The sequence below is a fragment of the Pongo pygmaeus genome, chromosome 13, assembly GCF_028885625.2.
Source record: "Pongo pygmaeus isolate AG05252 chromosome 13, NHGRI_mPonPyg2-v2.0_pri, whole genome shotgun sequence".
NCBI classification, from domain to species: domain Eukaryota; kingdom Metazoa; phylum Chordata; class Mammalia; order Primates; family Hominidae; genus Pongo; species Pongo pygmaeus.
The window spans coordinates 44812893-44884981 of NC_072386.2; the positions used below are offsets into that span (position 1 = coordinate 44812893).

General features: G+C 35.1%; 1 protein-coding gene across 2 annotated transcripts; it reads right to left on the bottom strand.

Annotated features, from left to right (window-relative positions):
- Positions 1-6525: 6525 nt before the first annotated feature.
- On the bottom strand, positions 6526-54000 carry TYRP1 (tyrosinase related protein 1). 2 transcript variants are annotated; one of them, XM_063650423.1, is made up of 8 exons: positions 53912-54000; positions 24075-24544; positions 22618-22940; positions 19797-20001; positions 16021-16188; positions 13763-13942; positions 8991-9137; positions 6526-8162 (listed from the first exon to the last, which is right to left on the bottom strand). In XM_063650423.1, exons 2-8 carry the CDS (start codon positions 24457-24459, stop codon positions 7957-7959), a joined length of 1614 nt encoding a protein of 537 aa, XP_063506493.1. In that variant the 5' UTR covers positions 24460-24544; positions 53912-54000; the 3' UTR covers positions 6526-7956. The 2 variants fall into 2 exon arrangements, with proteins under 2 accessions (XP_063506493.1, XP_054357464.1); XM_054501489.2 differs by lacking the exon at positions 53912-54000 and adding an exon at positions 25008-25132.
- Positions 54001-72089: the final 18089 nt, after the last annotated feature.

Sequence of the window (72089 nt, forward strand, 5' to 3'; positions counted from 1 at the left end):
CAATTATTAACAATTGTGGGGGAGGAGCCAAGATGGCGGAATAGGAACAGCTCCGGTCTACAGCTCCTGGCGTGAGCGACGCAGAAGACGGGTGATTTCTGCATTTCCAACTGAGGTACCAGGTTCATCTCATTGGGGAGTGCCAGACAGTAGGTGCAGGACAGTGGGTGCAGCGCACCGTGCGCGAGCCAAAGCAGGGTGAGGCATCGCCTCACCAGGGAAGTGCAAGGGGTCAGGGAATTCCCTTTCCTAGTCAAAGAAAGGGGTGACAGACGGCACCTGGAAAATCGGGTCATTCCCACCCTAATACTGCACTTTTCCAATGGGCTTAAAAAACGGCACACCAGGAGATTATATCCTGCACCTGGCTCGGAGGGTCCTACGCCCATGGAGTGCCACTCATTGCTAGCACAGCAGTCCGAGATCAAACTGCAAGGCAGCAGCGAGGCTGGGAGAGGTGTGCCCACCATTGCCAAGTTAGTTGTTTGATTAGGTAAACAAAGCAACCGGGAAGCTCGAACTGGGTGGAGCCCACCACAGCTCAAGGAGGCCTGCCTGCCTCTGTAGGCTCCACCTCTGGGGGCAGGGCACAGACAAACAAAAAGACAGCAGTAACCTCTGCAGACTTAAATGTCCCTCTCTGACAGCTTTGAATAGAGTAGTGGTTCTCCCAGCATGCAGCTTGAGATCTGAGGTCGGTCACACTGCCTCCTCAAGTGGGTCCCTGACCCCTGAGTAGCCTAACTGGGAGGCACCCCTGAGTAGGGGTGGACTGACACCTCACACGGCCGGGTACTCCTCTGAGACAAAACTTCCAGAGGAAAAATCAGGCAGCAGCATCTGCGGTTCACCAATATCTGCTGTTCTGCAGCCACCACTGCTGATACCCAGGCAAACAGGGTCTGGAGTGGACCTCTAGCAAACTCCAACAGACCTGCAGCTGAGGGTCCTCTCTGTTAGAAGGAAAACTAACAAACAGAAAGGACATCCACACCAAAAACCCATCTGTACATCACCACCATCAAAGACCAAAGGTAGATAAAACCACAAAGTGGGGAAAAAACAGAGCAGAAAAACTGTAAACTCTAAAAATCAGAGCGCCTCTCCTCCAAAGGAACACAGCTCCTCACTAGCAACGGAACAAAGCTGGATGGAGAATGACTTTGATGAGTTGAGAGAAGAAGGCTTCAGACGATCAAACTACTCTGAGCTACAGGAGGAAATTTGAACCAATGGCAAAGAAGATAAAAGCTTTGAAAAAAAATTAGATGAATGGATAACTAGAATAACCAATGCAGAGAAGTCCCTAAAGGACTTGATGGAGCTGAAAACCAAGGCACGAGAGCTACGTGACAAATGCAGAAGCCTCAGTAGCCGATGCAATCAACTGGAAAAAAGGGTATCAGCGATGGAAGATGAAATGAATGAAATGAAGTGAGAAGAGAAGTTTAGAGAAAAAAGAATAAAAAGAAATGAACAAAGCCTCCAAGAAATATGGGACTATGTGAAAAGACCAAATCTATGTCTGATTGGTGTACCTGAAAGTGACAAGGAGTATGGAACCAAGTTGGAAAACACTCTGCAGGATATTATCCAGGAGAACTTCCCCAATCTAGCAAGGCAGGCCAACATTCACATTCAGGAAATACAGAGAACGCCACAAAGATACTCCTCAAGAAGAGCAACTCCAAGACACATAACTGTCAGATTCACCAAAGTTGAAATGAAGGAAAAAATGTTAAGGGCAGTCAGAGAGAAAGGTCAGGTTACCCACAAAGGGAAGCCCATCAGACTAACAGCAGATCTCTCGGCAGAAACTCTACAAGCCAGAAGAGAGTGGGGAACAATATTCAACATTCTTAAAGAAAAGAATTTTCAACCCAGAATCTCATATCCAGCCAAACTAAGCTTCATAAGTGAAGGAGAAATAAAATACGTCACAGACAAGCAAATGCTGAGAGATTTTGTCACCACTAGGCCTGCCCTAAAAGAGCTCCTGAAGGAAGCACTAAACGTGGAAAGGAACAACCGGTACCAGCCACTGCAAAAACATGCCAAATTGTAAAGCCCATCAAGGCTAGGAAGAAACTGCATCAATTAACAAGCAAAATAACCAGCTAACATCATAATGACAGGATCAAATTCACACATAACAATATTAACTTTAAATGTAAATGGATTAAATGCTCCAATTAAAAGACACAGACTGGCAAATTGGATAAAGACTCAAGACCCATCAGTGTGCTGTATTCAGGAAACCCATCTCACGTGAAGAGACACACATAGGCTCAAAATAAAGGGATGGAGGAAGATCTACCAAGCAAATGGAAAACAAAAAAAGGCAGGGGTTGCAATCCTAGTCTCTGATAAAACAGACTTTAAACCAACAAAGATCAAAAGAGACAAAGAAGGCCATTACATAATGGTAAAAGGATCAATTCAACAAGAAGAGCTAACTATCCTAAATATATATGCACTCAATACAGGAGCACCCAGATTCATAAAGCAAGTCCTGAGTGACCTACAAAGAGACTTAGACTCCCACACAATAATAACGGGAGACTTTAACATCCCACTGTCAACATTAGACAGATCAATGAGACAGAAAGTTAACAAGGATACCCAGGAATTGAACTCAGCTCTGCACCAAGTGGACTTAATAGACATCTACAGAACTCTCCACCCCAAATCAACAGAATATACATTCTTTTCAGCACCACACCACAGCTACTCCAAAATTGACCACATAGTTGGAAGTAAAGCTCTCCTCAGTAAATGTAAGAGAACAGAAATTATAACAAACTGTCTCTCAGATCACAGTGCAATCAAACTAGAACTCAGGATTAAGAAACTCACTCAAAACCGCTCAACTACATGGAAACTGAACTCCTGAATGCTCCTGAATGCTACAGAGTAAATAATGAAATGAGGGCAGAAATAAAGATGTTCTTTGAAACCAACAAGAACAAAGACACAACATACCAGAATATCTGGGACACGTTCAAAGCAGTGTGTAGAGGGAAATTTATAGCACTAAATGCCCACAAGAGAAAGCAGGAAAGATCCAAAATTGACACCCTAACATCACAATTAAAAGAACTAGAAAAGCAAGAGCAAACACATTCAAAAGCTAGCAGAAGGCAAGAAATAACTAAGATCAGAGCAGAACTGAAGGAAACAGAGACACAAAAACCCTTCAAAAAATCAATGAATCCAGGAGCTGGTTTTTTGAAAAGATCAACAAAATTGATAGACTGCTAGCAAGACTAATAAAGAAGAAAAGAGAGAAGAATCAAATAGACTCAATAAAAAACGATAAAGGGGATATCACCACCAATCCCACAGAAATACAAACTACCATCAGAGAATACTATAAACACCTCTATGCAAATAAACTAGAAAATCTAGAAGAAATGGATAAATTCCTCGACACATACATCCTCCCAAGACTAAACCAGGAAGAAGTTGAATCTCTGAATAGACCAATAACAGGCTCTGAAATTGAGGCAATAATCAATAGCTTACCAACCAAAAAGAGTCCAGGACCAGATGGATTCACAGCCGAATGCTACCAGAGGTACAAAGAGGAGCTAGTACCATTCCTTCTGAAACTATTCCAATCAACAGAAAAAGAGGGAATCCTCCCTAACTCATTTTATGAGGCCAGCATCATCCTGATACCAAAGCCTGGCAGAGACACAACAAAAAAAGAGAATTTTAGACCAATATCCTTGATGAACATCAATGCAAAAATCCTCAATAAAATACTGGCAAACAGAATCCAGCAGCACATCAAAAAGCTTATCCACAATGATCAAGTGGGCTTCATCCCTGGGATGCAAGGCTGGTTCAACATATGCAAATCAATAAATGTAATCCAATATATAAACAGAACCAAAGACAAAAGCCACATGATTTTCTCAATAGATGCAGAAAAGGCCTTTGACAAAATTCAACAACACTTCTTGCTAAAAACTCTCAATAAATTAGGTATTGATGGGACGTATCTCAAAATAATAAGAGCTATCTATGACAAACCCACAGCCAATATCATACAGAATGGGCAAAAACTGGAAGCATTCCCTTTGAAAACTGGCACAAGACAGGGATGCCCTCTCTCACCACTCCTATTCAACATAGTGTTGGAAGTTCTGGCCAGGGCAATCAGGCAGGAGAAGGAAATCAAGGGTATTCAATTAGGAAAAGAAGAAGTCAAAGTGTCCCTGTTTGCAGATGACATGATTGTGTATCTAGAAAACCCCATCTTCTCAGCCCAAAATCTCCTCAAGCTGATAAGCAACTTCAGCAAAGTCTCGGGATACAAAATCAATGTACAAAAATCACAAGCATTCTTATACACCAATAACAGACAAACAGCCAAATCATGAGTGAACTCCCATTCACAATTGCTTCAAAGAGAATAAAATACCTAGGAATCCAACTTACAAGGGATGTGAAGGACCTCTTCAAGAACTACAAACCACTGCTCAATGAAATAAAAGAGGATACAAACAAATGGAAGAACATTCCATGCTCATGGGTAGGAATAATCAATATCATGAAAATGGCCGTACTGCCCAAGGTCATTGATAGATTCAATGCCATCCCCATCAAGCTACCAATGACTTTCTTCGTAGAATTGGAAAAAACTACTTTAAAGTTCATATGGAACCAAAAAAGAACCCGCATCGCCAAGTCAATCCTAAGCCAAAAGAGCAAAGCTGGAGGCATCACACTACCTGACTTCAAACTATACTACAAGGCTACAGTTACCAAAACAGCATGGTACTCGTACCAAAACAGAGATATAGACCAATGGAACAGCACAGAGCCCTCAGAAATAATGCCACATATCTACAACTATCTGATCTTTGACAAACCTGACAAAAACAAGCAATGGGGAAAGGATTCCCTATTTAATAGATGGTGCTGGGAAAACTGGCTAGCCATACGTAGAAAGCTAAAACTGGATCCCTTCCTTACACCTTATACAAAAATTAATTCAAGATGGACTAAAGACTTAAATGTTAGACCTAAAACCATAAAATCCCTAGAAGAAAACCTAGGCAATACCATTCAGGACATAGGCATGGGCAAGGACTTCATGTCTAAAACACCAAAAGCAATGGCAACAAAAGCCAAAATTGACAAATGGGATCTAATTAAACTAAAGAGCTTCTGCACAGCTAAAGAAACTACCGTCAGAGTGAACAGGCTACCTACAGAATGGGAGAAAAGTTTTGCAACCTACTCATCTGACAAAGGGCTAATATCCAGAATCTACAATGAACTCCAACAAATTTACAATAAAAAAAAAACAACCCTATCAAACATTGGGCAAAGGATATGAAAAGACACTTCTCAAAAGAAGACATTTATGCAGCCAAAAAACACATGAAAAAATGCTCATCATCACTGGCCATCAGAGAAATGCAAATCAAAACCACAATGAGATACCATCTCACACCAGTTAGAATGGCAATCATTAAAAAGTCAGGAAACAACAGGTGCTGGAGAGGATGTGGAGAAATAGGAACACTTTTACACTGTTGGTAGGACTGTAAACTAGTTCAACCATTGTAGAAGGCAGTGTGGTGATTCCTCAGGGATCTAGAACTAGAAATACCATTTGACCCAGCCATCCCATTACTGGGTATATACCCAAAGGATTATAAATCATGCTGCTATAAAGACACATGCACATGTATGTTTATAGTGGCACTATTCACAATAGCAAAGACTTGGAACCAACCTAAATGTCCAACAACGATAGACTGGATTAAGAAAACGTGGCACATATACACCACGGAATACTATGCAGCCATAAAAAATGATGAGTTCATGTCCTTTGTAGGGACATGGATGAAACTGGAAGCCATCATTCTCAGCAAACTATCACAAGGACAAAAAACCAAACACCACATGTTCTCACTCATAGGTGGGAATTGAGCAATGAGAACACATGGACGCAGGGCGGGGAACATCACACACCAGGGTGTTGTGGGGTGGGGGGAGAGGGGAGGGATAGCATTAGGAGATATGCCTAATGCTAAATGATGAGTTAATGGGTGCAGCACACCAACATGGCACATGTATACATATGTAACAAACCTGCACGTTGTGCACATGTACTCTAAAACTTAAAGTATAATAATAATAAAATTAAAAAAAAAGAAAACATTAATAGAATTTTTAAAAAAAAGAATTGCATATAGGACACTCTGGTTTTATTTCCAATTTATCTTTTTACTCCCCTCCATAAAAACTATACTTTAACCACACTGACCTATTTTATATTTTCAAAAGTTCCATGCTCTTTTAAACTTCTGTGCCCTTGTCCATGCTGTCACTTTTGAATAAAATGCCCTTCTCTGCTTTTATATTTGGTAAATCCATTGGCATTCCTTGAAGCACAAGTCAAACATGACCTTCTCAATTTTACAATTCTTATTTTCTTCTCTCCAAATCTATAGTGACTTGAAATCTTTGATATCTAGTATGTGCCTAATAAATGTTTCTGAAATGAGTAATTAGTAAATCTACAAAAATATAAAGTGAGGTATTTCTTTTCATTGATGTTCTATATAAAAAGGCATCTTACATTACACAGTAATTTCTTTGAAAAGCTGTAAGTATACTGTATTTTAACAAATCGCAATGTATTCCAAGAGAATAAATTGAGTAACGCTAGTGTAAAACATCCTATTGTTATATGCATGCTCTTTGATATATTTTGTTCGTTTATCTTGTGTATATATAGCCTTAACATTTTTGAATATAGGAAAACCCAGTAACCAATCAGGGATACGTAACTTAAACTTGTTTCTGTTTGTAGAATTTAGAATCTCAGTTTAGCCATTTTCTATAGTGCATGATTTCCATTGTTATTATTTATTTTTACCAATTTTAATTAAAATGTTCACCTATGACCACCTTATACAGTTCTTTGGAAGATTGTTTCATAGCACAAGATCAAAAAGATAAAATATATTTCATGTTAGAAGAGAAGGAAAAAATAGCATTCAGATAGAACTAGATATAAAAGAAGACCAATGAAATAATATGTTAATATTTTACTTGGAAAATACATAAAAGGCTGATAAATGATAAAAGAACGCTATTTAAATTAAGCACAGTGATTGGAATACTATTTATAGAGCAGTATAAAACATGTTCTCCATATGCCTTCTCCGTGGACCTCTAAGATGTTAGAAGAGAAATTAGTAGGTGAAATGTACGGATAGGTAGTTGCTTTTTCAGTGAATTGAGAGGCAGGGAAACACAGTGGCAAACACAGTCAATATCCATTGTTGCTTAAGAAAGTGAAGATTTTCCCTCTCCAAAGTTTGACAAAGATGGTGATTTTGTTGTAGCCTTGAACCTGAGGCTAAATAGTATATGTTGACTAAATAATATATTTGATTGGTCTTCAAATTGGAACATTAATTTGAAAAGGTTAATCAAAATTTCATTTGTTTATAACTACACATAATTTGCTTTAATTAATAACTGTGGTTTTCTTTAAATCGGTTGACAAATATCCAGGAATGGAAATGTGTTTATATTTTAACATTTTAGAAATGCCCACTCATGTATTTTAAGTAGACATTTACTATCAAACATTATTTTCCTTTACTTGTAAACAAAGCATAGTAGTTTACTTATATCTTCATATACTCAACCTTTAAATCGTGCCAAAGATCTTCACACTATCCTTAAATATCATGGAGTTTAGTGTCACTCACCATTTTAAATAGAACTGAAAATTAAAAGCCATTGAAAAGATTCTGAAAGGATCTTCCCAGCTTTGAAAAGTATGCCTGGATCTTTAATTCTAATATATGCTTGTATTAGAAAGAAGGTAACAAAGTGAAAGAAAATACAGTTAATTACTCAATCTATTATATTCAACCAGGTGGTTTTGTGATACTAATGCATAAGAAAGTAGGGCATTTGTTAGACCACAGACTGATTAGGATTCCGGAGTTTTTCATATTCTTCAGCATAGCATTGATATTGATCAGTGAGGAGAGGCTGGTTAGCTTCATCCATACTGCGTCTGGCACGAATCAGATAAGAAGCAGTCCCAAAAATGAGTGCAACCAGTAACAAAGCGGCAACTACTGCTATGGCAATTATCTCAGGTACACTAAACTCCCGACCTATTTGGAAAGGAAGATAAAAATAAAAAGATAAATATTAAAATAGTTATCACCAAAAAGTGGACACCTGAAATTTAGAAATGTCTATTTTAACAGAAATCCTCATATTTATATTGGCCACGTGGCCTTGAAGCCACTTCCTGATTTCTTTTAATGAGTGGAGCCTATTGGGATAGTCATTGTTATTTCCATTTCATTTTGTGAAGGTGAGAGAATGATGACTCAATGAGTTTGAGTCACTTGCCCATGTCACTTGGTTAGTAAGCAATAAAGTTGGCTTTGGAGCCCGGGTATTTTAGAATATAAGTCTTGTACTTTTCCACTATGCCCTACTGCCTTTGTTGGGAATAAGATTTAAACAAGAAACTTTTGAATTTCGAAATCTCAGAAAAATACCTAAGAGTATCTCACTCCCTTTTGCTTTAAGATAGATAAATGCAGGCAATATGGTATAGTAGAAAAATTGGGGCATATTCCATGGGCCTAAGCTCAAACTCATTCTCTTCCCTCATTAGAAATGTGAATCTGTAACAGTTAACCTATTTAAGCCTCAGCTTCCTTATTTGTAAAATGAAGATTTTCATACTCACCCCAAAGCATTGTGAGGATTAAATGAGATAGGGTGCTGTACAATAAGGTCAATATCAGCTTAGTGTGGACTCTCAACAAATATCAAATTCCTTCCCTTATTCTCAAATAAAAACACAAATGAAAGTTTCTAAGTCCAAATGGAAAACATAGCTTCAGAATACCGTGATTACTCTACTTGAAAGATAACACATTTGCTTTTGGAAATTATCACAGTAAAAATACACTTTCAACACTCACTTGGCCATTGAACTTCATAAGTGTATCCCAGGTTGTCTGGAGCAGTAACAAACATTTCTGTGTTGGTGACTGGGGGCCAGAATGGCACCATGTTGTATTGTCTATTATGTCCAATAGGGGCATTTTCCAATGGAAATGTGGATATATCTAAATTATTCCAAAGACAACTTATTAATAAACATAATAAAATTAATATTCCTATCATTATTGAGTGCTAAAGGCATCCCATATTCAAGGAGAACGTGAAAAAATTTTATTCTTATTTTACACTGAATAAAGAGATGAAGTTTCACTACAGCAGGATGGGAAATTACATAAAACAGAAAATGCTTTGAATACAGTACCAATATACCACTTAATAAAAAAGAGAGTTTAAAAGCAGGGGAGTTTTAGTATTTCATCACCTATGATGATCTTGAATAATTTTTAAAAATTACATAAAGCAATTTGAATAAAATTCATTAAATGTATTTTTCAAAGCCAAAGATAACATAAACCCGTAATTTGCTGTGGCATCAGCTGTAATTTAAAATTTGAGATATGGCATATCTATTAGAGGCAGTGCTTGTTTATGAATATTTCTGGTTAATATTTTTTATTTTTTCTGTTTACTTTTAGAGAAATCAATATTAGCTTTATTCCTAGGGCTTTACTCTGTTAGCAAAAAATACTTAAAAGTTTGAATCAAGTTCCTGGAATTCTATTCACTTCCTGATACCTCGTGGATATAAACTATGGACATTTATATTATTAATGAGTTTCTATCATCTGGAATAAAAGGAATGAAATTTTTTGTGGCAAAAGATGTTTCTCTCTTTTTTTGTTCTATATTTATGTTGATACAATTAAACACCAAATAGAATGTCACACACAAAAAAAAGAGTTAGAAGTGGGATTGGGCAGACACCAATGGGAACATAAGGCAGTATTAAGAGGTGGGCCCTTTAAGAGGTGATTGCATTATGAGAATTCTGCCCTAACGAATAGATTAATCCACTCATGGATTCATGGGTTAATGGGTTATCATGGGAGAAGAACTGGTAACTTTATTAAGGAGGAGGAGACACTTAAGCTAAGACACTCAGCCTCTGGACCATGTGACACTCTGTGCTGACTCAGGGACTCTGCAGAAAGTCCCCACCAGTAAGGCTTTCACAGCTGTGGCCCCTCAACTTTGGATTTCTCAGCCTTCATAACTGTAAGAAATAAGTTCAGTTTCTTAATTCATCACTCGGTTTCAGGTATTCTGTTATGAAGCAACAGAAAACAAACTAAGACAACTATCTAAGTATAAGATTTTCTCTTTGCTATAGGTGTAATGCCTTGACAGGTACAGTGATTCCGTGAATCATGGAAGGGTGTTTCAGCATCTGGATTGAAGAAAAATTGATCATAGAAATGCCAAGTAGTGTTGATATTTTTGTGACTTTAAATTTGCTATGTATTAAAGCTAATTAAATATTTATCTGATAAAATCTACCGAGTACCTACTAGTGCCAGACACTGGTCTAGGCACTTAGGCTGTGGCATTGAAAAAAAGAGACAATATTTCTACTCTCAAGTAATTCACATTCTAGTGTATTATAAATTCATTGTTTATTAACATTAGATATCAAGATTAATAATTTAGAAAAATTTTTAAATTCCCCATTTTAGTTTTCTGCTTAACCCTGATTTGACCAGCCTCAATCCAGTTCAGCTTCAGCTGTGTGATAAAGTTTTGTCCATTAAAATGAGGGGAGAAATAATAGTAAAAGTAACAATAGCAATTGGATTGTCATGTGACTTCTCTATGCAAGATCCTCCATGGCCCCCTATCTCTCTTAGAGTTAATTCCAGTATCCTTCAGGCTCTGCCTCCTGTTATCCCTTTGACCTTACTATCTCTCACCATTCTCTCCCCAGACCCCACTCTACTCCTGCCACAGTTGGCTCCCTGTTCCTTTGTCTTAGGACATTCTTCTTCCGTATATCTACACAGTACTTCCTATCCTATTTCCTGATTTTATTTGTCTACAGAGACTTCCACCATCTAACATGCTGTATATTTATTTACATATGGTTATTGTAAATTTTATCAACAGGAAGAAAAGTTTCAGGAAGAAAATTTGTTGGTGAATTTTGTATACCATCGTATTTCTGGTACCTTGAATACTGACCAGGAAATAGTAGATTTGAAAATAATATATATGAAAAGACTTAAGTGTATGTGTGATTACTTCATTTCTCTCGCAGCTCAAAAAGTAAAGTAGTGATCACTCTTGGAAATGGATAAACTGCTTCTTCTGAAAATACACTGAACTTCTGGGCTGCTGTATTCAAAACTTAATTCATATAATCCTCAGTTGAAATAAAAGAGAAGGAATTGAATTGAATGTGTATATAGATCAGAAATGTTAGTAAATTGAAATTAACATGGTAGTAACTAGAGTTTGGATGCTCTCAATTGTACTATTTCACGTCTAATGAAAGGAACCTGTAATGGACATTACTATTTGAATGACTCCACTTTTCTTTATTTGTAAAGTATAATTTTTGTTCCTTTCCAAGCCTAATAATTCTATTATTCTGCAATTTGTAAAGAGCTTTCTATATTTGTAAAAACCTTTCAATCACTTTGAAAAAGAATTCCATCCCTCCACTCCTAGACTTATTTTAAACAAGACTCTTGCTTTACAGACAGTTTTATAAATTTTTTTAATCTTTCTAATTTTTCTTTCTCTTCTTCGCAGTTGTTTTATGACACTGCTTTCTAAAAGGTATTGGCAGGTACAAGGAATATTTAAGAAGGAGGCTAATTGTTTCAGCTTAGCTTTCATGCAATTTGCAAGTGTTTACATTGACCTATCCTATAATTTTACGGCCACATTTTATCAGAAATGTGCTGCAGGGTAGTTTCCTATTTTTTATTTACGGTACTTCTCTTCCCACTACAATTCAAGTTACTGAGAAACCTTATGCTACACATATTGCAAACAAAGAAAATGTCAGAAAAAAATGTTCAAAAGGTATTTTTCTGGTTCATCAATGACCTTTAGGTTAAAAGCTGGAGAACCTTTAACAACTTGCTATCAATGTGAAATAATTATATTTTCAGCCAAGATACTCAGGGTGAAGGAATATCTTTCCTTTCTTTCATAGGTGAAAGAAAACTCCACTTAAGAGACTTGCCAGGTTACTGAATAGTCTCCGTTTCCTCTAAAAATTTACTAACACCCACGGCATTGTGAATAACTGAATAAATACAACTTGAACATTGCCATGTAGTTCCCAGAAGTGTATGTTTAACAAAAGTTGGTTTTGTTAATTCCTAAACCTATTAATTTGAGTTTACTCGTTACTGTAATAAAAGTAATCTAGTTAAACAAACATAAAGTGGTCATCATGACGGTAAAACAAAGAGAAGGATGTTGTTTTATAGTATGTAAACTGAACATTTTGGAAAGATTTGTTAAAGGTGTATGGCTGAAATATTTGCCCTCATATTGTATTTCAAAAGTCACTCATTTATTGTTTCACTTTTTAAAAAGCCGACAGTGTAAATTATAGATAATTAATTATGGTTGCCATTACGTGTATAAATACACATGAAAATGAGATGAAACTCCAATAACTGAACTCATAACTGATTGAAAACTAACTCTGTCTCTGTCAGCCAGGCTAGAGTGCAGTGGTGTGATCTTGGCTAACTGCAACCTCTACCTCCTGGGGTCAAGTGATTCTCCTGCCTCAGCCTCCCCAGTAGCTGGGATTACAGGTGCCCACCACCATGCCTGGCTAATTTTTGTATTTTTAGTAGAGACAGGGTTTCACTATGTTGACCAGGCTGGTCGCAAACTCCTGGGCTCAAGTGATCCCCCTGCCTCGGCTTCCCAAAGTGCTGCGGTTACAGGCTTATGTGTAAGTTGTTTCTTAAGTAATTTTTGATGGAACAAATTATTTTCATCAATTTCATCAATTAATGGTCCTAATTAGGTTAGATTAGAGGACCTTATTGCACACATACACACATAGAAATGAAAGCATGCCTAATGGATACATAAATCAATAGGTAGTTAAGCTACAATATCATGTTTATGTGTGTGATGAGCTAAAGGCACAGAAGCCAAAATTTAGAATGCTTTCAACATATGAAAATTTGTGATATTTTAACCAGTGGAAGCACTTTTATTGTTTGAAAAATAATGCTAGCCTCTCAGCTGCATAGGAAGGCAGAGAAAGAGGCCTTTTAAATAGTATTTTAAAGAATGCATTGAAATGAACTTAGAAGAGATTTCCTATAGTGTGATATAAAAGCCAACATTAACTTTTCAAGTGGAACACAATTTCTATTTGTGTGAAGCCATTAAGTAATAAAAATAAGAACTGTGGATTATGGGTATACAATTTTTAGTCTTTTGGGATATCAAAGAAGAGCTCTATAAGGTTTTCCTCATTTATGTTTAAAAGTAATGAGAATTTATGTTGGAAGATGAGGGTAAGAACAATTTGTGAAACACAGTAGCCATTTTTTCATAGCAAAAATTAGGAAAGATGATTTGGTTAGTCCCAGCAAATGGTTAAAAATATCATCCTATAATAACCATTTGGAGAGACTTCTTGCCTGCATTTTCAAAGTAGAATTGAATGTCTGGTAGTGACTTGATATTACAGCTATGCTATCCTTATTTTGAAAGTGTTTTTATGTGCTGAGTGCTCAGCTTGAACTGATAACTACGCCATCTAAACAATCCGCTCGGCTGAGCATGCAAAAGACATATGAAAATGTCTTACCAGCATTGTATCTCCTCAGCCATTCATCAAAGACTGCATCCGTGAAAGTGTGCAGGAGGACAAAAATAGGATCATTTGGAGACAAATGCGTTTGTCCCCCTGTTCCATTCAGGAATAGATGAGCCAAATTGTGAAGGCTTCGAACAGCAGGGTCATACTTTCCTGTGGGATCACTGTAACCTAGACACATAGTAAGGAGGAGAATAGTAAAACTATTGCAAATATTTTACTTTTCCAGTTAATAGCAATGATTATACTGGGAAAGAACTTTTCCAAGGCTTGTCAGGCCAATTTTTGCCTTAATATAACAGCACTGCTTCTCTGTACCTGTGGTTGATGACATTTGTTTGCTATACCCAGAGCTAGGTTAGTTTTATGCTAGTGGCATGACATTCTAAATGTAGCCTCCAGATTAAAAATAATGACTTGCAAAGGATACCAGTCAAAATATATAGACACTCTATTTGACAAGGCAGACGTTGTTCTACATGGGAATAAAGATAGTGAAAATCTCCAGTTTCTGCTAAAAACTGCTGACACAATTGGGAGAAGAATGCTCTGGTTGTCTTGGAACTTAAGTTGCCAGATGTTACTTCAGCCTCCTACCTTATTTTTGAATGACTGTCAGCATGTTTATTTATGGAAAACTATTTTTTGTGGTGAAGCTACAATTCCGCAGGGCTTTCTTACCATCTTTGTGCTAGTTTTAAACATTGGGAAAAGCTACTGTCAAAACATTTATACAGCTTTTGATAAATATCTCAATTCCATATATATATATATACACACACACACACACACACACATATATGTATATTCCATATATAAGGGAGAAAACAAGGATAGGTATAAGACAGGTCATAAATAAAAATGGAGGGTCTATGACGTAGGATGTCCAATTGGGTTGAAGGAGCAGAGGGTTGAGGTCAGGGAATGGTTGGGCATTATAAAATGGAATCAGAATTTAAAATATTTTAACCAGTTCTCTCTTCATCTAAGATGAATTGTATAGTTGTAGCCACTTATTTAGTCACCTATGCATTTTTTCAAGCATCTATTCTATTGTTATTTGACTCAAAAACATTTAAAGACTGTCTGTGATATATATGGAACGTGGCTTGACACTAGTCTTTTTATACATTTTGTCAGGAAATAAGTGTAATTGTCTTCTGATTGGGCATTAAGAAGACACAATCTGTACATTTCTTAAAAAATCAGTGCTGATGGCCTTAGTTTACAGATCAGCCAAAATATAGTGATTTTTTATTGAATCATATTCAAATCAGTGCATTCAGGTAGTTATTAAAATGATCAAAAATAGGTTAAAATGGCATATAATTTTGAGACTAAAAGGTGAGAGAATTAAAAATAATTATTAGATTTATATACCAAGTATCTCTGATCATAGGGCAGAGAAATGTATTTGCATTTTTTGGGAAGATGGGATGCATTAGACATGGACAATGCTATATTGAAGGTAAAAATTTAACAATAACAAGTTTATAAGATAAAAGTAATTATATTCTTTTGAAGATTTTAAATATATATGTATATGTATATCAAGCATCATTTGGAGGTATCAAAATTTATTATACAAAGACACTGAATTTTGAAAATTTGAATTTGAACCTATGCTCTGTTAGTAACTAGCTGAATATCGTGTGATAATAATTTTACCTGTTTATACCTCACTTTCCTCAGCTTTAAAATACTTTGTGTGAAAGAAGGAAAACCAAGTTAAGCATCAGTAGATGCTAATTTGAATTTGTACAGACTTTTGAAAAAAGTTACAGGTTAATACTGACCTAAATAAAACATATGCGCAAGCAAGGCTTTACTCGGTGTCAACTAATTGTTTGGAATTATTTTATTATTACTCTATTTTTAAAAAAAAGTAAACTAATTTAATACACTGTCAAAGTCTTGAATATTTTTTGCCAATGCTAGAGACCTTGATATAGTTACACATATTGGCCAGCTAGCTACCAGAAATTTGAATTTAAATAGTTTTTGGGTGTCTAAGAAATTGGAGCATGATTTCCAAGGGCTTCACCTATAATGAAAAGAGCTTCATGGCTGGACTCTTCTCTTTAAGAAAGTTCCTTTTTCGAGCAGGTGTATCATAATAGACAATCTCATTCACATAAACACACGGGATTAATATACTATTCAAAGCCTTCTCAAAGAAACTTGCTTTTGAATAATTCAGTTTACTCTGATAACTAGATCTTTTCAAAATACTGATTTCATTTACTTGCCTTCCACTGTGTTTCGGAAGCTGTTTGTAGAGTTGGAATAAAAAGGAGGCGTGTCAAATAAACCAACTTCCAAGCACTGAGCGACATCCTGTGGTTCAGGAAGACGTTGCACCATTGGTCTGGCCACATTTCCAGCTGGATTTCTCCTAATTGGCCCATTCTCAGTGCCTGCAGAAAAAAATGGGATGTGCAAACATTTACACAATGTTTGGAGGTCTTATCGCTGCTCTTTAAAACTTTATACATAGCATGAATATGAAATATAGGTTTTCCTTGGTAGAAGAGAAAATTTAAAAATGCATACTTGGTAGCATTAAAATGAGAAAATCTAAGTTACCATGTCCCACTTCTTTGAATTGAGTAGATATTAGATACATAAAAGTATCTGAAGGAAAAAAAAGAATCACACTAACAGATACAGGTCTTGATATTTATTAAATCAATATATGCTTCTTTCACAAGAATGTATTAAAATGAAAATTCCATGGAAAATTGAATTTTGCCAAAATAATCTCATAAACCTAGTTCTACACTAAAATCTGTATGTCACATAGATGTGATATTTTGTATGCAAATGCTGTCTACTTAAACCTTCAGAGAAATAAGAAAAAAAAACTTATATTTCTTTGGAAAGTGAAACATATGTCAACCAACACACATTTTTCAACTTTTTCAGCATTAATGTGAGAAATAATGAAACTTTGTGAAGGGCAGTAACAAACAAAGAACTGTGATACTAGGGATAGATAATATGATAGGAGCCTTAAAGAAGAGAGATGGTGGGAGGGAGCAGGGAAAGAGAGAGAGAGATCCTGCCCAGTCAGATCTCCAGAAAGGCTTTATAAAGAAGAGAGATTTACAAAAAGCCCCATAGGATTAAGAAAAATTTTCATAGGTGAAATAAAAGAAATTTTACAAGACAAATATTTTAGGCAGAGGAAATGGCAAGAGATGATACACTTTCTTCTGTCTATAACAAAACCTCCTATCTATAACAAAAAAAAAGTTTGTATCCCACGGACTTGGCACAGTACCTGACATTTAATAGGTGCTGAAGAGTTGTTTGGTGCCTGTCATTATATGGAAAAGATCACGTTAGCTGTAAAAAAAAAAGTGGGGGGCCTGTTTGGGAAATAGTTCCCTGGAGTATGTGCCAGGAGAGTAGTGGACTGTAGGAAAGAAAAGAAGCTAGACCAGAGCTATATTGTGAAAAAAAAAATCAAGTATCAAGATAAAAAAGTTATGTGTAATTTATTAGGAAGTGGAGAGAAGTCAAAACCTTAGATGGGTGGGAGGAGAGGTGATTGGTTAGGAAAATTTTGCATCATTCTGTCCCAGTGGTCTCCAGAAAGGAATATATGTGCCGTAGAGGGACAAGCAAAATAATCCACTAAGCTAGTGAGAGATAATTTTACAACTTCAACTCATATTCCTTTTCCTTCATTCAGAAAGCCTCCCATGTTCTATGCTTTATAATTAACGTAAAAATCAGAACCTGTTAAGTTAGCATAATGAAATTTATATAATATGTAACCAAAACATATGCCTCAGTTGGGATTGGAAACTATTTATTGAGTGTACATTATCACCCAAAACTTTCACCATCACTAGCTAAACTATCAATTCAAGCTGATGTTTTGGGGATTACTACTCAGGAAGCTATCAATAAATCCCAAGAAACAAATATTAATTACTTGAGTTTCAAAACATTACATTCTAATTTGCCCTCACAGAGTTCCATAGTAGAAAATGCTGACAGTAAAGAAACTAGTTTGTATAAAAAATAAATCAGTTTATTTTTTATTCCAGTGATTCTTAAATTTGTTTGCATATGGGCAAACTCTGCCATTGCACCTAACATCCTATGGACCAAAGTCCTGTGGAATTTCCACATAAAAATAAATGGAAAGTTGCACATGTCTGAAGAAGAAAATATATTTGAGAAGTATTGTGAATAAAGAACAGTGTTTTTCTATGTTGATTCAAAGATGGTATTTTGGTGGCTGGAAGAATGTTAGCTGCAATAAAATATTAACTATTTTCAATCCACCAAGTTTGGTGCATTAATTTTGAATATTGGAGAAATACTATGCAACAAGCATGTGAAGACACGGGTATGCAATATTTAAAGAAGGTTTTATCTAAAGTTGGAAACATGTGGGTCTCCAGTAAAAGATGATGAGTGGATCTACAGAAATGGACAAGATCATTAAAGAAGAAAGGTAATAGAAGAGAGAATTGTTACGAAGACTGAATAGGATACTACATCAATGCATTTCATACCATATCAGATACATAATATATGTTCAATAAAATGATAGTTTTTCCCTTTTCTTTGCCTTATAAATAAAATGTCTGCTATTTATCTCTTGCAGTGAGACAAGGGATAATCTTAAAAATATTTTAACCTAAAATAAATATTCTTCAATTTGTCATGAGACTATGTGTCTGAGTTAGGAGACTTGTTATATTAATTGACAAGAAAAATTATGATGAAAAGAAAATCTCTTCCTCTTTCTTCCCCCTCCTGTGCTATGATTGTATTTACTCATTTAAACTGTGTTTTATTTTGGTATCCAATCATCAGGGTGATTGGGAAATGTCTAGAAAACTCTCAGGCCAAAATACAATGGCCTGGTCAGAAAGAGTATAAACGTTTTGGTATCTGCAGACATCCTGATCCTCAGTTTCGTTTCTCTACCACAAGGTGGGATCATGCATTCAGCATACCAAACAAATACAAATTTATTCTAAGTTTTAAACTTCTACAGAGGAAATTTTCATATATTATTACTTTTCTTATTCCTATACATTGCTAAATAATCTAATGGTGAAAATATATATCTAATTCTTCCCGATTTATTTAGAGTATTTCTTATATAAGTTCATAAAATAATTTAATACTTGATGCATAAAATATGTAGAATAAATATGTGGTGATTATAATAATAAAACAAATTCACATAACTCTTATTTTTATATGGAAGAACAATCAAAAGAGCCATACACGCCTGAAGAAGAAAAATAAGATGAGGTAGGGGGTGTCTAATAATTAAACCTTGTGTTACTAGCACAGGCACAAATAATAATATGATCCAAGGAAGAGAACAGAAAGCTCAGGAAGAGATCTACATGTGGCAGAAACTTGACCTGTGACAGAGGTGGCATTCAGATCACTGGAGAAAGGATGCTGGGACAACTGATTAGGCGTTCTCTTATTGTGTTCACTTTGGTAGAGCTGGAAAGCAGCTAGGGGGCAGACATCAGTACAATATACTCCTTTTCTGAAAACTATCCCCCATATCAGCTTTTGTTTTCTAACTTTATAACTGCAAGCATACATTTGGTTTGTTTCTTTTCTTTTTTTTCTTCCCAGAGCATTTCCAGCTTTTTCCCTATTTTTCATATTTTCTTAGGAAACATTTTCTGTGAAATTCCAACACAAGACACATGACTACTAAGTAGTGCTAAGAAAATTAAGAGGATTAGTTTATACAACTAGACATTTCCAAAATAGGAAAGTTAGGAAGATATTGACCAAATTACTCAAGAAAGGCCGTGTAAAAATGTGTAGGCACTTTCTGTTTCCCCTGGAGCAACTTATAGAGTACCTTGAATATTCTAGGTGTTTAATGAATGCCTGGTACACTGTTTCTCTATAATAGAAGTAGATTTTAGTCTGAATTCTCTAGTAGAATGAAGGGCCTTTCAGGCAACATATTTAATCTCTTTATCTAAAAAGAAATTCTGACTCCAAGCTATCATTTGCAACTTACTGTTACAAAGTGTTCCCAGGGTATCATAATCTTCCAAGGAGTCACAGACCACTCGCCATTGAGAAAAGACAGAGTTTGAGCTTATTAGAGTGGAATCAAAGTTGCTTCTGGATCCCATCAAGTCATCCGTGCAGATATCACAGACATTTTTCCCCGTTGCGAAATTCCAGTAAGGAAGGGAGAAAGAAGGCTCTTGCAACATTTCCTATATCACAGAAACCACATTAATATTCTCTGCTTCTGTTTACAATTATTCCTTTCTGTTTGGTCTACTCTCTGACAGTCTATTTCTATTAGCTCTCTTCAGACAACAAGGTAGTGGTCAGTATATCAATGGTGTCTGAGGGGCCCAGAGGAGTTAAAACCTTATTTAACAAAGCTGGTAATTTATTACAAGGTGTCATTTAGGCATTAGAGGGAATGAAACTCAACTCATTATGCAGACATTTCTGAAAATGATTTAAAGGGATAAAGGGTCTTCTTTTTCTTTTTTAGGCAGGTGATTACATTTATACTGGTTATATAAAAAATTATCAATAACAACATCCACTTCTTGGCATTTCCGCCTTCTTCCATTTTCCTATCTTTAATTCAAGCATCATTAACTCTTAGTCTGGAGCCAGATCCAGCCTTAAAATATGTTTTGTGGAGTGCTAATTTTTGTTTTGCTTCTGTTTTTAAATTTAATTTGAATGACTAGGCATTTAGATTCTGGTTTGGCCACAGGCCAATGGACTCTTTCACACTGAGCACGGAAGGTGTTTTATTTAGGGAACCCTGCCTTAGAATCTAAACTTTTAAGACTCAGGCTTCTGCTTAAATCTTATACTGATAAAAATGCTAAACAGAAGCAGAGTAAATCTTTCTGCCCATTGTTTTTTAGATCAGAGACCTAGTTTCCATTCAGAGCTGATCTCACATTTTTAAAAATGCTGGCCTTAAGATCACATGCTTATTGCATTTGGTTCTTTAAAACATACATTTCCTTGTTATTTCTCATTTCTTTTGGTCCTTGAGAAGTTCTATTTATGGTATGGGATTTAAACGTAGGAATTGCAATTGTTTTATCTTCTCTCTCAAGCACTCAGTATATTTCTACTTTTTCACTTTAAATCCCTTCCTAGGAAGCATTTTCTTATCCTTGGGTGTTTTAGAGAGCCAAAAGCTTTCGAAGTTATCCCCAGTTATTGGTCTCCAGGGGTTTGTAGTCCTCCTTTAGAAGCCATCATTGTGGTTCACAAAAATTAGTGACAGCTTCCAAGGGATCATTAAGAATCGGTTTGTGGTTCAGCAACTGACATTTGGGAGCCAGAGCATATTCATGTGGCATTTCAACCATGAATTACATTTAAATTGTAATTTGTTGCATCCCTTGTGCTGTTGGGTTTTTAAAATGTAAGTCATAGAGGTTGAAGTTTACGCAGGCAAAATTGAAGCTTTTAGATACTTTCCACCTGCCCTTTCATTTTGGTGTGCCCATGAGAAAATGACTTGAAGACATGAAGATCTGCAGTCAATTACAAATGACAGATTTATCTACTCATAATCTACTAAATGTCTTACGTGCAATCAGAGCTATAAAATATGACATTCAGAGTATCAGATGAATTCATTTAATCACTCTCAAACTGCAAATGGATAGTGTACTTTCAAACGAATATTTTATCCTGTATTTTAGTGCATTAATTCTCTCTCTTCTAACCATTTATTTTTTCTCAGAATAATGCTGGCACAGCATTCTGCAAATTAATAAATGAATCTAAACACCTTTCCCATCTTCAGATATTTTTAGCTTAATTTTTGTATCTTAACTTGAAGGGGGAGATTCATTGCTGTTATTTCACACAGAAAACAGCTTTACTTTGTGGATTTCCTAGTTGAATCTAACAACTTAAACTTTTATTTTAAAATTTCAATATTTTTCTCAAGGAACAGAGCAGTTGGTAAAAGAAATAAGAGTAAAGAATCTACATAACTAGATACTTTAATATGTTTGAAGCTTATCTGCTTAGAAAATAAGCATGAAATGGCTGCTTGAGTTGAGGTTCACTTTGTGCCAAATAAAAAGCCAATGTCTTTTCACTAAAAATATTGCCTGACTGATATAATTATTTTGATATTTTTCAACTTTTTTTTCAAATTTTACATATTTTAGGTGAACAACATGGTGCTTTGATATAAATATACATAGTAAAGTGATTACTATAGCCAAGCAAATTAAAATATCTGTCCTCTTATATAGTGATGTGATATTTTAATAGGTTTCTTCTGTAAGACTCAAAGGGTAGGGAATGTGGAAAAATATAGTTCAGTGAAAATATGAAAGTCTAAATTGAAAGGAATTATTTTTCATGATTTAAACCCTATACCATGCTGGAAGGAATCATCGCTGGAATGATGAGATATACATTTGGGACTGGAAAGATTGAGGTCTCTAACCCACATCGTTTGACCAGGTGGAGGAATCTGCTTATATTTAGTAGAGAAGGAAGACAAGCAAATGAGATTCTTCTGTTTCAAGCTTTATGAAAGTCATGTTTTCAATGAAACTGCAAAATATTTTTAAACTTTTAATTCATTCCTGCAAATGTCTCATTTTGCTCATTATTGATTTTACTTTATTTTCACTTCACCAAGATAAAGATTAATTAATAAGTAACCAAAATAAGGAGAAAACGAAATTGCCAAAGACAGGTTAGTAACATAAAATTGCTTTTTCATCAAATGTTCTGATGGTTCTGAAAACTAGTGAATTAAAATGACTTACAAACAAGGCATCTTGTCTGTAAAGAGTCTGAAAACTGAAATGCTTCTTACGTACCTGCATGTCTTTTTCCAGACGCAGGAGGTGGTACCTGTGCCATGTGAGAAAAGCTGGTCCCTCATGAGAGAAATCCACTTCACCAAAGCTTTCCTGCCCTACCCCAAGAAAAGTCTTTTTGACTGAGTAATAGTGTGTCCAAACAAAGTAGTTATAAATGGAAATGTTCTCAAATTGTGGTGTGTTGCCATCTGGCCCCAATATTTCTTCTGATCTCCTGGTGGCAATGACAAATAAAGGGTGAGTTGTGCGCTTTGCCATATCCAGGGCCTGGACAAAGTGGTTCTTTTCTTCTTTACTTAAGTCCAGAAGATTTCTCCTGACTTTAGGGATACAAAATTCAAGCATGAAAACATCTGCCTTGCGGGGATGGGTAGAGAAAGAGCATAATCATCTTGTAACACATCACGACCCATTTATCCATCTGTTCAAATGCGTTTTAAATTATTTTACACTTTAAAAAATATCCTTAACTAAAACCCTTTCTTCAAGCCTGCTTTCTCTCTCTTTCTTCCCTTTTCTCTCTCCAATTTACTGCATGATTTATACTACCTTTCTTTAATCTTACCTATGGATTTTATGTTTCTGTGACCTTGTCATGTTGATTTCTGCCCACTGTTGGCATTTTTGTTGGAATTTTCTGTCTTTTTAACATTACAAATCTTTCAAAATTAGATGATATAACATAGTAGTTAAGACCAGAGAATTATTCTATGACTTTGGGCACAATTTTCCAAGCCTTAGTTTTTTTTTAAATCATTAAAATGTGGATAAAAATAATACTTGTTTTATAGAAATGAAAGTTCAAAGAGCACACACATAAAAAGCAATTAGCCCAAGGCCTAACTCATAGTAAAGACTCAATACATGTTCATTTAAACCCTTAGTCTACTATCTCGCACATAGAACACAATCAAATATTGTTGGCCGTTACTGTTTAGTGCTTTGTTATTTAATGCTATTTAGTCTGCAGGCCAAACTCTTCATCTCAAATGCTGAATTTGATAATCATGGTGAGAAACTTCTTTAAGGGTCAGCAGGGGTAGTTGCAGAACTAAAATATAAGGGCTAGATAGATCTCAGCACAAATTCCAGGTTTACTAAATATCAGCTGTGTGGATTTGAACTTTCTGAACCTCATCTATGACAATTAACATGTTTACCTGAAGGAGTTACTGAATTGACTAGTCATAATACCTAACACAGTTCCTAGGATATAGTGGTTGCTCAACAAATGTTTCAGAAGAAAATATTGATCAGAAGTTCTGAGCTTCAACTCCAACCCTTCACATTAAACAAGTTTCTTAACCTTTCTAAGCCTCGGTTTCCTCAACTATGAAAAGAGAGGGTTGAGCTATATGATTTCCAGGTATTCCTCCAGCTCAAATGATTTAAGATTTTATTAAGAGCCTTGAGTCTCATGCAGGACTTATGAACTTATTCATATCTCCACTTACCTATGAGAACCCTCTGGTCACAGGCAGCTCCTCTCCAGCCAGGACGGCATGTCCCACAGTTGTGTCCTGAGAAATTGCCATTGCAGTGACATGTCCTATTGAAGAAGCGCAAGGGCCAGACCTCCCGATCATCTCTGCCATCATGGGGATACTGAGGGCTGTGGGGCCGGGAGTCTGCAGTCACTGCCTCACATCTGCCCCTCCCTGATGATGAGCCACAGCGGTCTGTCCCAGGCCCAGACACGGGGGACAGGTCTGGGCAACACATACCACTTCTCAAAGCCTCAACACTGACACACTCTCTTGGGAATTGAGCCCGGGCCTGCTGAAAAAGCAGCAAGGGGAAGAAGATACAGCCCAAAGAGAGGAGTTTAGGAGCACTCATTCTGCTTGAAGTAAGCGTGCAAAACAAATATCTGGTTTGCAGCCCTTTGTGTAGAGAAGACTGAAGCACGTAGAGGAAAATCCAGCTGAAAAAGAGAAAGTAAAATGAGATTATGCAAGTTTTTCTTGGTACTTAAAATGGTATGCACCCTTCCCAAACCACCTTCAAAATGGAATCCATATGTAAAATGACATTTCACACAAATAATAAAAGTAGTAATTTACCTTTAAAATTCGACATATATAACACCTACATGTGTGATACCCACATAATTAAATTACCTGTCCTCGTCTTTTTGTTTTCTTTTATATATATATATATATATATATATATATATATATACACACACACACACACATACTAGATATCAGTTATCAAAAGCATGAATTAGCAGGTCACCATCATTAATTACATTAATTTAATCTTGGAGCTGAAGGAAGAATTGGGAACAGATTTCCAGCAAGTTAATTTCTGTGATTTAAAGTCCCTTACACTAATGGAGTTTTGGCAGGAGTCCACCCACTCCCCATAGGACTTCTTTCCAGTACCTTACAATCCTGAAGGATGTCTCTGATGAACTTCTCTTAGAATTGAATGTTTTATATTTGCTTGTGTTTCTTGTCCTCTCACGTCCGAACTGTTAATTGCATGCGGATTGCTGCCTGATTATTAATCCCAAATCTGCTCACCCAAACTAGGGGCGGGGGGGCTGGTCTTTTTTCCACCCTTTACTAATCCTTTTCACTTCAGTGAATGTTTCTGCCTTTTAAGGACTTGATCAGCACATGATTCCCTTCCAGCTGATTTCCTTGTGATGCTTAAAGTTTTAAGAAAAGGCCAGAAGCACTAATTTGGAATACAAGTCAAAGAAACTAGTGAGATTTGTTTACTTTGCAGAGATTTTTTTTTCCTTTGACAGTATATCTTTAGAGGCTGAAACAAGGTTAATTACCTTTTCCTAATGATTCAAAGGCCAGGCTACTGTTTGTACCTGATAGTGGCTTTTAGTCGTTTTCTGTCTTGAAAACAGATGCTGTTGTTCTTACAATTTCTAGAGAGAATAATTGCAGCAGAAAAGGCATCGGGTACAGTTACACCACAGCACATGACACTGGCCATCATGGTGCCTGTGGGTTTTGACAGAGTTGGGAACTTCAGCTCCATTACATTCAGTGGGGCTGGTGTCCATCTCTGTGGCAAGACATTACAGGGTCGCTGCTACTTCTATTGTTTAGAAGATGCCTACTGAATGTCTTCTAGTTTCCTACTTTCTCTTCAAGTAGTCTTAAGCAGATGACACTAGGGGTAATAGCTTTATGTATTTCAAGAGGAATGTTCTCCTGAAGTTGAAAACTCATGTATATGAATTCAATCTTCAACTATAAGCTTTATTTGCAACATATAATTACTGTGCAAAGGTTATCAGAATTCAGAATCATGGTTAGCTGTACTCAGCCATAAAATTGTCCAGAAAACGATCTATAATAATTGAATGTATGGTTACAAACAAAAAGAACAAGGACCAATTGCACTAAGGGTAATAGATTCATATATTTCCAGAGGAAAGTTCTTCTGGAGTTGAAAAGCCATGCATATAAAGTCAATTTGTAAATCTAATCTTTATTTGGAATACATAATAACTGTACAAAGGTTATCAGAATTCATGATTAGAGTTAGTTGTCTTATTTGACTCTAAGGCATCAAATTGTCTAGAAAATTATATAAAATACTTGGGTGTATGGTTACAAACAAAAATGACAGCTAAAGATATATCTATAAATTAAGGTAAGAAAGAATAAAAGGAATTTCCTGTTCATGGTCCCTTGTCTATATCATCAATATGATATATTACAATTATATCCAATCATTGTTATTAAGATGTTTGTGAATCTAAAATGTTATTCTTTCCTTCTTTTTTGTGTGTTACTTACATGACAATCTACTAATGTATATACACATTAGGATATTTACTAAAATGATTTAATAAACAGAAAAATTCTGGTGATAATTTAGCCCATATATGGGGCAACTATTTTTTCTCTTGAGTCTCTAGGCTAGAATAACAAAAAATGGTATCATTACTGTAGAAGTAAGCTTCAGTGACCAGAACTTTTTCCCACTGGTACTATGTGCCCAAAATGTATCCAAGTTGTTGCATATAAAATACTGCATTTTACAGATTTTTAACAATGACAGTTTGAAATATCATTGTAAGAATATACCACATTATATTTACCCATTCTTCTGTTCAGAGATATTTGGATTATTTTCCAGAATTTTTTTTTGTATTATGAATAATGCATCTATAGTCTTTAAATGTTTTCTGGTGAACATAATATAAGAATTTCTTAATGGTAGATATTTAGAAAGGGGATTGCTAGTCATGGAGTTTTTGAATATTTACAAAAGAATTCTAAATTGTTTTCCAAAGTAATTGTATCAATTTACATTCCTGCCAATGGTGTGTAAGATTTCTTATTGGTTCACAAGCTTGCTAACACTTCATGTTAATAAATTTAATTGCCAATTATGTGTATGTAAAATGATGTTTTATTAATCTCATTACCTAATAAGATTTAATATGATTCTTGTGCTTTCATCCCTTCTGCTTCCTTTACTGTTAAATAGTATTTTCATGTCTATTACCCATTTTTGTATTGTGTTTTTGTCTTCTTGATATGTAGAAGTTCCTTATATATTCTCAATTCTAGTCTTCCATTAGATAAATGTGTTGAAAATATCTTATTTCAATTTGTGGCTTCATTTTTACATTCTTTATCTAGTCTTCTGATGTACAGTTCTTAATTTTCATGTCATTGTAGCAAACTTTTAATTTGTGGTTACTAGTTTCCATATCTTGCTTAACAAATTCTTCCTCTGCTAGGTGCAGTGGCTCATGCCTGCAATCCCAGCACTTTGGGAGACTGAAGTGGGTGAATTATTTGAGGTCGGGAGTTCAAGACCCAGCCCGGGCAATATGGCAAAACCTTGTCTCTACTAAAAATACAAAAATTAGCTGGACTTGGTGGCGTGTGCCGGTAATCCCAGCTACTTGGGAGTCTGAGGCATGAGAATTGCTTGAACCCAGGAGGTGGAGTTTGCGGTGAGCCAAGATTGCAGCACTGCACTCCAGCCTGGTTGACAGAACCAGACCCTGTCTCAAAAACAAACAAATGAAAATATTGCTATTCCAGGGAAATGAAATACTTTCTTATATTGTCTTCAAGTACTTGAAATATTGCCTGTACATTTAAACTTTTAAACATACATGGAATTGGATCTTGCACCTGATGTAAGCTAGAAATTGATAGTGATAGGAGGCAATGCAAAGCCTAGGCAGATAGGAGTGGGTATCTGGTGAAACCCTACCTCCAAGCTGACACAGTTTAAAGCCTGAAAGCCAAGTTACAAGTTAAATCCTAAGACCAGATTGAGAACATGTCTTCCTGTTTGGCATGCTTTCCACTGATTGGTCCCCACCCTTCACCTATTTTACATATACCTACCCTTTCCTAATGGGCACTGTTGTGCCCACCTTTGAGCAGTGCTTTTGCTTTAAACTTTTTCACATACTCACAAACCAATCAGCATGTACTTCTCATCCTGCACCTAAAAAGACCTCAGACTCAGTCAATAGAGGGAGAGATGACCTGACTTAAGGAAGACGACCTGCCCTTCCTGTCCCCTCTCCAGTTCACCTCTCCCCTCTCACTGAGAACTGTTTTCATTGCTAAGTAAAATTCTCCAGCTTCGCCATCCTTCAATCACTCCTGTGACCTCATTCTTCTTGGACACTGGACAAGAGCTCAGGACCCACCAAGTGCACGTACCCAGAAAAGGCTGTCACACTGGCCCTTGCCTTTGCCAGCAGAGGGCAGCTGCCCCATGCGATGAGGCAAGGGCCCAGCCGAGCTGTTAACACATTACCGTCTGTCAGACTGTGAACAGCAAAACTATAGGAACACTGTAACACCCCCTCTGGGGCTTTGGAGTCACAGGCACCCCCATGCCTGGTCTGGCCGTGCAGTCCTTGCACAGAGCTTGCTCCTGGGTTGGCACCCAGAGCATCCGGCTGGATCCTGCACTCACTCACTCACTCACGTGATCCCTCCTGTGAGGGGTTGAGTGTGGCAGGCTAAGTAGAGACCCCTGGCTTTTCTATGGTATTTTTCCTTCCTTCATTCACCGTTTGAAATGGCTCCCATCTCTTCTTTTATAATGTTAAGGATGTTGCTGGAAACTGCAAAAATATTACTGGCTAGAATGAGCATTTGGCCCAGTCATCAGCTATGCAATTCAGAACAATGTGATTTCCATCTGTTCTTAGGGCAATGAGGGTACAGCAATTAAGTTTTTCGCCGGTTGAAAGAATCCATTTGCATAGAGCAAGAGGTTTTTTCCCTAGGCACCTCCCTGCCCTGCCCTTAAGCTCTTTTTGTTTTAGTTGTTCTCCACCATGTCAGGAGTTCAGATAGCCCTGCAAATACTGGGAGCTTTTCTGTGAGATAGGATTTTTTCCCACTACCTTAGCACTTGCTTATGATAGGGAAGCAATGGAGGAGGGACCCTGCTGGCTCTGGCTGCAAATCTGGCAAAGGCCACCTGGGACTTAATTTATATGAATCCATGCACCTGCTGAGAGAATTTTTTTTCCCAAACACAATTCCAAGCTTTGGGTTGAAGCCCTAGAAAGGAAAACTAGATCTGAGGGATCCAAAGGCAGGCAAAAACAGAATTCAAAGGCCACAGCACAGGTGAGCATGACTAATTCCTGCTGATTAGGCCCCCTCATTTAATAGATACAGGTCATGCTAGTATCCATGGCATAAATGAGGTCTGGGGAACTCAGAGGTTATTGACAGCATAGGGGAAGGCAGCACATGGGTGGGTGTGGATAATTCTCACCCTGTAGGCCCCCTGTTAACATAGTGAAAGCTGCATTGACACCCATGAGCAGCACCCTGCTGAGGTCACTGGAACTCTGGGATATAAGGAAGGAAGGAAGATGGAGGATGCCTTTTCCTTCTCTCCCTCATGTTCCCTGGGTATTCACTGGGAAGATAAAGGAATTGAGGGACACCTCTTTTCCCTTCTTTCCAGGTGGGTAAACAATCATCTTCACAATCTGTACCTCTCTTGAATTCCTCCTAAATCAATGAGACTCCTTTGAAAAAAACAAAAACAAACTCCCTTTTTTTCTTTTTTCCTCCTCTGTCTTCTCTTCACAGATGCATTATTGTATCCCTATACCACAGGATGCTCCCCTCAGATGCATTCGCATTCTCGAAACTGGGGAAAGTTAATTTCCCCAACAGAAGCTGGACATGCCAGCAATAAAGGTTTTTTTGTTTTTTTTTTTTTTCCATTTGGACTTCTGGCCTCTCTCTCCCTGGGCAAACTGGTAAAAGCAATAGTCAAGATCACTGTAAAGATCTGAAATCTCCATTTTCTTTTACATCCTTGGGAGTTTAACCTTGCAACCACATGGCAATACTTTCTTTTGGTCTCTACTATTTTACAATGGTGACCTGGGTTCAATCCTGACTTAAAGAATGAGTACTTTCTGGTTAATATCTGTGTGACTTTTACCATTTGCTGATTCTCTTCCCCTCCATGAATAACTTCTAGCTTCTTTCTTAAACCTTCCTTTCTCTGAGCTATCTTTAAAGATTCTAGATTTTGCAAAAACTACTTACCACCTTTTTGAAAATACCTCGTATACTTGCAGTTAAGTCATAACCTTAGTTAAGGCGTATTGGTTTCACCTGTGAGGTTACTTTTGGTAACGTTAAAAAGCCAGAAATATTGGCTGCTTGGCATGGCTAAAGTCAGGTAACAATGGATTTAAAAGGAGTCTCTTGGCCTGGCATGGTGGCTCATGCCTGTAATCCCAGCAATTTGGGGGGCTGAGGTGGGTGGATCACTTGAGGTCAGGAGTTCAAGACTAGCCTGGCCAATACGGTAAAAACCCATCTCTACTAAAATTACAAAATTAGCTGAGCATGGTGGTGCATGCCTATAATGCCAGCTGCTTGGGAGGCTGAGGCAGAATCGCTTGAACCCGGGAGGTGGAGGTTCCAGTGAGGTGAGATTGCACCACTGCACTCCAGCCTGAGCTCGCAGGATGACTCTGTCAAAAAAGAAAAAAAAAAAAAAGAGTCTCTTAAAAAATGTTATGGTTAAAAATAGACTTATTTAAAAGTGGATATCAAAGCTATAGGTATATTTAAAAGGCCTTTAAGTTTTTCTCTTCTTGGATCTTGTTTTTCTGGAAAATGATTTTTATCTCAGTTGACTGAATTATTTTTCTCCATTTTGTCTTGTCACTCACAGTGCACACAAAAGAGGTCCTAGGATAACTTCTGAGAGCATGAGACTCCTTGGGAAAAACAGAGAGAAGGTACCATGGACCTCATTTTTTGGAGGCGTGAGGGGAAACACCTCTGTTTTTTTATGGAACTCCCAGAATAAAAAACAGATAGATCCCTCTCAAAATCTGTTTTTGTCTTCCAGCAATGTCTGTTTATTAGGCCCTGGAAACTGCATGCTTTCCTAGCCCTGCTTCTTGAAGGGCTCCACCCTGAGGCCAATAATCCAATTCAGAGATTGGCAGGTGAAGGATCTTCTGTCTGTGTAATCATATATGTGTTATGTGTGTGAACATATTAACTAAATTCAAAATGGTATTATATGGTTTTTCCATAAATTGAGCATTGAAATACCACAACAAACTTTTCTTAATGCACTGGTATGCTCTTTAACAAAAATTTGTGAAGGGTTATAAAAGGTTTACAAGAATCTCACCTCGTGGTCAGACCGGTTAAGATTGGATAGAATTATCTATAAGGTTTCATTAAAAATTGAGGTTGACATTAATAGTAGACTAATGCAAGGGTGAAATTTGGCTTTCTCTTTCTTGAACAGGATTTTCATGTAATATTAAAGACAGATTGTTTGGAAAGCTAAGTCTTCCCTCTTAATGAATAAAGGTTTTTGCCTTGTTTTAAAATTTTTGAGTCATCATTTTGGCTAAAATAAATGACATGGTAATCTGGAATTCTATTCCATAATATCGAGTGTTTTAAACCTTTAACCTATTTGGTAGGCTTCTGAAAATTAAATTTCAGCCTCAAAATTATCTTTTCTGACCCCTAACTTTTGGATGCTACAGAAGACCCTTGGAGCATCCAAAAGAGAGGTAAACAGGATTATTTGACAAGCTTAGTTACATGGGATTGCCAAAATAAAAATAAGATTTAGTCCTCTTCAGGATATATTTTGGTCAATAATATTAATATATGTTCCAAAATTGTGTGGGATTTCCAAAATCCTAATATCTGAGTATATCCTGTCATTCATAATTAAGGTTATTATGTTAAGTTATTGTAAGCTACAGAAATAACCAAATTTCTTTGTCAATTGTGTTTTTGACTGTAACTACCCTGGATATTTTGTCATTCACAGACAATTGTTCTCTTGCTTTGATCCTGTCCAAAAGATGATTTAAATCAACTATAGGACTTTGACAGGTGCTCTTAAATGCACCTTTCTGATATCTTTGGAGACTGTGACATTGGAATAGAAGAAAACACACAGGACTCATGAAGAGCTGAAATGTTCATCGCTATCAGGCAGAACAAGAGTTAGCAAAGTTGACTGAACTAATAGAAAACTAAAGTAATCTTTTTAATGTTTTGTTTAAAATGTTGCTGATCCTTGTTTTGTTTTTGTTTTTCAGAGTCACATTTATTTTGAGCCGTTTACAATCCTTAATAATTGAGTAAGGTGTACTCCTTTGAACAACATTTGGAGCATATTTGTTTCTTTCCGCCTGGCTTCTCCAGAAATTGGAGACTGTTTGTGAATATTCTTAACCTATCGCAATATAGTTATTTGCATGAGTGCAATAAAAATTCATCTTGTTTTGCAACAGCACACAATTGGAAACTCTTTGTTTTACCAAGCCTTTGACTGGAAGGGTGCGCTTCCCTTTAAGGAATCAAGCTTAACTTGAAGAGCCAATAAAAGCCCCTTGGAAAAAGGCCTCACATCTTCTCTACACAGTCCCTGTACAGGGTTTCTAACCTGTGGTGAGTAAAGAATGTCACTTTCTAACAGGCCCAGGAGCCCCATGTTCTTGAGACCTCAAGAAGATAGGAATTACCCAACTCATAGATATTTGAGGGTACAAACCCAAGGCTGGGCTTGGCTTTAAAAAGTTTTATCTGATCTTCCTTGTGGAGCAGAGTTCCATCAAAGCCAATTTAAAAGGTCTGTGTGAAAAACAATTATTCTTGCTGCACTTTATGCAAATAATCAGGCCAAGTATAAGACTAAAGTTTATTTTGCAAATGACTCAATACTATCATGATTTGTTCTTAACAAAAATGAAGACTGGAGAGAGAAAAAATATGTTTCAAAACTTACCATACTCTTATCATTAAATTCTAGTCTCATTAGTTGTTTTTAAGTTTTTGCCTACATTTAGGCCTAACCCTGCTTATTCCTGTGAACCAACGAGTAATCTCTGGCTGCCAGTCAGAAGAAACAGAGGGGATGGGTAATGTAAAAAATCTGGATCAATATTCTAGTTCTGGGCAATTATTCCTGCAAATGCTGCCAGGAGTAAATATGGTGCCCATAACCTGGAGGCTTCATTCTTTGTGAAAATAAGACCAAGGGAGGTAACCAAACCAAGCCCCATGCACCCAAATCTTAGCAAGCATAACTATAGCAACCAGTCATTTGGGGGTATCAGCAGTCTTGGGATTTTTGAGCTTTCCGTATCCACCTTGTTTCATTTTGATATATGTCTTCTAATAACCCATCAAACTCCAAATGATCATGTAACCAGAGCCTCAAAAGATGTGTTCCTTTTAGTGGGGACCCTTAGATAGTCCTCTGAGGGAAATTTGACTGCTGTTTTCCCAAAATAGTGCCCTCCGTCAGCAGGAAGCAGTTAAGGTTGGTCTTCACCCCTATTCTACTGGCAGTTAAATGTACCTCTTCAGAGGGGTACATGATAGTGACAGGAGGCAGACAAATGCCTAGGCAGGTGGGAATGGGTACCAGGTGAAACCCCACCTACAATCTGAAGACAGTTTAAAGCCGGAAGCCGGAAAGCTAAGCTACAAATTAAATCCTTGGACTAGATTGAGAACTTGTCTTCCTGTTTGGCATGCTTTCTTCTGATTGGTCCCCACCCTTCACCTATTTTACATTCTTAACTGGTTTTCTACACTGTCATGCCCACCTTTGAGTGGTGCCTTTGCTTTAAACTTCTTTGAATACTCACAAACCAATCAACATGCACTCCCCATCCTGTGCCTTTAAAGACCCCAGACTCAGTCGGTAAAGGGAGAAGCAACCTGACTTTAGGGAAAAGACAACTTGAACTTCCTGTCCCCTCTCCAGCTTTCCTCTCCACTGAGAGCCATTTTCATCGCTCAGTAACATTTTCTGTCTTCACCACCTTTCAACCATTCATGTGACCTCTTTCTTCTTGGATGCTGGACAAGAACTCAGGACCCTCCAAGTATGCATACCTAGAAAAGGCTGTCACACTGGCCCTTTCCCTTGCCAGGGGTGGGTAGCTGCCCCATGTGATGAGGCAAGGGGCCAGCTGAGCTGCTAACATGCCACTGTCTGTCGGACTGTGGATGGCAGAACTAAAGGAGCACTGTAACACCTTCTCTGCAGCTTCAGGGTCGCAGGCACCCTTGCACCTGCTCTGGCCGCGGGACCGGGATGCAGCTTGCTCCCGTGTGGGCATTAGAGCACCACTCACTTGCTTACACCTGGTCTGGCCACAGTCCCCGCACACAGGTAGTTACTATGTTGGGGTCCAGAGCGGCCAACTGGGTCCCACAGTTGCTTGCTCACATGATCCCTCCTGCAAGAGGTTCAGCACAGCAGGCCAAGTAGAAGGACCACCCCTGTTGTGAGTTCAGTGGAGGGGCTGAGAAAAATCCTGCATCAGAATCATAATTAAATTTTTTATTCCATATCAAAAATCAATGGTCAGCGCATCATTTACGGAATGATACATCCTTTCCTCAATAATCTACAATATTATGCTTTCAAGTTTTCATGTATAAATGGATTTATTTCTGCCATTGCAATTTAGTTCTGTTGGTGAACATGACTATCTCTGTTTTGATAGTATATATTTTGATTATTATTACTATTTTATACTTTATAATAGATCTTACTGTGGTAGAGAAACACTTCTCAAATTGTTCTTCTTCCAAACTGTTTTCTGATTTTAGGTTGGCTAATATTTTGTTTAGAATTTTTTGCATCTATGTTCATAAGATCTTAAGTTTTCTTCTAGCGCTGTTTTTGTTGGTATTTGGCATCAAAGTTATTCTGAATTCATGGAGTAATTGTGAAGTGTTTCTACTTTTTCTTTTTTATGAATATGTTTAGGTGATTTTGGATTAATTTGTTTCTTATACATTTATCTGGAACTGTTGATCTCTTTCTGGAAAGATTTTAAATTATTCATTGAATATCTTCAATGTCTATGTAATTACTCCTATTTTCTCCTTTTTCTTGAGCCATGTTTGATGTATTTTTCAAGGAGCTTTTATATTCCTTTGAACTTTTCAATTTTATTTACATAAACTTGACATCGTATTTGTCATTCAATTTCTAATCTTTGTGGGTTTGTAGTTATGCCTTTTTCTTTATTCCTAACAGTATTTATTTGAAAGTTTGTCCTTTTTTGGTGAGTTCAGCCAGAGGTTTCACTCTTAATTTTTCTCATATAAACAACTTCAGGTTCTGTTGACTTCAAATATATGTTTTATATATTTTATTAATTTTTGTGCTTGTATCATCTTCCTTTACTTTCTTTGTTTTCATTCTGTTCTTCTAACTTAAGTTGGATACTTAGTTAATTAGCCTTTAGAATTGCTAAATATTTTAGGCTATTGTAATGGTTAAATTCTATGTATCAACATGAAGGGTATTTGGGGATGAGATTATCATTTAAATTAGTGAACATTGAATAAGCTGATTGCTTTCTGTAATGTGTGTGGGCCTCATTCAGACGGTTGAAAGTTTGAATAGAACAAAGCAGCCAGCTGCCATCCCTGAGTAAGAGGGAATTCTCCAGCAGTCTGCTTTCAGAACTCATCTGTACCATCAGCTCTCCTGGGTCTCTAGCCTACTGGGCTACACTGTAGACTTTAGACTTGCAAGATTTATGGATTCCTTATAACAAATCTTCTTTTCTCCCCTTCTCTGTGCTTCCATTTCTCTTTCTGTCTCTCTCTCTCTTTACACAACACACACACACACACACACACCCCCTATTGATTCTGTTGCTCTGAAGAACCGTGAGTAATACAGCTACCTATTTCCTTCATTTTACTTCCATTTCATTGATCTCACAAGTTTTAAAATGTATAGCTTCATACTTTATTTATACTTTGAAAAGTGAATATATTTAATTAAATCAAATCTTAAAAATACTATTCATTAAAATTTTTTGCATCTTTTTCATGGCTTAGTACATGACAGGGACAATCTTAAAAATTATGCTTATATGCTGGAGAAAATATATATTTTCTAATTGTGGAATTGAATGTGCATTTAATTTTTTTTTTTTTTTGCCATTTTCAGGGATAATTAAGCCTTTTAAATGTGTATCTAAAATCTTCTAAACTTTTACTAATTTTTTATTTTTATTTTTCAGTTCCAGGATACATGTGCAGAACAGGCAGGTTTGTAACATAGGTATACGTGTGCCATGGTAGTTTGCTGCACCTGTTAACCTGTGATCTATAGACTGGATAAAGAAAATGTGGTACATATACACCATGGAATTCTATGCAGCCATAAAAAAGGATGAGTTCATGTCCTTTGCAGGGACATGGATGAAGCTGGAAACCATCATTCTCAGCAAACTAACACAGGAACAGAAAACCAAACACCGCATGTTCTCACTCACGAGTGAGAGTTAAACTTTTACTAATTTTCATCTGCATGACCTATCAATAGTTGAGAATTAGATGTTAAATCTCTCATAGTTTTGAAAAACGTATTTATTCTGTCTTTAATTCTATTAGTTATTACTTTTTACATTGTATAATTATTTTATTTTTTACAAAATAAATTTATAATTTTAAAGTCTTTCTAGAAATTAAACTTTTTTTTTCAGGAAATACATATTCTTTATCTCTGATAACACATTTTAATTTTGAAATTTTATCTGAAGTTGTTATAGTTATTAGCTTTCTTTTGGTTAGTATTTTTTTTTACCATTATTTTTAACCCTTTCACATCCTTATATTTAAAAGCAGCATCTGGTAAATAGCATATATTTTAATTTTATTTGAATCTAGTGTCAATATCTCTGTCTTTTAAACGAAGTATTTGGTTCACTCATTTTTATTAAAATTTATGATATATTTATATTAGTTTCTACCATCATACATTTGCTTTTTAGTTGTCTCATTTTTCTATGCATGATTTTTCTCGTTTTTTTCTTTCATATAGATATATATTTTTTGGTTGTATTAAGAATATTTCTTTGTTTATTTTATGTTTTCATTTTATTTCTTTCTTGTACTTTGAAGAGCTTATCCTCAATATTTATTGTTTCAGGGGTTATCATTAAAATGCCTTACTGAATAAATTCTGAATCCTGAAAATTAGAATATTTAACTATGGCCACTCCCCATCCTGACTTAAATTTTTTTTCAGTATTTTAATTCTATCATTTAAAAAATAAATCCACTAAGTAGACATTGTTAATCATGTTTTAAAAAATATTTCCTTAGCATACTAAATGTTTACTAATTATTTTTCCCATTATTCCTTCTCATTGCTCAAATCTTTCTGGTATCATTTTCCTTCTTCCTGAAGTATATTCTCTAGAAATTTCTTTACTGTTTATCTCTCCATGGCAATTATCTTCTGTAGGAGAGCATGAACACCCAGGTATATTGTGAACAATTCAACCTATCTTACTGACTTTCAGGACCTAAATGCATGTGCTCAACAGCGTGGGCTGGATTTTAATAGAATAACAAAAAACAAGGTTAGAACTATATTATTTTATTACAACCTGGCTCTATTTCCAGGGGCTTATGGCCTAGGAATATACCATTATCTTTAGCAAGTGGACCTATAACCATTAAATGTGATCTCAAGTCACCAAACTCAATATTCATATTAAGAATTCATGGCTACTTTTGTTACTTACACGGTTGTTAAAAAAAATGATGCAAGTTACCCCACTGATCACCAGACCAATATCCAAAACTATATTTGATAGCTGAAGGAGATTAATAGTTAGAAAGAGGTGTGTTTATTACAATTAGATCTTTTTATTTTAAAATTTCCACATTGAGTTATATTTTTGTCAAATGGATATAGATTTTCAAAAGTATTTCTTATTTCTATTTAACCAATCACAAGAGCTGATAGAAATATACTGTGAGCCTCATGTAAGTAAAGCACAAAGCCTATTATGTGGGATGGCTTAAAAGATATAGAAATTTATATCTTTTATAAATGCTGGCCTGTCACAGAACATTTTGTTAAAATTCCAATACATTACCTTATAATGTGGCCTATGTTTTGGCATCAACTTTTGCCTATTATTATATTACCAAATAGTAGGTAAGAACCTGTGCAATAGGTACATGAGAGAAGGTACAGGTGGAGAAATAATTTATAAAATAACCTGTTTTACCTAGAAAGTTGCAACTAAGAAGTCCTGATGGAGGATGCTCTAACGAACAAAACTGACACATTTTCTGAGAAAAGCACACACTTTCCATCACACTTTACACGTCCAGATGGCAGAGACCTGGTTACAGTCTGGACCAAGCTAATAATGTCTTACTTCTTAGTTAGCTGTACTAGGCTGCTTAAAAGTATAAATCATTAGATTTTGAGAAAAATAATTGCATTTTTATCTTCCTGAAAGTTTTAAAAGCATATAATTTACTAAAGTTACCTTTTATAGGTAACAAGAAAATATTCAAATAATCTTTAAAGTCAGTCTTAAAAATTAATTGCAATTATATCATTGTACTTATTATGTAGTATATTACATAATTCAATATCTCATGAACAGAATTTAATGGAAAGCAAATTTTCTGTAAAAATGAGACATGATTCAAATATTTTGCTTTTGTATTATTGAAAACCACAATTACTTTTGCACCAGCCTAGTATTTCTTATTGGATGCTATTAAATATGTTTTTACACACTTTATTTTATTTTTTCACATATAGCTCAATGTATTTTCTCTGGTATCTTTGCAATAACCAGAAAAACGTAACTTTAGTCCTGTTTATACATCATACATGGAGTTCCACTTGAAAAGTGTACATACTCATATTAAGTACCATAACTTTGCATAGTATTTTTTTGTTTCATAATGCAATATTTTTAACATTGCACAATTCTGTTATATTGGCATGAATATTAGAAAAGCTTAAAATTGGTTTGATTTCCTATTTATTTGCCTTATGGGGTCAGAACAAACAGGTTAACTTTGAAAATAAGATTTTTCTTCAAATTTTTGTCAGAAAGCTGCTAAATATGAAAAGTACTTAGAATATGCCATTAAGGTTTTTAATATCAGTAAATTCACTTTTACTTATTGTAGTCATCAAAATCTTCTAAATATATTATCTTCAGGTTCCAAAATTTAGTATGAAGAATAATTGTGAAGTAATAAACTATAGTACCTATACTTCATTTTTTAAACCAAAGCATCTTTATGTATTAGTATATTTAAATTTATGTCATCTATATTATAGTATACCAAAAGATTATGCCAAACATCAATTTCGGCAAATTCGGTAATGTTCTAGATTGAATAGTACATAGATTTACATATCACTGACACATGGTGGTATTTGTCTTCAAGTTTTGGGTGCTTAATTTTAAAGTGCCTTGCTAATTCTCATGGCTTTGAACACTCAACCAGTATCTCAAGGTTTTGAATCTACTCACTTAGCACAAAGTTAATTGTGAAAAATAACAATATAAAATAATATTTAGACAGTGATATGGTGTGCATGTTTTGTCCCCTCCAAATTTCATGTTGAAATGTGATCCCCAATGTTGAAGATGGGGCCTTGGGGGAGGTGAGTGGCTCATTGGGAAAGATCCACCATAAACGGCTTGGTGCCCTCCCCTTGGTAATGAATTACTGAGAGATCTGACTGTTAAAAAAAGTCTGGGACCTACCCCACTCTGTCTTGCTCCCTTCTCTCTCTCTCTCTCTCTCTCTCTCTCTATTTATTAATTTATTTTGTAGAGACAGGGTCTCACTATCTGGCCCAACTGGTCTTGAACCACTGGCTGCAAGTAACCCTCTTCCCTTGGCCTCCCAAAGTGCTGGGATTATAGGCATGAGCTACCGTGCCTGGCCATTTTTTTGTCTTGCTTCCCTCTTTTACCATGTGATACGCCTGTTCCCCTCTCACCTTTTGCCATGAGTAAAAGTTTCTGGAGGCCTCACCAGAAGCTGAGCAGATGTTGGTGCCATGCTTGTACAGCCTGCAGAACTGTGAACCCAAATAAACCTATTTTCTTTATAAATTACCCAGTCACAGGTATTCCTTTATATTAAATAGAAACAGAGATTGGACAAATACAGGTACTGTTTTTGGTAGTTTTGATTTTTTTATTCAGACTTCTCGCCAAATCTAACTAGATGATCATTTTTGTCTCTTAAACAAAATTAGTAGCAATTTACCAATATTGGTTTTTCAGTAGTTTTGAATAATGTATAAGTAATATATGTTAACATTAGAGGAATTTGAGGTGAAGGATATGTGGAAACTATGTTAATTTTGCAACTTTTCTGTAAATTTAAAATTATTCCAAAATAAAATGTTTATTTTATAAAGGTATTTTTAAAACTATTTTGTCTACTCATATATACTCATCTGTACAGATACAGGTATACTACAGTGTGCTACATTATGACAAAAAAAAAAGACTGAGGCTTTGAGCACCACAATTCTTTGTTGTATAATTCCCATAGTTACCTCAGGACACCTGAGTGCACTCTGACACAAAAATGACTAACATGGATCAAGTGAGGCTATCAGTGTCAACTAATAGAATAGTAATTAAATATAAACGTAAAAATAAAATGCAATTCTGATACCTTCTTTATGGACCTAATGGATTTATGTATCTGCTGAGGGGCTGTGAGAATCCCCCTTTGGAAACAATTACTCTGGCTGATCTGATCCATGTATTGAATTCGTCTACGAGCTGGTAAATTCCAAGTTAGTAACTCCAATAGCAATAGCAATAGCAATAGCAATAGCAATATAAGTCACAACCTTAACATTGTGACTTATATATCTAAGTGTCTACTCAGTCCACTTAGGTATCTAAAGTTTATCAGATATTTATACAATGTGCTCCTCAGTCTTTCCTGTTTCAGTAAATGGAAACATTATTAACCCCATTGCTTTGGAAAAAAAAAATCCACACACAGAAGTCATTGTTTCTTCCCCTTGGTTTGTACATCCTGTTTTTATCAGTTGGTCTAATTGATTCCAAATTCAGTTCATGATTATCTGTCACCTGGACTGTGACAATAGTCTAATTTATTCCTTTACTTTCTACGCTTAACCACACAGGAGTTTGCTCTCCATTCAGTATCCTGAGAGAGCTTTTGATTACTGATATCTGATTACTAATGCTCATGTGAAAACCTTTCAAAAGCTTCTGAGCCCAGCTAGAATAAACAGAAATCCTTACAGAAGGAGCCTGTGTGATCTGATAACCTCCTAACATCCCCCTGTGGCTCTCCCTGCTACCCTTTTGCTCAACAGCAAACTTATTACCAGTTCAGTGCCTCACACTTATTATTCCCTCTGCCATTTCTTGAGGGCTTTGCATGACTTGCTATGTCACTTCATACAGGTCCATGTTCCAATATTACCTCTTCAGGGAGGTCTTGCCTGACCACCCCACCTAAAATGGACTCCTTGGTTCCTAATTCCATCATTCATTACTCCCTTATTAGGTCTTTATCTTCTTTGTAGTAAATTATCTCTTAATATTTGTGCACTTTTAAACCAAGGAAATATCTATGAAGATAACAGGAAAAAGACACATGAAAGAACACTTGGTAGAGAATTTAGAATTGGGCTGTTCAGAAATACACATGTTGGCAGCATAATAAGACTAATTAGTAACCACCATTGGTGTGCATGAATACCTTCATAGTTAATGCTAAGATTGTGTCTCAGACAAAAGGACTGACCCCCTCTTTCCATTTTTTAAAAGTCTTTTAAAACTGTCATTTATAAGATAATTAATAAAAATCTAAATGATAAAGATTAGGGTTTTAGATTAAATTGGGGAAAAGGAGTTTTAAGAGCATCTGTATTTTTCAGGAAAACTGCTAATGAATATTAATGTATTTAGTGATATTTGTGGCAAATAATACTGAATATATTAATTGTCCAATTGGATTACATGCTATTAAGTTATACCCTTCGTTGTACTTAGCTCAGATTAATGGTTAGAATTCCACAGGCGTTAAGACAACTCAAAGTCATCTGTTAGAACAGTCATGTGTTTTTACCCCATGGAGAAGCTTAAATTAAGTGACAGCAAAGTGGGAGAATGTAAGACCTGTGTTTTTGTGTCACTGAGCAGAGATTCAGTCAAACAACATTTCTATTTTAGGGCAGAATGTTTTGTAGTTGAGGTCTCAGATAACACGTTTGCTGACAAACTGTGCTAATAGTTTCTTAATTGAGCTTTCAAAAGTTAACAAAACATTGCAAATACTGGTGCAGGGTCAGTTAACAATAATTTGATTTCTGTTCAGTGAAATTCTCTCTTGCTAAATTAAGATTAAATAATTTAAAATATTTCTCTTACTAATGACTTATATTCTGATTGTTTTAGCAAATGACCTAGTAAGACTTCTCTATGAGAAATTTCTAAAGTACATGCATGTGAGGTGTCAAAGTCAAAATAATCAGAAACAATTGTGTTTGGAGTGGAATTGAGAAGTACCTTTGCTGCACAGTAAACATTCTGTGCTTATTTCAAAGATTAGGGCTACATTGTGATATTGGTAAAAGATAACCTTTCAATTACTTCAACATTTCTCAACATATCTCTATAGTCATCACCACGGTATCATCCTATTATTTAGCACGTACTATGTACAAGGATTGAGCAGGGGCCAATGCTTTGGAATGTATTATGAACAAATCGGCTGTTTTTATTTTTTGAACCATATTTTGAAATCATGAAGCAAAGAGCAAAATATCAAGCCTATGTATTTGTATCAATAATATTGATACTAATTCTGCTTTAACTTATATTATAATTTTCATAAAATAAGCAATAGGGATAGTGATAGATTTCATTAGGAAAAATGTTTAGGAAGTCAGCATTCTGTAGTAAAAAAGTGTCACTTTATACAGAGTAAATATTGAACCAAGTTTGCTTATTATTTGAAAAATGTAAGGCATGGGATGTAATGTATATATAATGATCTATAATAGAATCTATAATATACAGACATATATAATATAGAATACATACTGTTATAATACATATAATGTGATTGTAATATAATTATATATGTAAATTACATAATATAATAGTTATATATGATTTATATGTATATAAATATAAATACAATTTTTGAAAGTGACTCCTTTATAAATTGTCTTAATTAGACTCTAGAATTTAGTTTTTGTATTTAATTTGATGTGCAGGTAAAATGAGTAACAAGGCTTTTTTTTTTTTTTTTTTTTAATATATTGCCTTACTTAAAGACAGGAAGGAGGCCAGACACTGTGGCTCATGCCTGTAATCTCAGCACTTTGGGAGGCTAAGAGGGAAAGATTACTTGAGGTCAGGATTTCGAGACCAGCCTGGGAAACATAGTGAGACCTCATCTCTACAAAAAAAAAAAAAAAAATTAGATGGGCATGGTGGCACATCTCTGTAGTCCCAGCTAATCAGAAGGCTGAGGTGAGAGGATTGCTTGAGCCTGGGAGGTTGACGCTGCAGTGAACTATGATGACATCACTGCACTTCAGCCTGAGTGAAGGTCAAATCCTATCTCTAAAAACAAAAACAAAAACTGAAGAGGCCCTATAGCTTCTGTGTTATGCTTGTCTGGTATCATAAATGAGGTGAGGTTGGGGAGTGAGTGAGGGTATTTCTTCTTCCCCTTCTTTCAACACATACTTTGGGCAAAAGGCATGGATATCTCACTATCAGCCGTAGTTGCAGTTGTACACAAATTTCAGACGCTCAGTTGTTTATCATAGTGGTCAATTTTTTCCTCATGTAGAATCTAAAATGGGTATTTCTAATCAGAGTAGTTCTTCTCTAAGTGAAAGGACTCATATTTCTTACATTTTGTGAACTTTCCCTCTTCAACACTTGCTTTCAAATACCACCGTACATATTGGCATAAAGATAGCGAAGAAATTAGTTGGGCATGATGGTGCTTGCCTGCAGACTCAGCTACACAAGAGGCTGAGGAGGGAAGATGCTTGAGCCTAGGAATTTGAGGCTACAGTGAGCTATGATTGCACCACTGCACTCTAGCCTGAGTGACTGAGTGAGACTCCATCTCAAAAAAAAGAAAAACAAAAAAAGATGGTGAAGGAGTATAGAATATTATTATGAGGCAGATTTTCATATAAGCCAGACTTTGTAAAAGACTACAACACTTCCTACAAAATTCCATTGGCTAAAACTAGTCAGTTAACCACACATACTGAAAGGAGAGTTGGTTAATGTAGTGTAGCTACATGCAAAGGATAAAAAGGAAACAAGTTTAGTGTTCAGCTAGAAGTCTCTGTTCCACTGTAAACAATTGTTATTTTGAAGGCTCCAAAATAAACAACATAATAATTATAAATCTATATTAACAATTAATGTTGCAGATGGATGATTCATCAGATATTTTTACAAACTGAAAGATTTCTTGGAACAAATGATGACGAAAACACAACATACCAAAGCCTATGGAATATAGTAAAAGCATTGCTTAGGGGGAAATTTATAGCCATAAGTGCCTACCTCAAAAAAGATGAAAAATGACAAATAAGAAATCTAGTGATAGATCTTAACTAGAAAAGCAAGAGCAAACCAAACCCAAAATTAGTAGAAGGAAAAAATAAAGATCAGAGCGAAATAAATGAAATTAAAATGAAAAAAATACAAAAGATCAACGAAACAAAAGTTGATTTTTTAAAAAGTTAAACAAAATTGACAGACCTTTAGTCAGACTAAGAAAAAAAGAAGAAGTTCCAAACACATAAAATCAGAAATGAAAAAGAAGACATTACAAGAATACTGAAGAAATTCAAACAATCATTAGTGGCTACTATGAGCAACTATATACCAATAAATTGGAAAATCTAGAAGAAATGGACAAATTCCTAGATACAGACAACCTACCAAGATTGAACCATGAAGAAATCCAAAACCTGAACAGACCAATAACAAATAATGAAATTGAATCCATAATAAAAAGTATTCTAGTAAAGAAAAGCCCTGGATTGGCCAGGCGTGGTGTCTCACGCCTGTAATCTCAGCACTTTGGGAGGCAGACGTGTAATGTCTGCTTTTTCATTTCTGATTTTGTGTATTTGAAACTTCTTCTTTTGTTCTTAGTCTGGCTAAAGGTTTGTCAATTTTGTTTAACTTTTTAAAAAATCAACTTTTGTTTCATTGATCTTTTTTTTTCATTTTAATTTCATTTATTCCTGCTCTGATCTTTATTATTTTCTTCTTCTACTAATTTTGGGTTTGGTTTGCTCTCGCTTTTCTAGTCCCTTGAGGTCAGGAATTCGAGACCAGCCTGGCCAATGTAGTGAAACCCCATCTCTATTAAAAATACAGAAATTAGCTGGGCATGGTGGTGGGTGCCTGTAATCCCAGCTACTTGGGAGGCTGAGGTAGGAGAATGCCTTGAATCTGGGAGGCTGAGTGAGGTTGCAGTGAGCTGAGATTGTGCCACTGCACTCCATCGTGGGTGACAGAATGAGACTCCATTTCGAACAAAACAAAAGAAAAGAAAAGAGAGAAAGAAAAGCCCAGGACATGATGGCTTCATGGCTTCACTGCTGAATTCTACCACACATTTAAAGAGGAACTAATACCAATCCTATTCAAACTGTTCCAAAAACTAAAGAAAGAGGAAATACTTCCAAATTCATTCTATGAGGCCAGTATTACTGCAACACCAATACCAGACAAAGACACAAAAAAATAGAAAACACTCATGCCTGTAATCCCAGCACTTTGGAAGGCCGAGGCCGGCAGATCACGAGGTTAGGAGATTGAGATCATCCTGCCTAACACAGCGAAACCCCATCTCTACTAAAAGTACAAAAAATTAGCCGGGCGTGGTGGTGAGTGCCTGTAGTCTCACCTACTCTGGAGGCTGAGGCAGGAGAATGGCGTGAACCCGGGAGGCGGAGTTTGCAGGGAGCCAAGATTGCGCCACTGCACTCCAGCCTGGGAGACAGAGTGAGACTCCATCTCAAAAAAAAAAAAAAAAAAGAAATATGTATATGGAGAAAACCAAAGAAAACTACAGGCCAATATCTCTGATGAATATTGATGAAAAACTCCTCAACAAAATACAAGCAAACTGAATTCAACAATACATTAGAAAGATCATTCATCATGAGCAAGTGGGATTTAGCCCTGGTATGTGAGGATGGTTTAATACACACAAATCAATCAATGTGATACATCATATCAATAGAATTAAGGACAAAAATATACTATTATTTCAATTGATGCTGAAAACGCATTTGATGAAATTCAATATCACTTTGTGATAAAACCCTAAAAAACTGGGCATAGAAGGAACATACCTCAGCATAATAAAAGTCATATACAACAGACTCACAGCTAGTATTACAATAAATGGGGAAAATTTGAAAGCCTGTCCTCTAACATCTAAACATGATAAGGATGCCCACTGTCACCACTGTTAATCAACATAGTACCTTGCTAGAGCAACCAGGCAAGATAAGGTATAAAGAGCACCCAAATTGGAAATGAAGAAGTCAAATTATCCTTGTTTGCTAATGATAAGATCTTATATTTGAATAAAACCTAAAGACTCCTCTAAAAAACTATTAGAGCTGACAAACAAATTCAGTAAAGTTGCAGGATACAAAATCAATATACCAAAATCAGTAACATTTCCATATACCAACAGTGAAAAATGTGAAAAAGAAATAAAAAAGTAATCCCATTTACAATAGCCACACATAAAATTAAATATCTAGGAATTAACCAATGAAGTGAAAGGTCTCTATAACGATAACTACAAAACATTGATGAAAGAAATTGAAGAAGACACCAAGTAATGGAAAAATATTCTATGTTCATGGATTGGGAGAATCAAGATTGTTAAAAAGTCCATATTACCTAAAGCAATCTACAGATTCAATGCAATTCCTATCAAAATACCAAAGACATTCTTCACAGAAATAGAAAGAAAATACTAAAATTTATATGGAACACCAAACCCTGAAGAGGCAGTTATCCTAAGCAAAAATAGTGAAACTGGAGGAATCATGTTACTTTACTTCAAATTATACTACAGAGTGATAGTAGCAAAAACAGCATGGTACTGGCCTAAAAACAGACACATAGAACAATGGAACAGGAGAACCCAAAAACAAAATCACACACCTACAGTAAAGACATTTTTCACTAAGATGCCAAGAACATACACTGGGGAAAAGACAGTCTCTTTAATAAATGGTGCTGGCAAAGCTACATACCCATATGCAAAAGAATGAAACTGGATCCCTATCTCTTTCCATATACAAAAATCAAATAAAAAATGATTTGATTAAACACTTAAATCTAAGACCTCAAACTATGAAACTACAATGAGGAAACATTGAGGAAAATCTTGAGGACATTGGTCCTGACAAAGATTTCTTGAGCAATACCACACAAGCACAGGTAGCCAAAGCCAAAATGAACAAATGAGATCACATCAAGTTAAAAATCTTCTGCACAGCAAAGAGTACAATCAATGAAGTGAAGAGACAACCCACAGAATGGGATAAGATATTTGTAAACTACACATTTGACAAGGGATTAATAACCAGAATATATAAGAAGCTCAAAAAACTCTATAGAAAAAAATTAATAATCCAATCAAAAATGGGCAAAATATTTGAGTAGACATTTATCAAAAGAAGACATACAAATGGCAAACAGACTTATGAAAAGATACTCAACATTATTGATCATTAGAGAAGTGTGAATCAAAACTATTGTGAGATGCCCTCTCACCCCAATTAAAATGGCTTATGTCCAAAAGTCAGGCAATAAGAAATGTTGGCAAGGATGTAGAGAAAAGGAAACCCTCATACAGTGTTGGTAGTAATGTAAATTAGTACAATCACCATGGAGCAAAGTTTGGAGTTTCCTCAAAAAACCAAAAATTGAGCTACTATATGATCCAGCAATCCCGCTGCTAGATATATACCCCAAAGAAAGGAAATCAATATATTGAAGAGATATCTGCACTCCTATGTTTATTGCAGCACTGTTTACAAAGCTAAAATTTGGAAGCAACCTAAATGTTCATCAACAGATGAATGGATCAGGAAAATATGGCACATATGCAAAATGCAGTAAAAAAATGAGATTCAGTCATTTGCAGCAACATGGATGGAACTAGACATTCTGTTAAGTGAAATAAGCCAGGCACAGAAAGACAAACATCACCTATTCTCACTTACTTGTGGAATCTAAACCTCAAAACAATTGAACTCATGGACATAAAGAGTAGAAGGATGGAGGCTGGGAAGGGTAGTGGGTGTCTGAGGGGAGTAGGGAAGTAGGGATAGTCAATAGGTACCAAAAAAAATAGCAAGAATGAATAAGACCTACTGTTTGATAGCACAATAGGGTGACTATAGTCAATCATAACTGTATATTTTAAAATAACTTAAAAAGTGTAATTGGATTGTTTGTAACTCAAAGGATAAATGCTTGAGGGTATGAATACCCCATTCTCCATGATGTGGTTTTTTCATGTTGCATGCCTGTATCAAAACATCTCATATACTCCATAAATATATACACCTACTCTGCACCCACGAAAATTTTTCTGCCTCATTGTGATTCATTCGAAGAAGAGAAGGTCATCAAAGGAAGATAACTTGAGCCCAAGCTAAGTCATCTGAATGGCCTGGAGCCATGTTTGAAAAATTTTATTGTTAAGTATTGTTTTTTACTGGTTAAATCAATGATAACATTCTTTACTTTGTGATTGTGTTACTCAAAAAAAAGATTTTTAACAATGATAAAAATAAAGCTTGTTAGATCATTAAAAAATGTAAAAATTTATAAAAAAGAGTGGTCTGACAGAAGTTTTAAATGAGTGGACACATCATTTTTATTTTTTTCTTTGAGACAGGGTCTCACTCTGTCGCCCAGGCTGGAGAGCAGTGGCACGATCAAAGATCTCTTAGCCTCACACATCTAATGGGTAAAATTCTTCATATACTCGTCAGTGTTTCCATCATTAAAGAAGAGTAGCAACAGATCCCCTTCCTCACTGAGCTTACGTCTAGCTGGGCAGGCAGAATTACGACTGCTAAAAGATGTCTGTGGAAATTTCTAATAACAAACACAAAAAAATAGAATTTTGCTGAAGAGTAAGATCATTATAGATTGCATAATCTGTTTTTTTTCTTGCCAGGGATTAAGGTTGCTAACGTTTGAAGAAAATGTACTATTGACGCTTGGGGATTGTAGAGCTTCTATGGTGCCAAGATAATATTCTGTGCTTGTATTGCTGTTATCTAAACGCACAATGGGAATCGATACCATGCGTTTCTAACATCGTTAAGGGCAAGGTAGTACACCACATGAAGGATATTGTGATTACTGCCTGCACTGTGGAAAAAGCACAGAAGGAGACAAGAAATTCAATAATCTGTAAAACAAACTGAAGCCTAATCAAAAGCACAGGTAAAATTCAGGCCTTGTTCTACCCTATAATATTTTGAAGAATTACATGGTCTAGAGAAACCAGGAAAATTTCCAACTGTGAGAAATTAAGTACTCTGTCTTAGTAATCCTCCACTAAACAGGAAAACCAGAGACCTATGGGACTTAATGTTCACAAAAAACACACTTCCTATTTAGGAACATTGCTGGTCCCTACTCAGAAATAATGCAATGAAAAGCATTTAAAGATTTACAAAGGAGTGTGCCATCCTATTGGAAAGATTGGCCTGACTTTTCTGTTAACTTTTAGAATTATCTTCACTAAAATGCCATAAAATGGGTACTATCAGAAATTGAATACTGCTAATCAAAGGAGACTCCAGGTGTTTTGAATTCAACTCCTCCTCCTTTTGCCTATTTGAAGGAGAATTTTTTTTTAATTAGGCATTTGTGGAAACTGACCTCACTACTAAAGGACATCAAATAATTCTGAGACCAGAAAAAAAAAACAGTTATCTTTGGGTAATGTCAGAGAAACAGTCAAACAGAGAGAGAGATAGAGAGAGAGGGAGAGAGAGAGAAGCTCAGGAGAACTTACTGATGAAAGGAAACAGTACATTCAAGAGCATATGATGGGGGAGGTTTAAAGGGTAAAGCCTACTTCCTTTAGAAGCAAGAAGTAAATTGGCCTGTCCTCCAAAAGACAGCAACTGCCACTATCTCACTTCTCCTTCATTTTGCTCGTAAAAGTAGCTTCATGTATAAAAAGAACTAACTGAAGGCCTAAATAATCTAAATATTTTTTATATCTGATATAGAAATATAAAATCACATGCATAAGATTGATCATATTGAAACATTTAGAAATAAGGTCTTGGAAATCCTACAAGTTGAAAATATTTTAAAAACCTCTTACCCTAAAAAGTTTAAAATTAAACCTTGAAATTTGCAGATGGAGATGTGTGGCTCTGGATGGATTTATCATCATCAGCGTCAAATTTACTAATAAAATGGGATGAAACTCATATGCAGTGATGAATTCAGGAAGATCAAATGAGTTTGACTACATTTCAAATAACTTTTTAAAATTGAATCAGCATATTATAATTTTCCAGGGTATAGAGAAGGAGATGAGACATTTAAGAAGTTAAAATTAGGGAATCTGGAGAGACACATGAAAAGCATTACCAGCAATAAGGGACTTGGTGTGTTATGATTACTGCTATTTTTCTCACAAGCAACTTGTATACGTTTAGAAGGATTATCACCTCCTCCCTTTTCTTCGTCTCTCTCTCCGCTCACACACACACACACAGATAGAGAGAGAGAAACATGCATGCACACACCATATACTACTTACTCTGGAACGTATAAAGTCCCCATTACCTAAGGGGCCTTTGGTAATATAATTCAAATTTAGGTAAGAAAACAGAGCTTTTTTCTTTTCATTTATTTTTAAACAATAGGAAGTCTGAAGAGACAACTGACATTTGGTCAATACTCACTTCAAGGATGTCTCTTCACTTTTTAGATAACCTTGCAGAAGACAGACAATGATGGAAACCTTCTGACCCCTTCTACCTCTTCATCAGAACCAAAATTTACCTCTGTTTCCTCCTTACACACTCTAATAATCTGCTGTGAGACTGGATGTTAGAAGTTACATCATAAGAGGAGGGAATGAAGAATTTGGTAGCACTGAGGTGCTGGAAGAGGGATAGAGAGCAGCATGAGAGTGGTGTGGAGGATTGCTGTAATGTGACTATGGAAGCCAAGCCAGGAGGATGAGGTTCCAAGTGCAGTAACCTTGCTCAGGCACAAGATGATAGACTAGAGGAGGCACTCCCAATCACTGTTACCCCATGGACTCTGTAAGGTTAACAAATATCACTTAAATTTAAATTAAGCAGATAATTAAAATAAGTTATGTCTATAACTGTGTGAGTTTGATTACTTAAGGCTTTTATTTGGGGGTGCTATAGCGTCCTACCTTTTCATTGTAGAGTCACAGAATAGGGTTACAGGGTTATATTATAAGTAATATAAAAGAATTTCTGCACTTGATTGTCAATTAACATCTCTTAGCAACCCTCCACTAAACAGGAAGCCCAGGGACCTAGAATGTCCAGTATGAGGGAATGGGTAGGAAGTAGTAGTCTTCATGCAGAAATGCATATCCATTCAAAAAAGCGGCAGAAAAATATGTGTTGGTATTCCTATGGGTTATATTGAGAAAGAGAGGCCATTGATAGCATAGCCTGGCATGCTCTTTATTGTAAATGTTGGTGTTGGCATGTCTGTTTATTCACATCTATCACACACAGCATCCAGAATTTCTCGAGGTCCACAAAAGGCTTTGTCAACAGCGATTTCTTAATTTTGTAAAATATTTATAAAAATTCTTCAGTACAATTGTAAAAATGCACTGATATAAACTCTATAGGGAAAAAGGCCTTTTTTAAAAATTAGAAAATGATCCATTAGCACTATTTATTCTATATTTATATCTTTCAAAGGCCGATAGATTTTTTTTCAATTATTATATTTGGCTTTCACTTGTTTCATAATTCCAGCTTTTTGTCTGAAACCTTTTGTCTCTGTGGACATCATAAAGGGATGGGAACTCAAGAAGTACTGACAGCACTGGGGCAAATTTCAACACATCTCATATTTAGTCCTCATACAATTCTACGAGGTAGATATCCTTATTCACGGAGTTTCAAAAAACTAAAATGATTTGCTCAAATTTGTGTACCAGTAAAGAAGCAAGCTGCGACTGAACAGGTCGTCTTAGTCCCATTTCTAGCGCTATTTCCACAACATTACAACTGCTGTGATTGTGTTATTATATCATTTAAAATAAACAGGAAGACTAAAGCAGGGGTGGAGGGGCAGATAGATAATTATAAAAAGCAATCAAAGATGTCTAAGGAGCTGAGAAATTGATTCATACAATACATATTTCATTTTTGAACTGTGTTAACATCTTGTATTCACAATTATAGACACAGTAGCCTATGATCTTTAATATCAAACTCCTTGTCTAATTCTGTTGTAATATTTTAGGGACTTACTGAGTCTCCTTTTAGTCAGTGGTCATTACGAAATCTTTTCCCATATTTATATATATTTGAGACAGAGTCTTGCTTTGTCACTCAGGCTGAAGTCCAGTGGTGCTATCTTGGCTCAGTGCAACCTCTACCTCCCAGATTCAAGCGATTCTCCTGCCTCAGACTCCCGAGTAGCTGGGAATACAAACACCCACCACCACGCGTGGCTAATTTTTGAATTTTTAGTAGAGACGGGGTTTCACCATGTTGACTAGACTGGTCTCGAACTCCTGACCTCAAGTGATCTGGCCTCCCAAAGTGCTAGGATTACAGGTGTGAGCCACTGCATCTGGTCCTTTTCTGAAATGAGCTCAACCATTAAGTTATTTTCATATGCAGAATTATAAGTAGGCCAATAAAAATGGAGCTCTATATTCTTTCTGAATTGTTCAGTGATAGTCTGCCAATATGCATGAAAAATTTAAACAAACAAACCTGATAAGAGAGAAAATTAAACCCAGGTATTAATCAATAAGAAAGTTCAAATGGAAAGCAAACTCTTATTTTGAATAGATGAAGCATAATCATCCAGTTACAAAATACTCTATGTTCTCTGTTCATGGAAGGTATATATTAGATATTCCCATTATTATTTTAATCACTGAATAAAAAAATTAGGTCTTTAAACATTAGTCACTCCCATCAGCACAGTTTATCATTTTTTGAAATATAATATTTTACACAAAATACTTGTATCTGGCTAATAGATTTAAAAAGATAGCTTAAAATTTACCTAAGCTATTAAACTTTCCTTCGTTTTTAGTTAGAAATTTGCTGCATAAAACTTATTTTTTCATAAGGAAGGTGTTATATATACACAACAATACAAATGAAAAGAAAAAGACAATAAGCCCTATTGCACATCCATCCTCATCTTCTGAGGAATAATTTGTAGTCTAAAAAATTAAAAGAAAATTCTGACTGATTATATCTTGTGGCTTTTCCTAAGCATTCTTAGCTCTTAAAAGTGATCTATTCCTTTATCAAGTACTTGGTTTTTCTTCATTTTTAAAATAAATATGTCATCTTAATTTGCACCTCATTTTCTACAGTTGTTTTTCTTTTTTTAATAAAGTGCAAACATTGCAAGTGACAGTCACAGGGTAAAGCAAATCTTATGAATTATCAGAAGGAAGATTTTAGTTCAACAATTACAACAAAGAAGAAAATATTTAATAATGAGGCTGTGAGCTCCATGACAGTAGAGGCACTTGAACAAAGGTTAGTTAAAGCGCTGGTGACATCTTGGAAGAGATTTCTACATTAGGAAGGAGGTTATACCACTGAGTACTTATTTAACTTGCAGATTCTATTATTGTTTCTAATTTTCATAATAAATATTGTGGTAAAAACTTGTAGTGCTTACCCATATCTGGTTCTTCTCTCCTTTCAGATATATGGGATTATATTTTGCCATCCTCTTGTAGCTAGGCAGAGCTACATGATGGGTTTTGTCTGTAGGCTGTATGGAAAAGTGAAGTATATCACTTTGAGTCCGAAGTATTTAGTGAGATAACTTTTATGCCTTTCTCACTTGAGCCTGACAATTACAGAGAATGTCCCATGCTGAAAGACCCAGGCAATCTGGATTATTGAGCCATTGCATAGAATCCCAACCAATGCCACATATATGAAAAATAAACTGGTTTTATATTAGATTTAGATTTGGGCATTGTCAGCATAATATCTATTTAACTTTATCTTGACTGATAATGTGTGTTTATATTAAAAGGTATGTTTAGGTTTACTTCAGATCTGACATCTATGCCAGGAAACACAGTAATGTCTCAATTATCTCAAAAATGCAATTCGGGGAAGATAGATAGTGGAGTAGGAAATACCAGAAATCTGTCTCCCCTCCTAGGTAACAATTGTACTGGCAGAGTCTGTCTGATATAAACATTTCAGAATTCTAGAGTCTATTGATGGCTTGTATCCTCCGGAGGAGGACTTGGAAGGTGAATTAAAATTACTTTTGGTCAATTACAGTTCTTAGCACAGTAGAAGCCATGCACATGTTCCTAGATCTGTTTGCACACATCCTGTGGGAGTCAGAGTGGACAAAAGAGGACCTTATCCACCAAATATTGGGGATCTGTGTTCTGATCACTGGTTGTTGCTTATGATCACAGAGGTGAAGACAAAGATGTGGTGACTACTGCCCCTCTCCCCCTGGTGAAGTGACTTCCAGGAGATTTAAATCATCAGCACCTCCTTCCCCTTTATTTTTATCTTTTTTACCATTTTGGAAATAAGACATTGAATATTGGAAGCTCAAGAGCAACTGCATATATGGGGGAAATTAGAAAGTCATCACTCACGCTCAGGAGAAGGAACAAACTCAGAAAAGATCTAAGAAGAGCTTACTTTTTTATGTAAGGTTGATCCTTAGCATAGAGAAAACCTACAATAATCAAAAACAAAAACAAAAGGCAGGGTGCGGTGGCTCACATCTGTTATCCCTGCAGTTTGGAACACCTAGGTGGTCGATAGCTTGAGCTCAGGAGTTCAAGACCAGCCTGGGCAACATGACAAAAATACATCTTGACCAAAAATACAAAAAAATTAGCTGGGTGTGGTGGCGAGTGCCTGTGTTCCTAGTTATTCAGGAGGCTGAGGTGGGAGGATTGCTTGAGTCTGGGAGGTGGAGGTTGCAGTTAGCCATGATCATGTCACTGAACTCCAGCCTGTGTGACAGAGTGAGAACCCCTCTCAAAACCAAACCAAACCAAACCAAACCAAACCAAACCAAACCAAGAACAAAAACAAAAACAAAAAACAGAAAACTCTGGAACAAGGGGAGTATTTTATTCTCAGAGCTATCACTATTAGCTCAAATGCCCAGTGTTCAACAACAATAATCACAAGGCATACAAACAAACAGAAATTATCTTTCATTCTAAGAAAAAATAATAATAAACCAACAGAAATAATCCCTGAAAACAATGTGATAACAGATATCCTAGACAAAGACTTTAAAACAACTGTCTTAAAAATGCTCAAAGAACTAAACAAGATATGGAGAAAGTAAAGAAAATGATGTATAGACACAATGGAAATATCAATAAAGAGATGGACTATCTAAGAATAAACTAAAAAGAAATTCTGAAACAGGAAATTTCAATAACTGACATAAAAAATTTACTACAGGAATTCAAAGACAAATTTGAGCAGGCAGAAGAAAGAGTTAGTGAACTTGAAGATAGGATGGTGGGAATTATTGTCTGAAAAACAGAAAGAACAGAAGATTGGAAAAAAGCTATCACAGCCTGAGGGACCTGTGTGACACCATTGGGTGGACCAGCATACACATTGCGGGTGCTCCAGAAGAAGAGAAAAATGAGCATAGAGAATATTTAAAGAAATAATAACTAAAAACTTCCCCAAATTGATTAAAGACATAAATGTCAATATCCAAGGAGCTCACCAAACTAAGTAGAATAAACTCAGAGACTGACACTGAGATACATTATAGCTAAACTGTTGAAAGACAAAGACAAAGAATTTTGAAAGCAGCAAGAGTAAAGTGACTATTACATACATCAGATCCTTAATAAAATTATTAGCAAATAGTAACCAAAAGAGATCAGGGCTGCCTATCTTAATATGAGACAAAATAGACTTTAAATGCAAAAATGTTATGAGACAAAAAACATAATATATATATATGTTTTGTACATATATATATATAAACAAAAGTTTCAATACCACAAAGGGATATAACGAGTGTAAATATATGCCTAAAAGCAGACTGTCAAAATCTATAAAGCAAAAATTGATAGAATTAAATACATATAAACAAAAGTTTCAATACCACAAAGGGATATAACAACTGTAAACATTTACATGTCTAAAAGCAGACTGTCAAAATATATAAAGTAAAAATTGATAGAATTAAAGGAAAGGAAAAATTACCCCCAAACCAAAATTAAACCCAAAGCTGGCTGAAGGAAGAAAATAATAAAGATTAGAGGACAGATTTAAAAAATAGAGAACAGAAAAATAACAGAGAAAATCAATGAAACAAAAAGTTGTTCCTCAAAAAAATCAACAAAATTGACTAACCATTAGCTAGATGACCTAAGGAAAAAAAAGACTCAATTACTAAAATCAGAAATTAAAGTGAGACATTATCACCATTCTACAAAAATAAAAAGAATTGTAAGAGAATACGACAACCAATTGTATGCCAACAAATTGGATAACATAAAGAGCACAAATTCCTAGAAACACAAAGCCTACCAAGACGAAACTATGAACCAATAGAAAATGTGAATAAACCTATAATTAGTAAAGAGATTGAATCAGTAATAAAAAATCTTCTGACAAAGAAAGAAGACCTGATGGCTTCACAGATGAATTCTACTAAACATTTAAAGAGGAACTAACATAAATCCTTCTCAAGCTTCTCCAAAAAATTTAAAGACAAGAGAACACTGCTGAACTAATTTTGTGAGGCCAGCATTACCCTTGATACACAAAATGGGAGAAAATATTTGCAAATCATATATCTGATAAGGAATTAATGTCAAGATATGTATAGAAATTATAAAACTCAATAACAAAATTAACCCAATTAAAAAATAGGCAAAGGATTTGAATATTTATTTCTCCAAAATAAGACTGATCAATATCAATAAGTACATGAAAAAATGCTCAACATCACTAATCATTAGGGAAATGTAAACCAAAACTACAATGAGATACTATGTCACACCCATTAGTATGACCACTATCAAAATAACAGAAAATAATAAAGGTTGGCAAGGACCTGGAAAATCTGGAATCCTTGTACATTGTTGATGGGAAGGTAAAATGGTACAACTGCTGTGGAAACATGTATGGTGGTTTCTCAAAAAATTTAAAATAGAATTACCACATGATCTAGAAGTTCCACCTCTGAGTATATACTCAAAAGAATTGCAAGAAGGCTCTTGAAGAGGTATTTGTATAACCATGTTCATAGCATTACTCATAGTTAAAATGTAGAAGCAACCCAAGTGTCCATCAACAGATGAATGGTGGATGCAGCTTGAAGACATTATGCTAAGTGAAATAAGTGAGTCACAAAAGACAAATACTGTATGATACCACTTATGTGAGGTAATGAGAGTAGTCAAAATAATAATGATACAAAGTAGAATGGAAGTTGCCAGGGGTTGAGTATAAAGGGAAGATGGGTATTTATTGTTTAATGGGTATAGAGTTTCAGTTTTGCAAGAAGGAAAAGAGTTCTGGAGATGAATGGTATTGATGGTTGCACAACAGTATGAATGTACTTAATGTCACTGAACTGTACAACTAAAAATGCTTAAGATAGTACAATTTATATTACATGTGTTTTACCACAGTAAAAGCATAGAGAAAAAAAAAGCCCATGAAAGATACAGATATGTTCACTCTAATTTTCTAGGCTCAGAGAGACAAAATAACTAACAAAGTGTAGCTGGTAGTAAAGGTGAAATTTGAACTTAGGATAGGGTTGCCATATATAATCATGACTCCAAAGTAAATGTGAATTTCAGATAAACAACAAGTAATTTTTAGTGTAAGTATGTTGCATGAAAAACATACTTTTTTCGTTGTTTATAGATAATCAAATTTATTCAGTAATCCTGTATTTTTATTTTCGAAATCAGCTAACCCTGTTTTAAGGCACACACTATGTCTATGACCACATATTCATAGTTTATTCTATACGTTGAAGAGCAATGTATTTTTTTTACATTGAAAGTTAAAAAGGACATTGCTTATTACATTTGCAGGTTATTCTCAAACAAATAATGTGGATAATTTGATATGAAAAGAACTAATATACTCATTGCTCCTCAACTGAAGTGCAAAGAACCAGCTGTCACCATTGGTTTAAGTCAGTATGTGATAGCAGTAGGCAAACCGCAGGGCCCCTTTATCTGCCATGTAGGACTTGCACCAATTCATCGCATTCATTCTTAAGGATGCTGCATTGTGTTGAGCTGTTAAAAAATTAACATTATATTTTTATCTGTCCCAGATCGAAAACCTTATAGGAGAAAGCCAAGTTTCCTTTTTGGTTCTTTGAAGTGGAAAAGGATTTAAACTATTTTTACGCTCCTCAGTTTAATTATTTTCCCAACTTTACAGAAATTAGAAACATACACCAGAATTAGGTCGTTTCACCATTTCTTTGTCTCCTAAGACATAGTGTTTGAAATATATAATTAGGAAAACAGACAACAGTGCTTGCGATTTGTCAGTGACTTGCTGCTGGAATTTTCATATGACTTTTAGGGTAAGATTATGCTTTCAGGCAGAAATAGTTTGCATTCCTTTCTCTTTTTCTTTTTCTTCTTTGTAACTCATATGATCCTGGAATAAACCCAAAGTTTTGAGATTGAGATCCAGCCTTTCAGCAGTTAAGCATCTCAACGTCTGGCCAAATAATTCTGTCTTTGTTGCAGAGAAGCAATAGAAGCAGCTTTCTGCATCTTCTCTTGTCATTTCAGCTATCATTTAATAACTCTATCTGTGGGGATGGCACTGGCTAATGTAATAGCACACAAAGGTGAATGAAATGTGTCCCTACTCTCAAGGAGCTCAAATCATTAAAAAGTGGCACACAATATTAATTGCTGAAAGAGAGGTAAACAACCAAAGCAATGGGAATATAGAGCATGGAATGATTGATTTTGATTAGTGATATAGGATCATTTTCTGTAACAAATTATTGATCATCTATGTGCCAGGCACTGTGAATACAATAAAAAGGGAATACAAACATGTACAATGCAAAAGTGGCCCTGGTTGCAAGAAGCTTACATTCTAGTTGAAGAACCAGGATAAACACACATGCGCGTGCACACGCGCAGACACACACATGCACACACACACACACAGAGAAACAAGTAAAAATATAAATCCCAAACCCTGACATTTAAATAAACAGAAATATACATTAAAAACATTACAAGTTGTGATATGCGATTTGAAGGAAACACACAGGGATGTGAAAGAGGCTAAGGAGAGGGATTGAAACTTACTTTATTTTTTAACTAGGTCAGGAAGGTTTTTGCGTAGAGGTAGAATTTACTACAAAATCTGTTTATGATAAAGTGTGCCTTTACATTGAATTTAAAATTATATCCTTCGTCTATCATTTGTAACACAGGTAATTAATTTCTTTTTATTTTTTCCATTCCCACTATAGAAAGAAGAAATACTTGATTTTCCTTGACCCAACTTCCTTAGTTCACAATGTCAAGGTCAAAATAATATGTAGAGATAAATATCTAAAGTTAACATTTTATGTTGGAAATCACAGAATCACAATTTGTAGCATACACATAGACTAAATGGTCTTCAGTACGTCCAAAGGAAAAAGAGGAGTTTGGAGGTTTTATCAGAAAGGAATATGTTATATATTGTTTTAAAAGGAAGTTCATGGGCACCAATAAGGTTTTGGGAGGAGGCATTACGTAAAACTAGTCTTAGAGTTGCAGCAAGTTATATCCGTGTCTATTGCGTAAAACTGGTCTTAAGGTTACAGTAGGCAGTTTCTGCAGCTGCATTTGTGGAGAATTAAATTCTCTGTAATCTTTAGTGAGAAACTGTGGTTGGCCTATTTACAGAAGGTCCCTTGAAGATTCCAAAAGAGGAACATTCAAAGAGCCACAGATATTGGTATGTCATATAATCAGACACTGAGGGTGGAAATCACAAAATTGCAGTTAATTTCCTCTGAAGCTGGTGGACATCAGGATTTTACATTCATTGTCTCAGCAATTGACAGTTTCATTCCTTCTGCTCCTCAGTTGTAAAAGCAGTCTGTATTCTTTTGGCTTTCTCCATTAATTTGTCATAATATAAATCTTTATATACATATTTTACATTTTCTTCTTAACTCAATAACATTTATTATAAAAAGGAATTTGATATTAAGAAAACTGGAGAAGCAATGTTTGCTATTTCTCAGTAACTTGCTACCAGAACTTTCAGATAATTTTTAGAAGATCATGCTTTTAGACAGCAATTATTTGTTAAATGTCTGACATATTATTGAAATAATAATTTTGTTTGTTCTTTCTTTGTTTCTTCTCTCTAATTTGAGTCAGCCAGGCTTTGGGAATCTTCACCCTAACTGTAGGAATAACCTAAAAAGACTGTGTTTCTGAAAGCCGAAGCCAACTGAAGAGATTCTGTTTGATTTACTGGCAAGAAAGAAAAGTCAGTGTATCCTTATGAAGCTAGATATAATAGAGCTTTAGAGTATCAGGCTCAAAGAGTTTTTAAAATCCAAGTTTCTGCCTTTTAAGTTAATCCTTATCAAAAAGGTCAACAAATCATAATTCATTTAATTTAAGATTTACGGTCCATCTTTTTTTTATAAGATTTGAATCAGCTTTCAAGAATATAGATAAACACGAAATGTTGATATTTAAATAATAAATTGACAAGACTGGACAGTAAAGAAATCAGAAGATTAAGATGTGGGAAACTAAGAATGCATATGCTCATGTATGAAAATCATAGGCTTTTAAAGAGTTCACAGTATTATAGAATGATTGATCATTTTAAAGTTAAGAAACAGATCATGCTGTCCCCTGTTAAAGGTACTCTAATGGCTTCCCGTTACACATGGAGTAAAATCCTAATGCGTGGGGCCCACACTCGATTCCTGCCCATCTCTCTGACCTCCGTGTTTATTCACCAAGCTCCAGCCACTTTTGTAGCCTCCTTCTCCTATTTTCCAATAGCCAAGGTTCTTGCCTTCCTGAGGACATTTGTACTTGCTGTTCCCTTTGCTTTGAAGCTCTGATATTCAGCTTTGTCAGTTGTCTGAATTAGTCAGGACTCAACTCTAATGCGTACTTTTTATTTTATTTTATTTTATTTTATTTATTTTGAGATGGAGTCTCTTTCTGTCTCCCAGGCTGGAGTGCAGTGGCGCAATCTGGGCTTACTGCAACCTCCACCTCCCGGGTACAAGGAATTCTCCTGTTTCAGCCTCCCGAGTAGCTGGGACTACAGGTGCCTGCCACCACGCCTGGCTAATTTTTGTAATTTTACTAGAGATGAGGTTTCATCATATTGGTCAGGCTGGAGTCAACCTCCTGACTTCAGGTGATCCACCCGCCTCAGCCTCCCAAAGTGCTGGGATTACAGGCGTGAGCCATCGCACCCAACCAATGCCTACTTTAAGTGGTAGATTCTTTCAATCATGTTGACTTATTTAATTATCTTTGTAAATCTCTCTCTACTGAAAATATTTTGCCCATATGTTTCCTTACTTATTTTATATCTTTCTTTCCACCCTCCGTGCCCACAAGAATGGATGTTCCACAGAGAAAGTTCCTTACCTATAATTTTCACTATTGCATTCCCAGTACCTAGAAGAGAATAGTCTGTGAAATATAATAGGAAAATATAATAAATAAATATGATAAATATTCACTGAATCGCTGACTGAGTGAATTCTGTTTTCAAACAATAGAAGTAAAAAGGGAAATATTATCAGTTATAGACTTTTTATTGTCCATTAAAACAAAAAGTTCTCCTGATGAGGGATCAAAACTTTCTTGTCTACAATAATAAAGAAATTTCTCTGAAGGGGCTTCATATTGGGACAAAAACACTGTATTTCAAAATGTCCTCAACAATATCCCCAAGGCACTTTTAAAAAAATTAGTTACTTATATAGTTCTCCAGCTAATATTTGAGCTCATCAGGTCTAGGCAATGAAGCAAGGATTTTTTTTTTTTTTCTTATTCTATGGGCAGCTTTTAATGTTCTGCCATACAAGCACATTTAGCCTTTCAGTGACTTCTGCTCCATCATGTCATGTATAGCATCACAAATGATAAGATCAGCCCCAACTGTAACAACACTGTGGCTGTCACCTTTCCCAACCCAGTTACTCTAATTTTTCTTCTCCATGGTTATTTTGTAATTAATACATATACAAACATGTATATGTGTACACACACACACACACACACACACACTGCTTTTAAATCTTTCCATTTCCAGATATATTCCTATTCTGTTGATATTCATCCAACATTCTCCCACTGGTTAATGTTATATTGAAATTGAAGTACCCAGAAGTGTATCCCATTCTTTAAATGTGTTCTTCCCAGCAAAGAATAATATGAGAATTCCAGCACCATTCTTCTATAGCATATTTTTCAATTAACCTAAAGCCTAAGCTTGTGTTGTATTTTTTGACAGCTTCCTCATCCATTGAGTTTACTGTAAATTTAATCCTTAATTCTTTACTCATGCAGTTGATTAGAGAGATCTCTTGTATCAATTTGTTTTACCTTATACTTCTGATTTTGGTGTTTGATTATTCCCTGTTATATTTTACTTGCTAAATGTTGTCAATTTTTATAGTACGATGAGGTACCTTATTATTCTAATCTATTAATTTCCTGCTATTTATATCCAGCTCTGTGATACCTGTGAATTTGATTTGCATGCCACTATCTCTTTATTCAAAAATCTGACATAATTTTAATAGCTAAAGTTAGAGTATTTTACAGAATTAGTTATCTATATGGACAGTGTTTGCTTAATGCCAACTCATTAAATAATCTATCAACCCACTGAAAAACCACTTAACTAATTCAGCACTATTATTTTAGCTATTATGAGACAAAATCATGAGTATCAAAATGACTTATTCAAAATTGGGCACACAATGCCTAATATTTTTACTATAAAGATGTAGAGATTAAAATAAGGAATTGTTCAGAAACATTAAAATGTTTCTGAAAATTGTGCACATGAGAAATTGTATGACAGATGAATACAATTTAACTAAAAAATAATGATTCAGATTATGACTGTAGTTTCTTTATTAAAAAAGAGATAGAATACACTGCCCTTAATGATATTAGTACTTGATTAGAAACATCGCCACTGATGCCAAGGAAGAATAAAAATTAATATAACAACATTTATTGAGCACTCATCATGGACTGGGTACTGTGAAAGTGCTTACAAATGTTGTTTAATTTCCTCACAACTCTATGAAGGTAGTTTTTTACTATTGTTATTTTCCATATGAATAAACTCATAGAGATTTTAAATGAATTAGTTATGTAAAATATATATCTATATAAATGCAGGCAAATACATAAACTTGAAGTCTTATTCAGGTCCTTAATGAGATCTGCAATGCCAATATCTTCTAACTACAAATTGTAGTATGTTGCACAGGGGTCAGATCTCAGAAAACATCTAATCCAGCTGAACCTATTTACGTATAAAGAAACTGAGGTTCAAAATACATAAAAGGAATTAATCATATTGACCAAGTTAGAAAAGTTCCAATGTAAGAAAATTGAAACTATTCTACTTTTTAAGAATTGGAGAAAATGCCAAAGAAATATATACAAAAGAAAATAACTGAATGAATTCCACAAATGCAGTTCTCATGGATGCTTGATAACTTAGCATTGTTCATTGAGCCAAGTGACATCAGTCACATACGCACACATATGTACAAGCAACCCATGACTTTCAAGACAAAGAAGGCAATATTGTCCTTTCCTCACAAGTTTGAAAGTCAGCAGTTTAGACTTTGAAAATGTTGTGTTCTCATAAATTTAAGAGCACCATGTCTCCTCTTTTCTAATTAAGTTTTTCACGCCATGGTCAGGCATGCAATCAGAGCCTATCTCATGAGTAGTTACTTAAGACTTAAAGTCATTAAGTTTTTTATCCCCCACATATGACTTGATCTCATGGACATAGAGAATACAATGATAAATACCAGAGACTGGGAAGGATGGGTGGGGGAGAGTAGGGATGATAATTAATTATGGGTACAAATATACAGTTAATTAAAAGAAATACGCTTTAATGTTTGACGGCAGACTAGGGTATATACTTAGTAGCAATATTATGTGTATTTTAAAGTAACTAGAACAGAGGACTTGAAATGATGCCAACATTTAAAAATGATAAATACTCAAGGTGATGGATACCCCAGATACTCTGGCTTGATCATTGTATATTCTATGCGTGTAACAAACACTCATGTGTACCTCATAAATGTATAAAATATTACATATCAATAAAACAGGACAAAAGTGAAAAAAAGGCATCAAGAAGAAAGTAGCACCTTGAAATAAGTGAAAACAGTTGGAGAAACAGATTATTAATTTTAAAGACAATCTGCCAACTGCTCAATGACATCTCACCTTCACATGGTTTATTAATTATATATTCATAGCATTAACTTCTGGAGATTAATTAATGCTAAGGAACAACTGTAAGATATTCAACCCATATTAGTTATTTAAAAGGAATATGGTTAAACCATTATTTTTAAAACTGAAAAATAAATTCTCTGTATATAACTCTAGACTGGAAGTGTTACAATGTTAAGGACAGTGACAAAAAATAACACAAAATAACAAAAACAAATATGCTGATAGGGGAACGCAGGTGTAAAATCTACACTGTGTTAATTACATCTTATTTGATGTCTGTTTGGGTATACATTACAGATAAACCTTCTATTCAATGTAAATAAAAAAATTTACATAAATATATGACTGCAGTAAGAGTAATTTTCCAAGACTGAGCTCTGTGCCATACAAAATAATGTTTTGCATCTAAATTTGATGAGAAATCTCAGTACTCTGATAAACTTAACCTTTAAAGTTCTTAGGAATGTGTAAGAAAAATTAGGTTAATCCTACTCCCAATTCTTTTCTATCTACCATGGAACTAGGCCACATAGAATTTCACTATTATAACAAATAGTTTCAGACATTTTCCATCTATAAATGGCAAGATGCACTTAAGTTCACACAGTAATTAGGATCAATGAAGACCATTAGCATTTTAAATGGCAGTAGAACACAGAAAAATGCTAAATTCTTCCAAATGTATTCCGTAAAACTCTGAAAACCCTAATCCCAAAAGCACATACAGATAGCACTTAAAAACAAAATTACAGGACCATCTCATGTAGGGATATAGGTACAAAAACACCCAAAATAAAACAGCAGCAAATAAATTCAAGCAGCATATTGAACTACATAAATTTTAATAAATAATTCATTTAGTATATGCAAATGGGAATTTAATTTTAGGAAAATGATTAATATATTCTATCAATAAGTAAGAGGTATTGTGGAGTTCTTAGTAAATGCTTAAAAAGACATTTAAGAAAATCTAATATCTGTTTTTGGTAAAAATATACTGTTGATGAGCTTAGAACAGAATTTTTCTTTAACTTCAGTAAAAAATGCATATTTAAGTCAACAGCTACCACTGTAGTTAAAACTGAAACATTTCAGTAATTTTTATTAGAATTAAGATGAGGCCGGCATGGATGTTATCACCACTACTATGAACACTGTTTTAGAAGTACCTAATGCAATGAGACAGGAAATAGAAAAAAATATATATATCTACAGTAACATTAGAGATAAGTTTTTGATGCTGCTCCTGCTGTTGATGGTAACAATAAAAAGAAAATCAAATTAGATATTTATTTTGTTTATTATATTGATAAGAAAAATGATTAAAACCGTTCATGTAAAATGTAAATATTAAAAAAGAGGTGAATATTTGACATAAATAGGCAAACACTTTTCCAATACAAAGCCTTTTTATTAAAGGGAAACTATTTATAAAAATTACAGACAAAAGCACACAAATTGTACTTACAAATCCATGAGAGATACTATCAATTGACTAACAGGCAAAATTTTTGCAAAGACAGGTTGAATAGAGTTTACCAATGAATTTAAGAAAATCTATGCAATCTCGTAATCAATAAAGATAATTTTAGATGTTACTTTTTGACTGCAACATTGGTAAAGCCTTTAAAAAAAATAAAGCCTTCAGTGTGTAATGCTGTCCACCTTCATACAGAGCAGACAGGCATGTGAATATTTATAAAATTCTTCTTAAAATTAATTTTGTAGTAGATATCAAAATCATTAAACTGCACATAAAATGACTTATTTCAAGGACACTATATTCAGTTGTCAAGTATATATAACGTAATCAAGTATATGTAACATAATTACATAAGACTTCCATTGCATTTTTTCATGCTAGTGATAAATAATAAACACATTTTCAAAAATAGTGAATTAATTATGGTAAAGCCATATGAGCCACTGCAAGTTCCCTGAGAGCAAGTGACTTCATCTGCCCTAATCTCTGCTCTATCAACTGAATCTAGAATGGACACAGTATGCCTTGAATAACTATTTGTTAAATGAATTGGGAGAATATGAAAATATTAATAATTATGCTTGTGAAGATTGATATAAGAATAATTAAAACATCAAAGTACATGAAAACATGATACAGATTTTATATAGAATGAGATCTCAGGTTTTAAAAATCTGTTATTTACATTTAAGTAATATGGTGTACAGGAAAAATAAAAGTATTAAGTATTGAAGTGATAGTTTTAGGGTTTCCTAAACCATTTTTCTATTTCATACATTTTCCTGCAATATACATGCATGTTTAGTGTCAGGAAAGTATAAATATAATCATTCAAAATTTTAGATTTATATTGAGCTAAATATAATAAATACGACACTGTTCAAAGGGAAATACTGTAAGTGCTACGAGGACAGGACCATGTCTCTCTTGCTCACTTTTCTCTCTCAACAACTTAACACATTGTCTGGCTCGGAGCACATGGTCAATATTCATTCATTAAGTGGATGAACCAGTTTTGATTTTGATTACTGTATTTCACAATAAATTTTTTTAGGCCAGAATACCTTACAAATATCTTATAATGAATTCAATATTATGTGCAACTTAGATCAAATTAGAAATAACCTAACATTGGTTTTTATTCTCATCCTTTTTTCAAATGTCATGTGTTTATTCTTTCAAATTTAATTTTGTGTGATTTTGAATGATTCTTAAAATTTGACCTTACAACATTTTGCAATTAATAAATAGGCTTCTCTATGATGAGTGGTTTTATTCCTTTCATTAGCAGAAGCTCCTTGGGTCTTCCACATTGCTTCCTAAAATACTATTTTTCTATTATAGTAATTATCATCGTATGTATCTGTTAATCACTATGATTTCTGTCTACGTATTCATGTATCTAGAATCCTGACTACTCCACATCCTGTGATCTACTTTATAGAAAGGACTACATGTGATTTTTCTTTTTATTCCAGATTTCGGGACAGTTTTTAACATAAAATAAGCAATTGATGCTTCTTGTTTTCATTATAACACGTAATCCATGTTTTTCTCATCTATCAATAAATTCTATCATTAATTATTCCATTCCTAATCTCATATTAATCTTTTCATAAAGAGTTTATATATTTCCACTAAAGAGAAGAGATTGATGCATATAAGAAAGCAGGAAACAGTGCTGGAGAGAATAAGTGTTAAATGCTGTGGAATAGACCACAGATGCTATTTGCAAATAGGAGGAAATAATGATCAGCCAGTCTTGGGTTCATCAAGGCTAGCATGAGAGTTGAGGTAAATTTGAAGTATAAATTGAAGTCTGCTTGCTGGGGCTCCAAATGTTATTACAGCCTGAGATATTGATCTATTAAAGAAATCAAGTACTTTGTTCACTTTTGAAAATGAAATATTAATTAGGGTTCACGAATTTCCTTTCAGTGGGTAGATATTAAAGTGTTCTTTGCATCACTAGTGCTGAATTTTAATCAATATTTTAGAAACAATATGTGATTATCTAAGGAAACATTAATGGAGTATTTCTTGCAATGTCCTTTAATAGCAGGCTTGATATGGAAGGCCTCACACCAATGACAAAAATTAGGGAGTAAAATATGTTTTTTAAAATGTCTCTACCACATGTGGCAAATTACTCCAGGTAAATGTGATCTGACCTGTTATTGTGTGTACTATGTTTGGTATATTTCCTAACAATTTCACAGTGCCTTACATTTTAAACACCTTTTAAAATACATCTTAATAAATAAGAAATTGATGAAAAAATTTATAATTTTTAACTACATATGAAATTTTGGGTTGACAATTTATGTTAATATACATAGAAAATTTAATTAACAGCATCACATTCTAAAATCAGAAACTGTTAGTCTTTTCAATGCAAATAATCTAGGTACCATTCAGTAAATTGCAAGTAAACTTGTGACAAATGATGAAACTTTGAGATCTAGCATTGTTAAACACAGTTTAAATGTTTGAAATATGTAAAAGTCTGTGTATGAAATGTGAATGAACACTTTCCTTTAGACTTCCAGTGATAGGGCTTATGGTAGCTTGTTTTATTTATTTATTTATTATTTTGTCTCCTGTTATTTTATAATGGGTCAGAGGTTATTTAGGCCTTATATGCATATTTCTGAAAGGGCAGCACACATTGAAAAAAATGTCACTGCATTAATGTGTGCCATTCTTGGCTTACTTGGCCATGCCCACTTGTCACAATTATTGCCAAAGCAATGCTATTGTGTGTCCTCAGATTCTCTGCCCATGCAATTTAGACCAACCCATTTCCATGTTCTTAAGGTAATTATGTCCCTCCAAATGTCAGCTAAATGACTTTGACATTCAAGATTTCTAACAGCTTTTGAATGCCATGTTATCTGTGCTATTTGTAATTCATATTCATGCAAATCCCCAGTCCCCGCCACATTATGCCACCCCATCTGTTGAGAAGGTTCCCACTTTTTCCCCTTTCGAATTGTGGTTGGCTAGAGAGGGTATACCCTTTGAAAATTCTCTTAAGGTATTTGCAGTCTCCATAGATTCTACTGTAGATAGGATGTTCCAATCGTTGCAAGTAAAGAAATGCATATGTTTGTCAATGTAAAAAATTTTCTTTTAACTTACTGCTATCTTTGAAAATATTTTACCATTTTATTTTTTAGGGGGCTAGCAATAACTTTTCCACACAATTTTTTTTGGGTTAAGTTTATCCTTGCTTTTTTGTAAAACAAAATATTTACTTGTAAATTATTGCGATAGGGGGAACCATGTGGAAATGTGTCTAAACACAGGATTCACCTTTGCATTCTTACATGACATAAATTGTCTTTGACTTGAAGATACATGTACACACATATCCTAGTCAATAACATGAGAGTTAGTGGAATTATGTGGATAGTTTAAGTAAGTTTTTGGTTGTTTTAAGATCCTTCTGTGCGATATCTTTCAAGGTTTCCTTTTTAATTTTTTTAAAAGACTAGATTACTCTTATAAGATGTACTGTGTAGTATCAAAAAGTAACCTAATAATATAGTATTATGTTAGTAGATGGCTAAACCATTGGGGATAATCCTTTGTCTCATAGCACAATTATAAGACCCTCAACTCTTTCATCAGCTGTATTAATTTATGTTTGATTAGCTGACCTCTCTAGTCACTCATGAGAAAAATAATTTCCCATCATAAAATGAATATATTCCTGCTGCTACTCACTGTAGAAATACACTTTATATAGTTGCTCATGTGAGCAGCAGTTTAATCAAAAATCGATGCTGGTAATTTTGTGTCTGTCTCTATGAATTACAGTTTAAGGCTCATATTGGAATTATGCCGGTTACTTCTGATTGGAAAATATGAGACCTCTTGTACTCCTCTGTTTCCCCTGCTTTCAATGCCAGTTGCCTATCTCTTTTGGTTGCAACCTTGCCTTGCCCCAGATCCATGTGAAGAAGACATTTTTTTAATGCTACATAGCCTAGAAGTAATCATAATAGAAACAGATAAGACTCAGTGTTGGCTTGAGAACATCAGTCTTTTACTAGAAAATTCACTCAAAATGATAACATTGTCTAATTGAATTAGACTTCCACCATTCCTGAATTGTTTGGAAATATTTATTATTATATATTTTAGCTATTTTTTTAACCATATATATTTTAAAACATGGTGAAAAATCTAGTGTTTTACCCCAGATATTGCATTGCTCACCTTTAATGGAAGGTCAACGTTGTTTAAACTTTTGCTGTTTGGCAACTGACCCAGTAGTTCTGTCATATTCTTTGAATTATACCTTAAAGGAAACCCATATTATTGACATAATACGCACTACAGTGCATTTCACATAGATATTTTTGCTACAGAATTATAAAAAACAGCTTGGCATAAATCCTGCAAATTAAGCACATAATTAAGTTATATTGCTATAAAGGGAAGGAAAGTAGTATTTATGAAAAATATACTGTTTCTTGGCACTGTAGTAGGTTATATATGTTCATATATTTTAACATTTAAAAGCCAGTCACAGTCCTGAAAGACACAATCCTGATGCCATAATCCTGAATGTTAAAATCTTGACAGATCAAAATTCAAAAAATATAATTCTGAAGAATTAAAAATTTTAAAGATATATTTATTTACATTTTTAAAAGGAAATTTGTTTGAGAAACATAAAAACATGACAACACATCATGGGCCACTTTATACAATAAAATAGGTAATACAACATATATATTTTTGTAAGTGTAAACATCTAGGTAGGCTAACAACAGATAATATAACAGTTATGAGCAGATAAACTATATTAATAAAAAATAGGTCAAAAAGCAAAATGTATAAATGCATATTACTGTGGTTAGTAGTTGTGTGCACCCATCTTTATAACTGCAGTCATCTGAGGTACCTGGAAGGACAGCCTAAGTCCTTTGATAAGATTAGTCGAAAACCACAATGGGTCACTACTGCATCACAATTGCACCAGTCACCCTAAGAGCCAAGATCTCAAGGAGTTTTGTCTTTCACAAAAAGCACATCTTTTCATTTACTGAGAGAGTTTCATTTTTGCATATGTGCACAATGCTTACACACAGAGTCAATGTTGTGATAATGAAATTTCATTGTCACATTTGTGAAAAATGCATAAAACTAATTGTAATTCTCTAAAAGTCTTTAGACAATTTATACCTCCAGTATTGGAAATTATGTGAAGATAAAATATAGAGCATAGAGAATTAGAAAAAAATAATGCTGACAATTTAAAATAGTGAAAAAAAAGAAAAACTAAGAAATTTTAAAAAATTGACATATGAAAATGTGTATTACGGTGTAGATTACGGGCAATTGCATGGAGACAGTCCATAGGAGCTGGCAATTTTCATGATCATTAACTGTATTTTGAAGTCTTGCATGCAGATGAATAACTGCTTTTTTTTTCTTTTAGAACATGGCTCTGCTTGGAGAATACTTTTGTCAGAGGCATGTGAACCAGAGCAACTCTATCTTGAATAGGAGCTGGGTAAAATAAGGCTAAGACCTGCTGGGCTGCGTTCCCAAGAAGGTTAAGGCATTCTAAGTCACAGGATGAGACAGGAGGTCAGCACAAAATACAGGTCATAAAGATCTTGCTGATAAAACTGGTTGCAATAAAGAAGCCAGCTAAAACCCACCAAAACCAAGATGACCACGAGAGTGACCCCTAGTTGTCCTCATTGCTACACTCCCACCAGTGCCATAATAGATTACAGGTACCATGGCAACTTCAGAAAGTTACCCTACATGGTCTAAAAAGGAGAGGCATGAATAATTCACCCCTTGTTTAGCATATCATCAAGAAATACCCATAAAAATGGGCA

Excerpts from the sequence above, each read along its gene's own strand:
- TYRP1 (XM_063650423.1), bottom strand. The coding sequence starts at position 24,459 with ATGAGTGCTCCTAAACTCCTCTCTTTGGGCTGTATCTTCTTCCCCTTG. Across the intron at positions 20,002-22,617 it reads GTCTGGAAAAAGACATGCAG|GAAATGTTGCAAGAGCCTTC; the intron begins GTACGTAAGAAG and ends TCTGTGATATAG. Across the intron at positions 9,138-13,762 it reads GCTGAGGAGATACAATGCTG|ATATATCCACATTTCCATTG; the intron begins GTAAGACATTTT and ends GGAATAATTTAG.